Genomic DNA, 60,948 nt, shown 5'->3' with positions numbered 1-60,948 from the left:
CATTGCCCTAAATGAGGGCCTAACACCACTGAAGTGGCATCAATTTCACTAGAGTATAAGTATTGCAAAGGAGGCCTAATCAGTTCCACTACAGCCAACCCAATAGATGGAGACCCAATCAGGATTCCCCACATTTAAAAAAAATTGTGGCAGACGCCAGCAAAGTGGCATCAATTTCACTACTGTACAAATAGTGTAAATAAGACCTACACCTCTTCCAGTACAGCCAACCGGCAGCGCTGAAGACACTTTCAAAGGGAACGCTGGCTGCTGGGCATGATAAAACCTCCAAAGCGTGAGAGGCGAGCTCAGGCCATTCATCCATTTTTGAAGACCAAAATGTAAAAGGGTCCAAACCCTCCCTGATGGTATTGATATTGAACTCTAGATACTCCTGCACCATCCTCTAAAGTCGTTCATCACGTGTCAGACTTGTACTCTGTTGTGCTGGTGCAAAAAATATGTGAAAAGATTCACAGAAATTGCTTCTGCCACTTACTCTGCTGCTGCTAATGTTTTGGCGTTGACGAACTGATGTGCTGGAGGTTGAAAGACTACAGCTGCGATGCACACTGTGTGCCTCACTGTTATCTTGGGGAAAACCTCTATTAAGGTTGCTTAAAAGCTTGTTTCGATACTCCAACATAAGCGGGTCCCTTTCCGGAGCGGGAAGCATCTGGCAAAATTGACTCTTATAACGTGGATCTAACAGGGTGGCAACCAAGTAGTCAGCATTATTTCGAATCTTAACTATACGGGGATTATGTTGCAGATAGAGCATCAAAAAGGCACTCATATGTCGGGCTCTTCCAGGAGGTCCAAAGCCAGGCTGTATTGTGGGCTGCGTAACACTGATGCTTGTACCCTCCATCCCCTCCTGCCAACGACATTCAAACAAGAGGGGATGATTATCCTCTTCATCCTCTGACAGCTGCTCACCCATCACCTCTTCCTCCTCCATTAGTTCCTCGGCTTTTGCATCTTCACTAACAGTTTGCCTGGTATCACCAAACCCCCTTGATCGCTGTAATCCACCGTCACTTGGCATCCACCTGTGTGACGACAGACTGGAAATTTGAGACATTGGTATCCCTTCCGCACCCTCCTCTTGTTCTGGGGCCACCACCTCCTGCTGCAGGTTATTTCAAAGTTTGCTCCAGCATGTATATGACCGGAAGAGTGATGCTGATGCCATCGTCAGCGCTAACCAGTTTAGTAGCCATTTCAAAACCATGCAAAAGGGTGCAGAGGTCCTTAATCTGTTCCCACTCCGCAAATGTGATATGCCCCAAGTCCGTACTGCGTTGCTTCAAGCTGTACGTGATGACATACTGCGTCAGAGCTCGTTGCTGCTGGCACAGTCGCTGCAACATGTGCAGAGTGGAATTCCACCGCATCGGCACATTGCAGATCCAACCTGTTAACTGGCACAGACAAAGACCTCTGTATTGATGCAAGTCAATGACATGAAGGGTGCGAACGGTGGAAGTGAGCACACAGCTTCTGTACTTTGTGAAGCAGCTCATCCAGGCCAGGATAGTGGCGAGAAATCGCTGTACCACCAGGTTGAGGACGTGAGCCATGCAAGGCACGTGTGCGAGCTTGCCTCGGCCTAGGGCCACTAACAGGTTCGCACCGTTATCGCACATGGCCTTCCCTGGCTCTAGGTTCAGCGGAGACAGCCATTGCTGAAACTGAGCCTGGAGATCTGCCCACAACTCTTCACCTGTATGACTGCAATTTCCAAGGCATATTAATTTGAAGACTGCCTGATTATGGTGAGCCCTGACTGCGCATTACGGAGGTGGTGTATATTCGCTCCGCACCCTTGGAACGCGTGTCTCGTTAAGGCAGAGGTTGAGTGCGTAGGTGGAGGCCCTAGAGGGGAGGTGGAGGATGCAGAAGCAGCGGAGGAAGTGGGAAATACAGAGGTTTCTTCTGCAAGCCTTGGGGATTTCAAGATTTGTGGAGCAGCCCCTTCCCCGCCTGCCCCCACAGCCACCAGAGTCACCCAGTGCCCAGTCAGCGAGATGTAATGCACTTGGCTATGCTTACTTGTCTAAGTGTCTGTGGTGAAATGCACCCTGGCGCACATGGATTTCGACAAGGAACGGGTGAAGTTGTCTGTGACATGCTGGTGTAGCGCAGGCACAGCTTTCTTAGAGAAGTAATGGAGACTGGGCAACTGGTACTGGGGAACTGCGACGGCCAATAGTTTTCGGAAACTGTATCTACCAGACCCAAAGGCAACATTTCTGTGGCCAACAGATTGAAGATGGTGGAGTTCAAGCTCTTAGCTTTGTCATGCGTAGGATGAAACAATCTTTTACGCGACCACAACTGCGGGACCGAGGGCTGGCTAAGGTGCTGAGAGAGGGTGCAGTATGGTGAACCGGAAAAACTGGTGGAGTGTGAGTGAGGTGAAGAAGTTACGGTGGATTGAGAAACATGCGGTGTGCTCGGTGAAACAAACACAGCAGACGTGTCCGCTTCCGTTACAGCTGACAAGCTGTCACTCAGCCTGACTGGAGCGGGTAAAGAACCGGAGTTTCTGCGATGGGAGACCTGCGTGACAATACTTGGCACGGTAACAGAGGAGGAGGAAGAAGCAGCGGATGTGTTTGATGGGGCAGCTGATGGTTGTTGAAGTGCGCTGTTCCGCATTTCAGCGCGGTAAGATTCCCAGCATAAAGAATGTTGTTTGAGCATGTGAACGTTCATGCATATAGTAGTCAAATTATTGCAGTTTTTCCCTCTACTGAATTTTTTATTGCAATGTTTGCAGATAACGTGAGTTGGCTCATCCTTTGCAGTGACAAAAAAGGCCCATGCATGGCAACCCTTGCTGCCCCTGCGAGCTGCAGACCGTGACCCCTTCTGGCCACAGCCATAGTTGTGGCTGAGGATGCAGTGCTCCTTGTGCTTGCATCACTCCATGTCTGTGCCGTAGGGTGAAATGTAACCTCCTTGTCTTCCTCCTCCACCTCCTCTGATGAGCTACTCGGCTGTGTGACTCTGGGTTCACACCAAGTAGGATCTTCAACCTGGTCATCATCCAATGTGTTATCCCATTCCTCTCCCTCAGAGTGACCCCTCTCCTCTTGCTGCCCTGACAGCACAGTACTGTCCGCATGAGATTCAGTTATCTGAGTCTCATCGGGATCACCTCCCTCCCCTGTGGTTATCGTCTGGTGATGAGGTTCAGGAGCCTGCTTGGACCCTACTTCGTCCTGCCCCGAATCCAAGCTAAAAAAAATTTGGGCATCGGTGCAGATGCTTTCCTCCCCTTGACTCTGTCACTGTTTGGAGTACACTTCTGATGCCCATGGTGTAGAATGGGTGAATAGTTCTACAGACTCGCCCATCTGTGGTTCGCTATAGTCAGTTGGTCAGTTGTGACGTGGGGGGGGGGGCATGGGTAATTGGGGTGCCACCTCTGTGGACTGTAGTGAGTGTGATGTTGAGATGGAGGAAGAAGAGGAGAGGGCACTGGAAGCAGACCTTGCCATCCACTGGAGCACCTGATCTTTCTGGGCCTTATCAACAAGGCATCCACTAACAGTTGTCAGTTGTCTTTGGATAGGACCGTTTTGTGATGTCCCCTACTGTATTACTTTAGGAACAGAAGATTTTTTTTTTAATGTGGATGAGGCCAGTATAGCATAGAATATATGCTCCAAAATGTTTCAAACTCAGATCTAGCCAGCTGTATCACTTTACTCAGAGCAAAAAATATTTTTGGGTTACACTGCATAAGCTCTGCGTCCAGCTGACTTTGACCCCCACTGACGTAGTAGCTGTCTTATAGCACTGTATGACTTTTGGCACAGGAAAAAATATTTTTTGGACTGGGTTTAGCAAGAGAAAAAAAATCTATTTTTTTTACTCTGAAACCACCAGAAGTTCAACTCCACTAAAATAGTATCTGGCACTAAAAAAAACTTTAGTGCACACAGCTTTCAATATCACAATAGCAGCAGAAAAAAACTGATTTTGTGCTCTGCAATAAGAAGCTCTGCAGACTGTGAAGAGCACAATTTCAACCCCACTAAATGAAAAGGTGCACTGCGCTTGCTTGATCACATTAGCAATTGCAAAAAAACATTCAAGGTATCCTGAGACATGGAGCTCTATACCAGCGGTGCACAGCACTATTGTATGGCATGGGCCATCTGTTTCTGTCAGAATCTTGCACAAGAACACCAAAAATGTGCTGCACCAGCGGTTGCAGAGGTACACAGGCAAGGAATTATCTACACTATCTGACTACCACACAAGCGCCCATCTATCTAGCTAATATCTCTCATTACACAGGAGAACTCTGAGCTGCGTCTGTCTCCAGCAGTGACATGCATATAATGGCGCTGAGGGAACATGGCCGCTTTTTATATTGAGAGGACATGTGATTTCTGCAGCCAATTGCAGAAGCCCTTATGTCTGGACAGTGTAGATGCTTCCTGCGCTATGATTGGCTGGCTGCGCTTTCTCCAGTTAAAGTTACCGCCCACAGGAAAAAAGAAAAATAAAGTGCGCTGTTGGCTGATCTGACCTGTTCTAAGCTCTCCCCAGCCCCCACACTCACCTGGCACGTCACCCCCCCCCATCATACACTTGCACTATGCTAACAAAACTGTTCAAAATGCTGTGGTTGCCCTGTATTCGCGGTCCCACGCAAGTTCTTAAAACTTTTCAGATTTTAAGAAAATTTGATCGCCTTTGTGATCACGAATCTGAATGTGCCATATTTGTGCCGAATTTGAAACTTTTGAACATTTGCCGAACAAATTCACTCAACACTAGTGACGACCACAGTTTTAGGCTGGGGTCTTTTTGTACAGTATTGTTCAGCGACCAAGTGTGAATAAGTTCAACAACACACAGCTGGCTAACTTTAAATTGAGTATGTTCGGTATGCTCCACAAAATGTCTGTATTATTATGGCAGTAATATGGGATCAGGTGTGACGATCACGGTTTTAGGCTGGGCCCTTTTAGTATAGTATTGTTCAACCACCAAGTGTGAATAAGTTCAACAATACACAGCTGGCTGACTTTAAATCGAGTATATTTGGCACGCTCGACAAAATGTCTATTATTACGGCAGGAATATGGGATCAGGTGTGATGATGGAAAATTGTCTCTGCTTTACAATACAGCAATGTGAATAAAATAAAAAAAATGCCTGTATTCTGCTAACAAGCATATGGAGCAGCAAAATGGTGTACTGTATTGCTTTTTAAGCTACTAATCAGGATTAAGATAAAAAAAAAAAAAAAAAAAAAAAAAAAGAGCCCTGGTCCCTGATATCTGGGGCCATGTCTACAGATATCTGTAACAGCAGGAGCAGACAGAACGTGCAATGGACCCTATTGTGCTGTATACAGTGTCCACAAAATCTGCCTGCCTAACTCCTGCTATCACCACTGAATATATGCAGCTGGATTAGTCCTCAGAAGGACTGTTAGTTCAGATGGATATCTATCTTGGTGTGGAATACCTATACCTAACTATTACACTGCCAATTCTGTCCTTCACACAGCAGCACCTCTCCCTACTCTGCCTGTTTCTGGGTTAGACTCTGATGAGCATAGGGGCACCAGGTCTTATATATACCCGATGACGATATGCGGCCAGCCAATCACTCTAATGCCACAACCAAGATGGCTATGGCATTACAGTGAGTGGCAGATAATCCCTGCATGTTCACTGTCTCTCTTAAGAGCACCAAACATGCAGGACGGGGACCCGAGCTCCCGCCCAAGCATCCCGGAAATACTCGCCAAGCATGTCGAGCAGTGAAACCCTCAGGCGAGTGCCACATCCACATCCCCGTTCCTTAACGTCACCCTTTCCCATATTGGATGCTTTATGAAAAAAAAAATCCCTGGCTTTATTTTTCACAAGTACCCTCACAGATGTGTTATGTATAAATTCCCTGTATGTAGTAATGTGTGGGTAATTTTTTTTAGCTTTATTAGACACAGCAACAGCAGACTCAGGAAAATTACTGGTAAACAGTGACGTTTGAGTATCCCAGCAGACTTTGCGCCAGTCACAACTGTTGGATAAATATACGCTTTTTATTTAACCAATAGCACAGTAATTTTTTCGTTATACTGCCTTTATGACACACGCCAACAGCAGACTCAGGAAAATTACTGGTAAATAGTTTAGTTTGCATAGCTCAGCAGGCTTTGCGCCAGTCGCACAACTGCTAGATAAATATACGCTATTTCAGCAATAGGCCAGGAATATTATTTAGCTGAAAAAATTGTTTAGTACATGCTGGTACTGAGGAATATTATTTTGCTCTATAAAAGAGCTGTTTTGTATATTATGGTACTGGATATGAAACCCTGCCTCTCCCTACTCCCATAATCTGTTCCTACATTATAGACAACCTACAAAAAGAGTGGCGTGACAGAGCCCAAAAAAAGAGTCAGGTCAACATCATAATGATTCCAGATTAAAAAAAACGGTTTTATTGTGTATTGAAAATATAAAAAGGAGGTCCCACGGACACTCCTAAATAGATCACAACCAATAAAATAGTAGGTCATAGGTGAAAACTACACAAAGGACAGAGATACAACCATGTGAGTCCACAAATATGGGTACATGAAAAGAAGTGACAATATTATCAATCCAAGTATCAATAAATCCAGTTACCAATTAATTGGACAACGTAACTTACAAGCACTGTATACAATCATGCATATGTGTTGTCTTGGCATCATAACAGTAAAGGTGCCCATAAGACATGTGTAACCTTCTATGATGTCCAGAAATATAATGACATTGCCTGGGAAGAGAAATTGACCCTGACATAAAGATGAGTCATAACATACCCATAGTGCGGTATGGACCGGTGTCTCGCTGGGGCCCCGACGCGCGTTTCGCGTGAGGCTCTTCGGGGGGCGTTGTGCACAACGTTGTGCCAGGATAACACATATGCATGATTGTATACGGTGCTTGTAAGTTACGTTAAACAACCAAAATATCCAGATCAATATATACTAAACGTCTAGACAAAGAAGAGATACCAGCTGCATATAAAAGGTAGGTGGTGACAGATATAAGGTAATTAATTTATCTACCCATACCTTATCCAAAACTCAACTAACACTCTTAGGGCCCCGTCACACTTAGCGACGCTGCAACGATCCCGACAACGATACGACCTGTCAGGGATCGTTGCTGCGTCGCTATGTGGTCGCTGGTGAGATGTCAAACAGGCAGGCTCACCAAAGATCAGGGGAGCAGCGATATTGTGGAAAGAATCTTTCCACGATGTCCTGCTCCTGGTTACCAGCCTGCTGCTGAAGCAGGAGCAGGCTGGTAACCATGATAAACATCGGGTTACTAAGGGCACACGCGCACCTAGTAACCCGTTGTTTATCATGGTTACCACTCTGCTACAGTGAGCGGGAGGTTACTGCTCACTTTAGCAGGCTCGTAACCATGATAAACAACGGGTTACTAGGTGCGCGTGTGCCCCTAGTAATCCGATGTTTATCATGGTTACCAGCCTGATCGCTGCTCCCGGTGGTCACACACAGCGATGTGTGCTGACCAGCGGGAGGGCAACGACCAAAAAATGGTCCAGGACACTTTGCAGCGATCAGCGACCTCAGAGCAGGGGTCTGATCGTTGCAAAGTGTCACACAGAGCGACATCGCTGGTGAGGTCGCTGTTGCGTCACCAAAATCGTGACACAGCGGCGATCTCGCTAGCGATCTCGCTATGTGAGACGGGGGCTTTAGAGAAGGGCCCTACCTATTCTCCCGTTCATCACCTAGACCCGTTCACGACACTGAAAGATACACATCTATTTGCAAGGAAACTCATTTACAAAAAATTACATTACAAAACAGCGTTACATGAACTATTTCCTACCAGAGAAGAAAAGGAAGCATTGGAAAACCTGGAATCTCTGGAGGCAGAAAGTAATTCAGAGATTAGTGACTTTCCCCGTAATCTATGTAACAAATCTAAGAAATTTTCAGCCCTCAGCCTATGTCAAAAAGGGGACAAAAACTGAACTTGGAAATTATAGGCCAGTAAACTTAACCTCTACTGTGGGTAAAATCCTGGAGGGTTTCCTAAGAGATGCTATACTAGAGTATCAGAAGAAGAAGAACCTCATGACCCAATATCAACATGGGTTTACGAGGGACCGTTCCTGTCAGACTAATCTGATCAGCTTTTATGAAGAGGTAAGTTCCGGACTGGACCCAGGAAATGCAGTGGATGTTGTGTATATGGACTTTTCAAAAGCTTTTGATACGGTTCCACACAAAAGGTTGATACATAAAATGAGAACAATGGGGATAGGGGAAAATATAAGTAAGTGGTTTAAGAACTGGCTCAGTGATAGGAAACAAAGGGTGGTTATTAATGGAAAACACTCAGACTGGGTCTCAGTTAACAGTGGGGTACCACAGGGGTCAGTATTGGGCCCACTTCTTTTTAACATATTTATTAATGACCTTGTAGGGGGCATACAGAGTAGTATTTCAATATTTGCAGATGACATTAAACTCTGCAGGGTAATCAATACAGAGGAGGACAATTCTATATTACAGGAGGATCTATGTAAACTAGAAGCTCAGGCTCATAAATAGCAAATGAACTTTAATGGGGATACATATAAGGTAATGCACTTGGGCAGAGGAAATTAAAATGTATAATTATATGCTTAATTGTAAATCACTGGGTAAAACTGTCACTGAAAAAGACCTGGGTGTATTGGTGGAAGACAAGCTCACGTTTAGTGGCCAGTGTCAGGCAGCTGCTGCAAAGGCAAATAAAATAATGGGATGCATTAAAAGAGGCATAGATGCTCATGAGGAGAACATAATTTTACCTCTATACAAGTCAAGAGTGCGACCACACTTAGAATACTGTGTACAGTTCTGGTCTCCGGTGTATAAGAAAGGCATAGCTGAACTAGAGCGGGTGCAGAGAAGAGCGACCAACGTTATTAGAGGACTGGGGGGTCTGCAATACCAAGACAGGTTATTACACTTGGGGTTATTTACTTTGGAAAAACGAAGGCTTAGGGGTGATCTTATTACTATGTACAAGTATATGAGGGGACAGTACAAAGACCTTTCTACTGATCTTTTTACTCTGAGGCCAGAGACGGGGACAAGGGGGCATCTTCTACGTCTGGAGGAATGAAGGTCTAATCATAATCACAGACGCGGATTCTTTACTGTAAGAGCAGTGAGACTATGGATCTCTCTGCCACAGGATGTTGTAATGAGTGATTCACTACTAAAATTTAAGAAGCGCCTGGATGCCTTTCTTGAAAAGTATAATATTACAGGTTATAAATACTAGATTCCTTGATAGGGCGTTGATTCAGGGAACTAGGCTGATTGTCGTATGGAGTCGGGAAGGAATTTTTTCCCCAATGTGGAGCTTAGTGTTTGCCACATGTTTTTTTTTTTTGCCTTCCTCTGGATCAACATGTTAGGCTATGGGTTGAACTAGATGGACTTAGTCTTCCTTCAACCTTAAAAACTATGTTACTATGTTGATATCCTTCACATTTATCCCTAAGCAGCCTGTTCGGGCATTGTGCTGCTGGCAGAGCACTCTGAATCTCACACACTTGCTGTCCTAATTCTTGCATTTTTTGCAACAGCTGAATACGCTCTTCATGCTGCTTCCTATAAGCATGGAACAAGATCCAGCCTCTTCTGCTCACTGCAATCAGCTCCTTGTTCCTTTCAACTCTCATCCTTTGCAAACATGTCACCACATTCGCTGGTTCAGCATCTTTCCTACACTTATCCCATGATTCACTTAATCCAACACATTGCGACCACTCATTGGCCAAAACACAGTAGGGAGCCTGCTCCCAGCCTGGAACATCAACAGATATATTTACAACCTCTTTTTTCTTAAAGAGAGACATGTTTTACGCAATTTCACACACTTTTCAGGACTATCGGAATTTGGTCTCAAAATTCCGGATTATCGGAATTTAGCTAAAATTTAAATTTTAAGCCTTCTGCGTATCCCACTTCTGACACCAAATGTTTTGGCAAGTATTTAAGGGGCTCGGATACGGCTTTAAAGAAGGCGATTAATTTTTATTATAATCAAATGATTACAGAAAATAGGAAATAATCTGATATTGCGGACACTTTTACATAATATAAATCACAAAGGTAAAGTAGTTACAGCGCACACGGTACAGGAAAAACTTCACCAGGAGCAACATACATCATCTGTCCGGGAAACATCATCTGTGAGAAGCAAAACAGCGAAGACAGAGAAAAGTCCTGGGATGAATCCACACTGTGACGTCAGGGCGTCCCCTTTCAGTCCACAGGTCAACAGGCTTCTGTCTTAGCTGAAAACTTCACTAGCTTATATATTGTTCAAAAACAAATGCCAGCCTAACCAAATGTTACACAAATCCTGACAGGTTCTATTTGTTCAGTATAGTATCTTTCTTCTGAGTGGCCGGCTCTTCAGGCGTCAATTCACACCGAACAAATATATCAAATATATCACCGGAGATGAAACATGTCAAATGCTCCTGGTACCTGATGTCTTACCATTCTATAAGCACAGCATATTCTCACCAAATATCGCTAACTAATATAAACATCATTCTCACTAACCATTGATAATAGAGCTATGCGGTCCAGGTGTTGGGAAAATTACAGCAAGTACAAGGAAACATAAACTGGGGGCACAGGTGACATTACTAATATATAGGGGCACAGGTGACATTACTAATATATAGGGGGCACACAGGTGACATTACTAATATATGGGGGCACACAAGTGACATTACTAATATATGGGGCACACAGGTGACATTACTAATATATGGGGGCACACAAGTGACATTACTAATATATGGGGGCACAGGTGACATTACTGATATATGGGGGCACACAGGGGACATTACTATTATATGGGGGCACACAGGTGACATTACTATTATATGGGGGCACACAGGTGACATTACTAATATATGGGGGCACACAGGTGACATAACTATTATATGGGGGCACACAGGTGACATTACTAATATATGGGGGCACACAGGTGACATTACTAATATATGGGGGCACACAAGTGACATTACTAATATATGAGGGCACACAGAGGGCATTACTAATATATGGGGGCACACAGGTGACATTACTAATATATGGGGGCACACAGGTGACATAACTATTATATGGGGGCACACAGGTGACATTACTATTATATGGGGGCACACAGGTGACATTACTAATATATGGGGGCACACAGGTGACATAACTATTATATGGGGGCACACAGGGGACATTACTAATATATGGGGGCACACAGGTGACATTAGTAATATATGAGGGCACACAGGTGACATTACTAATATATGGGGGCACACAGGTGACATTACTAATATATGGGGGCACACAGGGGACATTACTAATATATGGGGGCACACAGGCTACATTACTAATATATGGGGGCACACAGGTGACATTACTAATATATGGGGGCACACAGGTGACATTACTAATATATGGGGGCACACAAGGGGCAGTAATACTATTTCGGGCACACAGGGGACATTACTAATATATGGAGGCACACAGGGGACATTACTAATATATGGGCGCACACAGGAGACATTACTAATATATGAGGGCACACAGGGGACATTACTAATATATGGGGGCACACAGGGGACATTACTAATATATGGGGGCACACAGGAGACATTACTAATATATGGGGGCACACAGGCTACATTACTAATATATGGGGGCACACAGGGGACATTACTAATATATGGGGGCACACAGGGGACATTACTAATATATGGGGGGCACACAGGGGGCAGTAATACTATTTCGGGCACACAGGAGGAGTTGTGGCCGCTGCAGGTGAATAGGGGAATATTATCTTGTGGGGTCACATGGGGAGAAGGGAGAATTATTACAGTGGCCGGTACAGAGGGGACATTACTCTCTGGAGGAGAGGAGGAAATAATAAGGACTATAGTGCGTGTGATAATAATGTGTACAGCGCTGTGGAGTGTGACGGCGATATAGACGGAAGAGGAAGAAATAATCCGCATAGAGAATAACGCGGAGTCTGCACAGACCTCCAGCTGCAGAGCCGCACACCGGGACAGACGGAGCCACCTGGGGAAGGGCAGCGTGTAGATTGGAGGCGGCTGTGTGAGGTGACGTCACCGGATGGGGCGGGGCCTTCTCCATTCCACTGCGGTAGAGACTAAAGTGAAGTGTGCTATAGGACCTTTGCTGACATCAGACCAATGTCGCCATGCGAGGCTGTGTCACCGTGAGAGGGCGGAGCCTAGTCAGTGCAGGCGTGATAGCAGAGTTGTGTGGAGCTAGGAGTTGCTCTTTCCTCACTGTCTCCTCCGCTGTAGCCGCTCAGTGCTGAGGGGAGGAGATTGGAGCTGCTGGAACGCGGGCCTCCGCTGTAGACAGTTCCGCACTGTCACCACTAGATGGCGCTGCTCTCGGCTCCTCATACATTCTGCTGTGTAGCTCGGAGTTGCTCTTTCCTCACTGTCTCCTCCGCTGTAGCCGCTCAGTGCTGAGGGGAGGAGATTGGAGCTGCTGGAGCGCGGGCCTCCGCTGTAGCCAGTTCTGCACTGCCACCACTAGATGGCGCTGCTCCCGGCTCCTCATACACTCTGCAGTGTATCCGTCTCTTCTGCTTTTTGATGCTTTTTTTAGGAAATTGTTCAGGTGTTTAACCCCTTAAGGATGAAGCCAATTAAGTCCTTAACCCCTTAACCCCCGAGGGTGGTTTGCGCGTTAATGACCAGGCCAATTTTTACAATTCTGACCACTGTCACTTTATGAGGTAATTACTCTGGACCGCTTCAACGGATCCCCCTGATTCTGAGACTGTTTTTTCGTGACATATTGTACTTCATGATTGTTGTAAAATTTCTTCGATAACACTTGTGTTTATTTGTGAAAAAAAATGGAAATTTGGTGAAAATTTTGAAAATTTAGCAATTTTCAAACTTTGAATTTTTATGCCCTTAAATCGGAGAGATATGTCACAGAAAATAGTTAATAAATAACATTTCCCACATGTCAACTTTACATCAGCACAATTTTGGAACCAAAATTTTTTTTTGTTAGGGAGCTATAAGGGTTAAAAGTTGACCAGCGATTTCTCATTTTTACAACAAAATTTAGAAAACCATTTTTTTAGGGACCACATCACATTTGAAGTCACTTTGAGGGGTCTTTATGACAGAAAATACCCAAAAGTGACACCATTCTAAAAACTGCACCCATCAAGGTGCTCAAAACCACATTCAAGAACTTTATTAACCCTTCAGGTGCTTCACAGGAACTGAAGCAACGTGAAAGGAAAAAATGAACATTTAACTTTTTTCACAAAAGATTTACTTCAGACCCAATTTTTTTATTTTCACAGGGGTAACGAGAGAAAATGGACCCCAAAATGTGTAGTGCAATTTCTCCTGATCTCGTACATACCACTGGTGGGAAAACCACTGGACGCACGGCAGGGTTCGGAAGGGACGGAGCGCCATTGGACTTTTTGAATGGAAAATTTGCTTGAATAATTAGCGGACGCCATGTCACGTTTGGGGAGCCCCTTATGTGACTAAACAGTGGAATCCCCCCACAAGTAACACCATTTTGGAAACTAGACCCCTCAGGGAACTTATCTAGATGTGTGGTGGGCACCTTGAACCTCCAGGAGCTTCACAGAAGTTTATAATGTAAAGCCGTGAAATTAAGAAAATCTAATTTTTTTCCACAAAAATGTAATTAAACCCCAATTTTTTTTTATTTTCACAAGGGTAACAGGAGAAAATGGACCCAAAAATTTGTTGTGCAATTGCTCTTGGGTACGGACATACCCTATATGTAGGGGAAAACTATTGTTTGGGCGGACGGCAAGGAAGGAAACTACACCTCTCAAGGATTTTATCCAGGGGTATAGTGAGCATTTTTAACCTACAGGTACTACACAGAATTTAATACCATTAGGTCATCATATAGGAAATGGACCCCATAATTTGTTATGCTATTTCTCCCGAACGCGATAATGCCCCATATGTCATCAGAAATTACTGTTAGGCCACACGTCAGGGCTGAGAAGGAAGGAGCGCTATTTGGCTTTTGGAGCATAGATTTTGGTAGAATAGTTTGTGGATGACATTTGCGGAGCCCCAAAGGTGCCAGAACAGCAGAAAAACCACAAAAGTGGCCCCACTGTCGAAAGTACACATCTCAATGAATTCATCTACTGCTGCAGTGACTATTATGTAACATCCACGCCAGGCTTTATTCTGGAGAATTCCAAATATACCAGTTTAGTGCCCATACATAGCGCCCCCATACATTTCTCACACACCTCGTAAATTAAGTACTCTCCCCGCTACAATAATGCCAAACATGTGGCCACTTAATGCAGTTTAGGTACAGTGGGGCATTTGGATTTGGGAGATCAGAATTCACTGGATTTTATTTGAGGGGACGGGAGCTGTCACTTTTCCAGAGACTTTGTTCTACCAGTAACGTGGGACCCCCTATAGTCCTCGTGACAGATGACGGACCTGAGAGGCAGCTGGTTTTGTGTGGGATAAATTAGGGGTTTTATTGGTAACATTTTGGGGTACATAATTATTGATTGCTTCCAGAATAAGACTGGATCGCCAGTCTACGCTGAGAACTTACGACAGGGTTTCCATGTAAATCCCACAAAAATGCGATTCAGACGAAACCCCCAACGGAACCACCCACCACAAAGAGGCAGATGGAGACACTTTGGAGCCTGTTTGACATCTGCTCCAGTGGTCTCCATATTTTTAGGCGCACACAGACCTGTGGTTGTCCACACTTGTGCACTAAAAAAAAAGCCTAAAATGATGGTACACCGCTGGAACAGAAACCAGTCCAAATGGACTCCATCAGCCTCATAAATGAGTGGCTCCATCTGGGTTTTTTGTCTGAATTGCAGTTTTGGTGAATTAACACGGAAACCCCAACGTAGGCGCTCAGTGGAGAGCGCAGGATAAACGTGAGTCGAGACTTATTCCGATTTTTTTGGAGGCACAATGAAGAAATAGACAGCAGTACCAGAATAGTTCTTGTTTTTGCGCTGTTCACCATGCGGTATAAGTGATAAGGCGGATTTATTCTTCGGGCCGGTGCAATTACAATGATACCAGGTTTATATGGTTTTTTTTAGGTTTTGTTGCTATTACACAGTAAAAATCCTTTTTTTTTATGAAAAGTAGTTATTTTTGTTGCCATATACTGAGAGCTGTAACTTTTTTATTTTTTGGTGAACAGAGCTGAATGACGGCTTATTTTTTACGTATCGAGTTGCAGATTTTTTGGTACCATTTTGGGGCACATAATAATTTTTTGATCGCTTTTTATTCAGATTTTTCAGACACAGGATGAACAAAAACCAGCAATTCAGTTATTGTTTTTATTTTTTGCGCTGTTCGCCGTGTGGTAAAAGTGATGAGACTGATTTGTCCGCTGGGTCGGTGCGATTACAGCGATACCAGATTTATATATTTTTTTTATGCTTTGCAATTTTTACAGACTAAAAACTGTATTTTACAAAAAAGAAAATTGATTTTGCATCGTCGCATTCTGAGAGCTGCAACTTTTTTATTTTTTTGCCGAATGAGCCATATTATGGCTTTTTTGCGGGATGATTTGATCGCTTTTTATTCACTTTTTTTGTGAGTCAGTATAATGAAAAAGCATCACTTTTGGCGTGTTTTTTTTTTTGCTAAACGAACTAAATAACACAACAGTTTTATAGAGCAGGTTGTTCCAGATGCGGTGATACCAATTATGTGTATGTTTCCTTTATTTTTGAGCTGCAAAACGGATTTTAGTGATGTGTGCACTTTGTGTTTTTTTTTTTTACTTTTTTACCAAGTCCCACTGTGGAACATGTGTGATTGTCACTTTGATATGTGGTCTCATACTCTGCAGTAACTCTGTACTGCAGTGTATGAGACCTGTCAGTGAGTCATGTCTGACTCACTGACTGTGCCTGTGAGAGCCGGCTTGTTGCTGGATCTCACAGGCCACCGTACCCTGGGATCATCACATGATCTCAGGGTACCATGGTAACCATAGGGACCCGCGATTCTCATCGCGGGGGTCCAATGGTTATTAAGGGGAGTATTTCTTGTCATAAAGGGCCCTCAAAGTCACTTCAAATGTGATGTGGTCATTAAAAAAATGGTTTTCTAAATCTTGTTGGAAAAATAGGAAATCGCTGGTCAACTTTAAACCCTTATAGCTCCCTAGCAAAAAAAAATTGGGTTCCAAAATTGTGCTGATGTAAAGTAGACATGTGGGAAATGTTATTTATTAACTATTTTGTGTGACATATCTCTCTGATTTAAGAGCATGAAAATTAAAAATTTAGAAAATTGCTAAATTTTCAACATTTTTGCCAAATTTCCGATTTTTTTCACAAATATACGCAAGTCATATCGAAGAAATTTTATCACTATCATGAAGTACAATATGTCATGAAAAAACAATCTCAGATTCAGTGGGATCGTTGAAGCGTTCCAGAGTTATTACCCCATAAAGTGACAGTGGTCAGAATTGTAAAAATTGGCCCGGTCATTAACGTGCAAACGACCTTCAGGGGTAAAGGGGTTAAGGGAAAGTTGAGTGGAAAGAAAAATTGTGGTAGGAAAAGGTGCACAAGCAACCGGGATAACCGCAGCCTGAAAGGATTGTTAAAAAAGGCCATTCAAAAATTTGGGGGAGATTCACAAGGAGTGGACTGCAGCTGGAGTAATTGCTTTAAGAGCCACCACACACAGACGTATCCAGGACATGGGCTACAATTATCGCATTCCTTGTGTTAAGCCCCTCATGACCAATAGACAACGCCAGAAGCGTCTTACCTGGGCCAAGGAGAAAAAGACCTGGACTGTTACTCAGTGGTTCAAGGTGTTGTTTTCAGATGAAAGTAAATTCTGCATTTCATTTGGAAATCAAGGTCCCAGAGTCTGGAGGAAGAGTGGAGAGGCCACAATCCAAGCTGCTGGAGGTCTAGTGTGAAGTTTCCAATCAATCAGTGATGGTTTGAGGAGCCATGTCATCTGCTGGTGTAGGTCCACTGTGTTTTATCAAGACTAGTGATGAGCGAGTATGTTCTGTTAATCATTTCGCAGAGCATGCTCAGGCAAACACCAAGTATCTTCAGAGTGCTCTGTGTTATGTTTGAATCACTACTGTGTGCATGTTTTGCGACTGTTTGACAGCTTTAATAAATGTGAGGAATGTATGTTTCTTTGACAACTTTAATACATGTGAGGAATGCCTAACAGTTGCAAATCAGGCACACAAGAGTGATTCAAACATAACACAGAGCACTCTGAAGATACTCTGTGTTCGCCCGAGCATGCTTGTAAATCTCAAATAATGAGCATGCTCGCTCATCAATAATCAAGACCAAAGTCAGCACAGCTATCTATCAGGAAATTTTAGAGCACTTCATGATTCCCTCTGCCGACAAGCATTTTGGAGATGGAATTTTCATTCTCCAGGAGGACTTGGCACCTGTCCACACTGCCTAAAGTACCAATACCTGGTTTAAAAACAACAGTAACACTGTGCTTGATTGGCCTGCAAACTAGCCTGACCTTAAACCTATAGAGAATCTATGGGGGTATTGTCAAGAGGAAGATGAGAGACACCAGACCCAACAATGCAGACGAGCTGAAGGCTGTTATCAAAGCAACCTGGGCTTCCATAACACCTCAGCAGTGCCACAGGCTGATCGCCTCCATGCCACATTGCCACATTGATGCAGTAATTGATGCAAAAGGAGCCCTGACCAAGTATTGAGTGCATTTACTGAACATACATTTCAGTAGGCCAACATTTTGGATTTTAAAATCATTTTTCAAGCTGGTGTTATAAAGTATTTTAATTTAATGAGATAATGACTTTTGTGTTTTGATTGGCTGTAAGCCATATTCATAAACATTAACAGAAATAAACACTTGAAATAGATCACTCTGTGTGTAATGACTCTATATAATATATAAGTTTCACTTTTTGTATTGAAGAACTGAAATAAATTAACTTTTTGATGATATTCTAATTTTGTGAGAAGCACCTGTATATATACAGGAAAGTGCAGGGTCACTGGAGGACACTTCTGCTGTAATTTACACCACTTTTGTGTTGTCAATGTTTATGATTTGGTTTTCTGCTCCATCACTGTCACGACCCTCCCTGCAAATTTATACCCAAACTCTTAGTTTTCAGTTGATTTTTGAGGACCTCACTCTAGCAACTCCATTTTAGTCTCCTCACTAGTGAGCCGTCTACAGTGGAGGCTAAAATGATAAAAAGTCCTCACGTATCTGAAGCTGAACCCATGCAAGTTAACCGCCTATTAAAACGTGAAAGTGCTGCGAGAAAAGAACGGAGACTTCGGGAAAATTTGTGTTTTTATTGTGGCAAGACTGACCACTTTCTCGTCAATTGTCCTTCTCAACTACATAAAGCAGTGGCAGTGGATCTCAACTTTTCCGAAGAAGAATCAGTCTTGTCTGAATCAGCGCCTCCAGTGAATGTGGTCATCCATTCAATTTCTTCTATTGCACCCAACAGTAAAAAAGAAAACAAGGACTCTCATTGCTTTATTTTTATCAAGTTTCAAGTTGATTCTCAAATGATTTCCACATCTGCCATGGATGATTCAGGAGCAAAAGGCAATTTTATGGACATCTCTTTCGCAAATGAACATGGGGTAAAAATTCAAAACAGACTTTCATCTATTATCATGGAAACTGTTGACAGATCTCCACAAAATTCGGAACCAGTGAATCAAGAGACTGAACCCTTAGAGATGTTATGGAACCTAATCACCATGAGGTTTTATCCTTCCTACTAATCTCATCTCCACATTTTCCAATAATCCTCGGGTTTCCATGGCTACAGACTCAAAATCCCACTATCAATTTGGAAACCAAAGAAATGTCTTTTCCATCTACTGTACCCTTCCCACAGGCTTCACCAAATGAAGAGTTTGTAGAGGATTCTTGTGCCGATACAGTGTAATACTTTAATTAGCCAGATGATTAGATGTGGTAATCCAAAAGAAATACATTATTGGGTTTTATTAGAGATTGCTGGCTGTTTTATTAATGTTCTGCTTGCTCTTCAGTTTATGTACACTAATTTAACTTGTAAAGTGTTCAGCATTCCACTAATTTCATTACTATCTAAGCAGCCTCTAACCATTTTTCAAAAGTCGTCTAGGCCTATTGTGTAAGTGTTGAAAGAAGATCCGGCAGAACCTTCACCACAGGGAATCTCACATGTATCATAGAATCATAGAATGGTAGAGTTGGAAGGGACCTCCTGGGTCATCTGGTCCAACCCCCTGCTCAAAGCAGGATTCACTAGATCATCTCAGACAGATGTCTGTCCAGCCTCTGTTTGAAGACGTCCATTGAAGGGGAACTCACCACCTCTCGTGGCAGCCTGTTCCACTCATTAATCACCCTAACTGTCAAAAAGTTTTTTCTAATATCTAATCTGTGTCTCCTCCCATTTAGTTTCATCCCATTGCTTCTAGTCTTTCCTTGTGCAAATGAGAATAAAGATGATCCTTCTACAATGTGACAGCCCTTGACATATTTGTAGACAGCTATTAAGTCTCCTCTCAGTCTTCTTTTTTGCAAGCTAAACATTCCCAAATCCTGCAACCGTTCCTCATAGGACATGGTTTGCAGACCAGTCACCATTCTGGTCGCTCTTCTCTGAACTTGCTCCAGTTTGTCTATGTCTTTTTTAAAATGTGGTGCCCAAAACTGTACACAGTATTCCAGATGAGGTCTGACCAAAGAGGAGTAAAGACCGATAATGACTTCACGTGATCTAGACTGTATGCTTCTGTTAATACATCCCAGAATTGTATTTGCCTTTTTTGCTGCTGCATCACACTGTTGACTCATGTTCAGTCTATGATCTATTAGTATACCTAAGTCTTTTTCACATGTACTGTTGCTTAGCTCTATTCCTCCCATTCTGTATATGCTTTTTTCATTTTTATTGCCCAGATGTAGTACTTTGCATTTTCCCTGTTAAAAACCATTCTGTTGGTTGCTGCCCACTGCTCCAGTTTATTTAGGTCTTTTTGAATCCTCTCTCTCTCTTCTCTAGTATTAGCTATCCCTCTTAGCTTTGTATCATCAGCAAATTTAATCAGTTTACCCTCAATTCCTTCATCTAAATCATTGATAAAGATGTTGAACAATACAGGTCCCAGGACGGAGCCCTGTGGTACCCCACTTGAGACATTCATCCAGCTGGATGTGAAGCCATTTACAACCACCCTTTGAGTCCGATCACTAAGCCAGTTATGAATCCACCTAACAGTTGCCTGGTCCATTGCATACTTGGTCATTTTTTCAATAAGGATGGTGTGAGATACTTTGTCAAATGCTTTGATGAAGTCAAGATATACTATATCTACAGCATTTCCCTGATCCACCCAGTCAGTGATTCTGTCATAGAAGGAAATTAAGTTAGTCTGACATGACTTGTTAGTTACAAACCCATGCTGACTCTGGTTAATCACTTCATTCTTATCCATGTACTTACATACATGTTGTTTAATAATTTGTTCAAAGATCTTTCCTGGTATAGAAGTCAGACTCACCGGCCTATAGTTCCCTGGGTCCACCTTCTTCCCCTTTTTGAAGATAGGAACAACATTTGCTCTTCTCCAGTCTTCTGGGACTTCTCCTGTTCTCCAAGAATTTTCAAAGATTATGGAGAGTGGTTCTAAAATTTCTTCTACGATCTCCTTCAGTACTCTGGGGTGTAATTCATCTGGACCTGGAGACTTGAACTCATTTATGTTAGCTAAATATTCCCTCACAATCTTTCTGTTTACAGATAACTTGGATTCCTCTATTCCTTTAAAAGGACAGTGAAGATCAGTTGATGTTACATTTTCTTTCTGAGAGAAAACAGATGCAAAATAGGAATTAAAAAGTTCGGCCTTCTCAACATCCTCTCTTACTATTTCTCCATTTTCATCCTGTAAAAATCCTATAGCATCTTTGACTTTTCTTTTACTTTTGACATACCCCCAAAATCCTTTTTTATTGCTTTTGACATCTCTTGCAAGCCTTAATTCATTGTCAGCTTTAGCTAACCTGATACGTGCCCTGCAGGATCTGCAGACTGCATTATAATCTTCTTTAGATATGCCTCCCTCTTTCCATTTAATAAACATTTCTTTCTTTCTTTTTAGCATGTGTTTAAGTTCTGTAGACCCAGGTGATGCGGTCGACCTGAGAAAGATACCTCCACTAATGCACACTTCGCTTTGGAAGGGGTGGGTGAAAGGAGTTCTGCCCATTCAAGAGACTTGAGCCCAGAGAAGCAGAAGGGAGCATGTATTTCTGTAGCTGTGGGACTTGGGACAGAGAATCAAGGAACATCAGAAAGATGAAAGGAGAATGAGAGACATCCTTCAGGACAGCAGATGGATTGCATGGCATCCAAAGAGACACCGATTTGAATTTCACATGATTCTGGTCTAAGGGTATGCTCCCTGACTGGAAAGATATGGATTTGCTCCATTTAATCATCAGAGATACCATAGATACTTTTGGGGAGACCAGGAGAGGACAAAGAAGTCACCTGGTCCCATGGATGTTGTTTGGGCATTGCTAGGGTGAACCCGCCGGTCACCTAGAACCCATGGAGACATTTAGAGTTGCCAGGAGGGACCCACCGGTCGCCTGGCCCCATGGAAACTCTCGGAGAGGCCAGGTTGGGACCCTCGGGTCTCCTGGCCTTGTACCTTGATGGACTGCTAGCTTCCTAAGCTTACTGCTACCTCCTCTCTGTGGGGGCCCACCAGAAGCGGGGGGCCACTGGTTGAGGTAGTCGGCCCTGGAAGTCTCCAAAGGCGCAGTTGTTCTATCCTAGGCAGTCGAAGAAGGAAGGGTGAGACTGTGTAATGTTCCATCTTGGGTATATGATGGGATTGTTCTGTGTGTTTGTCAGTTTGTGGGTCAATAAAGTATTGCCACGCTGTTTTACCCTCACCCTGTGCTGTCTGAGTAGCGTTACGCCCATGGAAGACCCCGGGTCTTCACAATCCTGAATAATCTTCTAAACTACCATCTGTGTATAAAGAATTTGATGATGTATGTGACAAGTAGTATTGTGTCTAGGTGTTAGCCTAGTTTCCAGTCTCCAAGCTCCTGAACATTTTCCTAGATTGTTCTCACCCATCTACGGATTGTTCCTACAACTCCTTTTGCTAACTACAAGAACTTCTGCTACTGCTTGCTCTTCTGCTCGTGCTCCTTTGGCCACTGGTTTCCTGCAGTACTGTGCCGGTATCGTAGCACGCCGTCCAATCAACCTTACTGCATTTGGTGGTATCTGAGCAGAAAATATCGGCCATTGGAAACCAAGCATGCCTGTAACTTCACACAGCCGCCACCATGTGTTACAAAAGATGTGCTGTGTTTGGATCATGAGCCGTTTCAAGCCTTCTCCAAACTTTATTCTTCCCATCTTTTTTATACAGGTTGATATTAGTTTCATCTGTCCAAAGAATGCTTTGCACCTTGTGGTGAACCCTCTGTATTTGCTCTTATGAAGTCTGCTCTTTTATGGTGGACCTAAACACTGAAACACCTTTTTCCTGGAAAGTTTTCTTCACGTAGGTTCATATTGTGAAGGGGCTTTTCTTCACCATTGAAAGGATTCTGCAATCATCCACCACGGTTTCCTTCAGTGGGCGTGCACACCTTTTTGAGTCCCCAAGCTCAGAAGTGAACTTTTTTTTTTGCAAAATATACCATTCTGTTAATTTAGCAACTCCTAATATTTCTGATCATTGGTAGATTTGATCTTTTCTCTTCCATTGAGAGCTCATTTCTGTGTTATGGGTTCACAGCAACAGCTTCCAAATACGAAGCCACACCTGGAATCAGCACAAGACCTTTTACCATCTTAATTGATGATGGATTAATGGGGGAAGAGCCCATACAGCCAGTGAAAGAGCTTTTGAAATAATTGTCCAATTACCTTCGGTTCCTTGAAAAAGATGCAGCCCCATATTAAAGAGCTGTAATTCCTAAACCCTACATCCAATTATGATGTGAACACCCTCAAATTAAAGCGGAGAGTTGGAACTTTAAGGCCAGACTGATTATATAATTTTATCCTAAATATGTTTTGGTAAACCGATAAAATGCCCAAACTCGTATCACTGTCCAAATATTTTCTGGACCCAACTATTTAAAGAAATCAAACCAAAGATGGCCAAAAAATAAGCTATTTGTAATAATGAGAAATGACACAGGGAATAAGTATTTAACTCACTCACTTAAGTTTATTTAATACTTCACACAAAAGCCTTTGCTGGAGATGACAGCTTCAAGATGCCTCCTGTATGGAGAAACTAGTCACATGCATTGCCCAGGTGTGATTTTGGCCCATTATTCCACACTAACACTCTTAAAATCCTGAAGGTCCCATGGGGAATCTTCATCATCCTGGTAGTTGGCAGCAGATTGGCTCTAAATGCCCCAAAGTCGCTGAGGTTCTAATCCCCAGCGAGCCAATGGGATTGTAATATATGATGTTAACTGTTGTTGACCCAATAAAGTCTTATCTGAGTGTGGTCCCCTATCCTGCATTGTCTGAGAAGTGTTATACCAACGGAAAGGAGTACGGCAATCAATAGGATGAACCCTGGCCCATGTGGTCTTTCTAACACTGCTGCATGGACAGTGCATGCACACTCAGCTCTGCTACATACGCACATTTACATACACACAGCTCTGCTACATACAGTGGTGTTCAAAAGTACTGCATAGGTATAGGATAAATTGATTTTTCAAGTTTTAAACGTTTTCTGTCGAATATCTTCGATGCTAATATGACATTATATATGGTTTTGTTCAGAATACAATTTTGCATTCTCTCCCTGTAATATTTTTAGCTTTTGAAGCAGTTTTGCCTGAAATTATTGCTGTTATGTTCTGCTACCAGAGCTAAGGAAAGAGAGGAGATCTGTCCCTACGATAGAACTCAGCTTAATCCCTACGATGTAACAGGGGACCTGATCCTGCGATCAGACCTGCTAAAGTCCTAAGCTAGTCTGTACGGAGACCTATAGATGTGGGGAAGGAATCCCTACAAGTACTAAGGACTGGGAGGAATATGGGACACCTCCTAACAGAAATAGTAGCAGACAGACGAACAAACAAAATATATAGAACATAGAGGTCAGTAGACCAAGCAAACTAACAGAGCAAGACACAGAGCACAGGCTAGCTAGAAAGTAGATATACAATGAAGTCCAGCAAAGCCAGAAGGGCGGAGCAGGCTTAAATAGGCCAACAAGGTCATGTGACCAGCAAAGGAAAAAAAACCTAAGAGCAAGGTTCTAACAATTGCAACAATATGGGAATTGAAAGCACAACTAAATATTGTACAGCTTCAGATCCAAAATTAGCCAATCACAGATGAGGTTCTTGTGACCAATCATAACCTGGATATGGCAGCCAATCACATTCCATTACATTGCATCACATCTGCTGCTTTGTTTGCTTGTTTTATCTGTTGGTCTATCTAGTGAATCATACTGTAGAGCTTTATGATGGGAGCCTTCAGATTTTTGTCAGCGGAGGATCGTGTGCGAGTTGTGGTGCTACATGAAGAGGGTTATACTGGCCCCCAGATCGCAAGGAAGGTCGGCTGTAATCAGAGTACAGTCGTAAGAATTTTGCAGAAACATAAGCAGCTTGGAATTACCCAGGACAGGCCCAGATCTAGTCAGCCCAGAAAGTCAACTAAAAGGGAGGATAGAGTACTGATAAGAACATCCCTTGCCAATCGAAAGCTCACCTCTCCTCAGCTTCTGCGAGAATGGCAAGAAAAGTGCAATATTGAGGTATCAACATCAACTGTTAGGAAGAGATGTTTGGAAGCAGGATTGAGAGGGTACAAGGCCCGAAAGAAGCCATTGATGACAGCCATACAAAGACAAAGGCGAAAACTGTGGGCATTGAAATATTCAAAATGGAGGAAGGAGGAGTGGGAAAAAGTGCTATTTAGTGATGAAAGCACTTTTTTCATTTTAGGAAATGATGGCAAGTCTTATCTGAGAAGGTTTCCACATGATGAGTACAAGCCAGTGTTTGAGCTTCTCTGTGAAACATCCGATGAAAGTAATGGTCTGGGGCTGTATGGCAGCCAATGGTGTTGGAAGGCTTCATATTGTGGAGGGTATGGTAATGCAAAAAAATACATAGACATCCTTAATAAGAAAATGCTGCCTTCTGCTCAACACCTGTTTTCAGGGGATTATATCTTCCAGGATGATAATGCTCCTTGTCACAGAGCTAAGAATGGAAAAATAGAACAAGGTGGCTACTATTGACTGGCCAGCCCAGTCCTCGGACCTCAATCTAATTGAAAATTTGTGGCACAAGGTATCAATAGAGATATCTAAAAAATAGCCAAGGACCAAGAGAGAGTTGATTGAGTCTCTGATACAGGCCTGGAAGCACATCATCACTCGTGAACATCTGCAGAAGCTTGTTCACTCAATGCCACAGAGATGCAAGTTGGTGCTCAAGAGCAAAGTCTGGCCAATAAAGTATTAGAAGCTAAGGCTAAGTGCCCACGTTGCGGAACTGAAGCATATTTTTTACACTTCTCCTTGGCGGGAAAATCGCATGCGGTTTTCCCGCCAGGTAGAAGCGTTTGTGAGGTGTCTTTGCATGCATTTCCGCATGCGGGTTATCAAGCACTTCTCCAAGTGATTTAAGCATCACTTGGAAAAGTGCTTGACAACTTGTTCACACTATATAAATCCATGCAACCGGCATGGATTTATATAGTGTGACCAAGTAATAGTTAAAAAAAAAATCAGAATGGTAAAAAATAAAAAAATAAAGTTTATACTCACCTTCCGATGCATTCTCTGCCCCGTCCGGAGTCTTGAGCGGCTCACGCTGTTGTGTGCAGGACCTGCGGTGAAGTCATTGAGTCATGTGATAGGTCACATGACTCAATGACGTGGCAGGTCCTTCACACAACAGCGCAACGGAGGGAAAACATCAGAAGATAAGTATAAACTTTATTTTATTCTTTTTTTTACAGGTTCTTTGGTACCCAGGTCTGGATGAGAGTCTCCTCTCCTCCAGACTTGGGTACCATCCGCACATTGATTCCGCATGCGGAAACGCAAAATTAATGAACATGCTGTGGATTTTTGACCGCAGTATATACGCTGCGGAAAAATCCGCAGCATGGGCATTGACATTGCGGAATGCCATTGGGGACCATGGGGTGCGGATATACATGCGTTTTACAAGCGTTTACGCTGCGGAAATTCCGCAGCATATACGCTTGTAATACGCAACGTGGGCAGGCAGCCTAAAGATGCAGTCAAAAGGCCCTTTTCAGGACTCTGAATTAAATAAAAAACAATAAATCTTAAAAAGTAAAATTTAAGTCTGTGTGAACTTGCATTGGAAGTTAATGAACTTAGAAACCTGTTCACCATTCTACACACTGTACTGGTGTAGGTATGGTTATGATGGTTATGCTGTAAAAAAAAATTATCAAAAATGCGCATACCATAACAATTTATACACTTGGGACATTCAAAAATGAGTATGGCATACAATGAGGGATTACAAAAACATATATGTTCCACCAGTTTCACTGTAGAGATGCAGAAGTATGAAATATATAGTTTTCTTCATGCCTATGCAGAACTTTTGAACACCACTTGTATGCATATTTATATACACAGAGCTCTGATTCACATTTACATACACACAATACGTATGTACAATTTGTCAATAACATATATAGTTTCTACCCGTCTGGGTTATTTTTGATGGTCAACAAAATACGATTTTCCAGTAATTCATTTCTCACACTCTAGGTATGATAATGTCTTCTCTGTGTGTGGGATTTTTGATCTTTAAAAGGGGCTGTCCACTACTTAGACAACTCCTTCTCATTCCTCATGTTTGGTCCTGTTAAAATAAAAAGTCATACAAACCTCCCATGCCTGCGGCGTTCTAGCGGTGTCAGCACTTGCGTTTCCAGGGATTATATTACGTTGTTACGTCATGTAAGCCCTGTGCCCAATCAGCCCTGGAGTCACTGTCCCCACCTTTGGACACATCGAACAATAACAGAAAGTCAGAAAGCAGCTGTAGCCGTGGCTTCCTGTTGATGTTCAATCTGTCTGAAGGCAGGGACAGTGAAGCTGGCGCTGATTGGGCGCAGGGCTCGGGTGATGTAACAACCTCACAATAGCCCCGGGTACATGAGTGCAGACACGGCTGGAACAGCGATGACACAGAGCGTGAGTATGAGTGTTTTTATTTTAATGAGGCCAAACATGAGGAATGACAAGTGGTTGCCCTAGTAGTGGACAACCCCTTTATGAAGATACAATTTTCAGTTAAATCTTTTCAAACATTCTGAACATGAAAAATGCTTATCCCCTGTGTGAATTCTCTGGGGCTTAATCAAACCTGATTTCTGGTTAAAACATTTCCCACATTCTCAACAGGAAAAAGGCCTCTCTTCTGTGTGGGTTCTCAGGTGCTTAATCAAATGTGATTTCTGGTTAAAACATTTCCCACATTCTGAACATGAAAAAGGCCTCTCTTCTGTGTGGGTTCTCAGGTGCTTAATCAAATCTGATTTCTGGTTAAAACATTTCCCACATTCTGAACATGAAAAAGGCTTCTCCCCTGTGTGGGTTCTCTGGTGGTTATCAAGATTCTGTTTCAGGTTAAAACATTTTCCACATTCTGAACATGAAAAAGGCTTCTCCCCTGTGTGGGTTCTCTGGTGGTTATCAAGATTCTGTTTCAGGTTAAAACATTTCCCACATTCTGAACATGAAAAAGGCTTCTCCCCTGTGTGGGTTCTCTGGTGGTTATCAAGATTCTGTTTCCGGTTAAAACATTTCCCACATTCTGAACATGAAAAAGGTTTCTCCCCTGTGTGGGTTCTCTGGTGGCTACGAAGATGCGATTTCCAGCTAAAACATTTCCCACATTCTGAGCATGAAAAAGGCTTCTCCCCTGTGTGGGTTCTTTTGTGCATAACAACATCTGATTTCCATTTAAAACATTTCCCACATTCTGAACATGAAAAAGGCTTCTCTCCTGTGTGAGTTCTCTGGTGGTTATCAAGATTCTGTTTCCGGTTAAAACATTTCCCACATTCTGAGCATGAAAAAGGCTTCTCCCCTGTGTGAGTTCTCTGGTGGTTATCAAGATGCTGTTTCCATCTGAAACATTTCCCACATTCTGAACATGAAAAAGGCTTCTCCCCTGTGTGGGTTCTCTGATGGCTATCAAGATACGCTTTTCGGTTAAAACATTTCCCACATTCTGAACATGAAAAAGACTTCTTCCCTGTGTGCGTTATTTGGTGCAAAACAAGACTACGTTTATGTCTAAAATATTTTCCACATTCTGAGCAGGAAAAAGGCTTCTCCCCTGTGTGAGTTCTCTGATGACTAAGAAGAGATGATTTCTTCATAAAACATTTCCCACATTCTGAACATGAAAATGAATTCTCCCCTGCGTGAGTTCTCTGGTGTCGAACAAGTTTCGATTTCTGGTTAAAACATTTCCCACACTTGGAACAATAAAATATATTCTCTGCTGTGTGAATGTCTTGATTCTTAAGAAAAAACTTTTGGAGAGGAAAACTATTTCCATATTCTGAACATGAAAATGGATTATTTGCCTTAGGAGCAGTTTGCTTTTTAATGCTTATTTTGTGACTTTGATTTTCCTTAGTAGTCGGTAATGAATCAGAAGACAGGACCTGTTTCAAAGGATCAGATGACAGATCTTTGCTGTGAAGGGATGATGGTGTATCTGGAGTAATGGCATTCACTTCAATTGTATCTTGTGGCATCTCAAGATCATCGGATTTAAAAATTGATGATGTCAGCTGTCCCTCTGATCTCCTGGTACAGTCATCTGCCAAGAATAAAAACAGTTATAATTTTTGAATAAAATATCCTTGAATGTAATATTTGTGAACATTTCTACTTAAACTGTCGGTAACAATTGAAAGTTACGTAGAAAAATTATTATTATTTACCAAGACAATGACAGTTCACAGTCTAATAGAAAACCTCATAGGATGAACCAGTGGAGCGTGGTGTTCAACTGTTTGTTCATTCTGCCTCCAAAATATGGAATAAAAAAAGCCACCAAAAAATGTTATGTAGGCGAAAATAATACCAATAAAAACTTCTACTCATCCTGCAAAAAAAAAAAAGTCCCCACTCAAGTCCATTATCTGTCAGTGGAAAAACAGAGGTTTCCACATTATTAGTGGCTCAAAAGGCTCTTAAAAAGAAACATGGCTTCCATAAACCAATCCAGCAATATCCGCACTCCCAAAAACAAATGCCCCCCTTGCTTCTGACCCTTGCAGTGTGCCAAACCACATTTAGCATCCATGAATTTGGCATTACTATAGTGAGAAGAACACAGTTAATTTATGGTGTGTGTCTCCTGGAGCACAATATGGGCACTATGTGTTGGGTAATAAAATGGCCAATGTGCAATTTTCACTCTCCAAAATCCACTGCGTGCTAATTTCCGGAAAGTGTCTGTGGAGTCAAAATAGTCACTAGTCCTATAGATTCATTCATTGAGGGTTATAATTTCCAAAATGGAGTCACTTTATGGGGATTTCTAATGTTCTGGTTTTCTGCCATTTTGTCATATTAGGGCTTCTGCAAATGGTGAATCCCATCTCCTCTGGGATCTTCTCCTGTCACCAGGAGCCGCCTTATTCATTCTGCGGGTGGCATTGGTGATGGAGATGTTGGAACCAGAAGCTCTGGGCGCACAGGCCCTGTCCAGCCATTAAGATTAGGGTGCTTGGGACCTGTAGTACCATCCAGTCTGGCAGTATGAGTGTGTGCAATCCAGCTGAAGTCACACTACTAAAGCTCAGAGTATATTGCCAGAAGCTGCCTGATACAGCCTTGTTCTCCTCTGGTTCAGTCCTCTGTACTCAGCACCCGGCTTGTGTGTTTGGTTCCTGATATGGCTTTGGCCCATTTACTGACTATTAGTGATGAGCGAGCATGCTTGTCACTACTCGTTACTTACCCGAGCATCACAGTGCTCGAAATGCTCAGTACTCAGCGAGTATTTTTTTTTCTTAAAATTTCGGGAGCGAGCTCGAGTGCCGGCCTCACATGTTTGGCACTTTTTAGGCAGCCAATTAACATGTAGGGATCGCCTGCCAGTCACTGTAATGCCGTAGCCATGTTGGTAGTGACATTACAGTGAATTGCTGGCCGCATAGCATCATCAGGTCTATATAAGACCAGGGACCCTGCCCTCATCACAGTCTACCCCGGAAATAGGCAGAGTAGGGAGAGCTGCGGCTGAGCGAGGGAGAGAATTCTAGCTTCTTTTAGGCAGGGATTCCACACTAGTTGTATTTATTTCATCTGAACCAACAGCCCTTGTAAGGGCTCATTCTGATGTATATTAATACTGCTGTTAGCAGGTTAGGCAGAGTTTGTGGAGAGATAGTGCACTACAGGTTAGGCTTCATTGCATGTTCTTTCTGCTGCTGTAACTCATATCAATAGCCCTAGTTCTCAGGGATAATAATATTCCTTTTTGCTCTTAATCCTGCTAATTTTTGTGAAAAGCAATATACTACACTATTTTTACTGCTCCATTTGTTTGTTAACAGTATACAGCCACACTTAGTTGATTTGACTAGCATTGCTATGTAGTGCAAGCATTGAAAAAGTCCATCTGTGGTGGTCAGATTTTACTGCGTAATGATCCTGAAATTTTTTGTAATCTGCGAAATATTATACTCCATTTAAAATGTGACAGTTGTGTGTTGAAAACATACATCCTGACTTGGCCGCTAACCAATAGCATATTGCTATTGCAGTAAAACTTGCTCATCTGAAGTGGTCAGATTTTTACTGCATTAATAATCGTGAAATTTTGTTGAAGCTGCCAAATACACTGTGTTCCAAATTATTATGCAAATAATATTTTTTCAGATTTTCCCAAATTACCTATATGAATTGCAGTCATTGTAATTTTCCAGTCAAATAACTATTAGAGTACAATTGAAAGGTTTTTGTACAAACTGCCTATGATAACAGTATATTTTTTAAAAAATAAAACACTCAAACTGCACTCAAAATGCATGTTCCAAATTATTATGCACAGCAGAGTTTTCAACGTTTTCATTTTAATAAAGAACAAAAAAATGGTCATTTTTGAAATTATAAGCATTAGCAGGTTATTACAAACTGAAATCAAACAGTTTTCACCTCAAAACTTTATTCTAGGTGATGTTACATTTGCACATAGGACCCCTTGTTCGAAAGGAGCTTCTGAACTCTCTCGTCCATTGAATTTGTCAGGTTTTGGATGGTTTCTGCTTTAATTGTTTTGCACGAGGACAGAATACCCTCCCAGAGCTGTTGCTTAGATGTGAACTGCCTCCCGCCATCATAGACACTCCTTTTGATGAAGCTCCAGAGGTTCTCAATGGGGTTGAGGTCAGGGGAGCATGGGTGCCACACCATAAGTTTGTCCCCTTTTACGCCTATAGCAGCCAGAGATGCAGATGTGTTATGTGCAGCATGAGACGGGGCAAGGGGAAACTGTGCCTGCTGAAGTAGCACAACAAACACCCACATCATGTCGACCTAGCGTCCTGTCCCACTTTGTGGAACAACACTCTTGAAGCCAGACCAGTGTGAAAAGGTTGTTGGGTTGATAGCAGACAATGCTTCCAGTCAGTTTTCAGCACCACCCTGTCTTCCACACGGTCCAGTCTCAGTAGTCTTGAGTCTGGACCACATAATCCTCACCCTGAGCCTCCTTCCTCTCACCATGCCGAGCGCCCGGAGACAAGTGATCTCACACTTAGACACTCCGAAGGGCTGTTTATATTTCCATTTATAGTTTCTGTCCTCTTGCCCTGTTCGCTTCAAGCAGGATATGAGGAGATCACACTTAGCGATACCCAAATATTTGTAAGTCAGTAGGAAGACAAGGGTGTGGACGGGGAAGACGAGATGGTGGACGATGAGGTTACTTACCCAATCTGGGAAGGTGACAAGCAGAGCAAAGACAGCAGCGCAGAGAAGGTGGGATCCATAGTACCGCAACAGGCAGGAAGAGGTAGTGACGTGACCATAGAGACAAGGCGGGCAACTGTTCCCCAGAACACCAGCACGAGGGAAGTTGCCAGTCCAAGGGTTAGGTCTTCCTGAGTCTGGCGCTTTTTTAAAAACTGTCCAGTTAACCCAAAAAAGGCTATTTGCAACATATACTGTGCCAGCATCAGCAGGGGCAGCACAACTACTAGCCTGACCACCACCAGCATGCTCAGGCACACGATAGCAAAGCACTCAACTAGCTGGGCCAAACGCCAGGACCAGAAACAGTGTCTGTGGGCGACACCACTGCCTCTTCACCTGTTGTATGTGCATGCCAATCCCCTGTCCATGATGCAGGCGAAGATGCCTCCCACTCTCCACCTGTCGTAGCAACCACATTCACGTCCTTGTCCCAGCGCAGCGTTCAGTTGTCCCTTGGAACACAAGCGGAAATACGCAGCCACCTGCACACCCACAGGCCACAATACTAAACGGCCACATTTCCAGACTGCTCGCACTGGAAATATTGCATTTTAGGCTTGTGGAGAAGGAAGCTTTCTGCAACCTCATGGCCGCAGCTGTACCTAGGTACTCAGTCCCCAGCAGCCACTATTTCTCCCGATGTACCATCCCTGCCTTACACAAGCACTTGTCCCTTAACATTACCCGTGCCCTCACAATGCAGTTACTAGGAAGGTCCACCTAACCACAGACATGTGGACAAGTGCTTGTGGCCAGGGATGCAACATTTCCCTGACGGCACAATGGGTGAATATTGTGCAAGCCGGGACGGAACATGTGCTACCGATGCCGAGGATTGCGGGCCCTGGTTCAATCAGGGTTGCCCCCACCTTGTACAGCAGTTCCTGCACCTCCTTCGCCTCTTCATCCTCCATATCTCTGAAACATCAATAATATGAAGCTAGAAACTTCAGCACTGCCTTGGCCAAGCAGCAACAGGCTCTGCAGAAGCTAATCTGCTTAGGTGACAAACTGCACACCCCTGCAGAGTTGTTGAAAGCTGTAACAGAGCAGACAGATCTGTGGCTCTCACCGCTGAACCTACAACCAAGCATGGTCGTGTGTAACAATGGCTGGAACCTGCAAGTGGCTCTGAAGCTTGGCAACCGAGCACATGTACCATGCCTGACCCACGTGCTCAACTTAGTGGTTCAGCGGTTTCTCAAAACCTACCATGATCTGCCTGAGCTGCTTGTGAAAGTACACTGCGTGTGCCCATTTCCGCAAGTCAGCTACAGCTTCCGCCGCCCTGGCTGTGCTTCAGCAGCCTTTGTAACTTCCAGCTCACTGATTGTTGTACAATGTTACCATGCGTTGGAACTCAACGTTGCATATGTTAACAAGGCCTTGTGAGCAGCAGTGGCCAGTTGTTGAGTACCAGCTCCAACACGCCCGTCAATATTCTGGTCAGTCTCCGCACATAAGAGCTGATGAGTGGACATGGATGTCTGACATCTGTGCAGTTCTCCAAACCTTTGAGGACTCCACCAAGATAGTGAGCGGTGGTGACGCCATAATCAACGTCACCCTCCCGCTTCTCTGCCTACTGAAACGCTCGCTGCTCACAATTAAAGAGGAGGTTTTGCAGGCGCAGCAAGTTGAGATGGGCAAGAAACTATACAGGGTGATGCTACACAGCCCAGCCTTGTATCATCTTTTCAACGTGGATTGGGTGCGAATGAGGAACACAGGCAGGTTTCCTGCGCTACAGACGGTACAACCTGCACCACCTTCATCCCGTCTGTTCACCGTGGCTGAAGAGGAGGAGGACAAAAGAGGAGTATGAGGAGGAGATGATGGACAATCATCCATCTTGGTGGGGACAGGGAAGTCTTGGCTCTTCGCAGTCTGGCACATATGGCTGAGTTTATGTTCTGCTGCCTTTCCCGTGACCCTCGCGTTGTACACATTTTAGGCAACAGTAATTACTGGTTGGTCACCCTTCTAGATCCATGCTACATGGAGAACTTTCTATCTCTCCTTCAAGTGGCAGCGAGGTCTAATAAAATGTTGCAGTACCAGAAGGCCCTAGTTGAAGAATATAAAAAATTCCCATCTGACAACTTAGATGGTAGAGGTCACAGTTCATTGGACAACCAATGAGTACAGGGAGACAGACACACAAAGCCATATGCAGTAGAAGCAGGGGAACACTCTCAAAGGTCTGGGACAGTTTTCTCAGACCCTCCCAGTGCCCAGGCCCTGATACACGGGGTAGTCTGACAATGAGGGAAAAGTTTTAGAAGATACTGAAGGAGTATCTTGCTGACTGTACCACCGTCCTTGGTGATTCCTCTGTGCCTTACAACTATCAGGTATCCAAGTTAGACTCGTGGCATGAACTGTCTCACTACAGCTTGGAGGTCCTGGCCTGCCCTGCCTCTAGCGTTTTGTCAGAGCGGGTTTTTAGTGCGCCGGGGGTATTATAACTGATAGGTGCGCCCACTTGTCAACTAAAAATGCTGACAGGCTGACTAATATCAAAATAAACAAGGCCTGGATTGGCCCAGACTTCTCAACACCACCGGATGACAGCAACAGAACATAAACTCAAATCCATTTTTTTCTGGTCTATTCCCATGCAAATCTTCACACCCAGATAGGTGTGAAGATTTCTTCTTTTTATGTTGTCCTATTCCTTCTTCTCATCCTACACCACAATATCAACAGGGTGATCATCATGCAACACCCCCATTAATTATTTTAAAGGTATTTAGGACGCCCGCATGAATAATTTTTAGAGACCTACTTCTAACATTCTTTACAATATACATGTATACTCCTGCTGGAAATGAGTGTTCATTTTCGTTGCATACACTGTCTATAACTTGATTGCATTCTTCAAAAAACTCACTGACAGATGTGTTTTTTAATGTAACCTACACTCAGAAAGTCAACAAAGCAGGCAGAGTTGCGTGCGTTCCTTCACAGTTTGGTGCTGCCATATCCCAAAAAAATACTCTGGGGGCGGGTTAAAATCTATTTTATATTCTGCAATATTACCTCTCTTATCTGTAATTTGTGTACGAGTGAGCTATAGCACTAGGAATAGCGTATTACAGGTTATCTAGTCAGGGATTATAGCCTTATACTCCGTGCTGCTGCAAGCAAAAAAGAAAAAAAAATCTATGCTATTCCTTATTAATACCACTGTTAGCTACATTTAGTATATTAGTATAGGGATAGGTGCTAGGTGGTAGCATCTGCTGGAAAGGACTGTTCATTCTGGTCAAATACATCTTTCCACAGTTCATAACTTAATTAATTTCTTCCATTCACTCATTGACCAATTCAAAATTTTTACGGTGATCTGTACTCAGAAATTCATCAAAGTTCACAGAAATTTATCATGGTTGACAGAAATTCATAACTTGGGGTCCTTGTCCTGCTGAAAGACCCATGACCTAGGATGCCAATCCAACTTTCTGACACTGGGCACTACATTGCTACCCAAAATCCTTTGGGAATATTCAGATTTCATGATGCCTTACACACAGTCAAGGCATTCAGTGCCAGAGGAAGCAAAACAACCCCTAAATATCTTTGACCCTCCACTATAATTGACTGTAAGTTCTGTGTTCTTTTATTTTTAGGCCTCATTCCATTTACAGTAAACAGCTGAATGATATGTTTTACCAAAAAGCTCTATCTTGGTCTCATCTGTCCACAAGATGCCTACTGGCCCTGTAAAAATAGTGGAGGCCACTTGCTGGCACTCTATAAATTGTGAGGGCCGCCTGCTGGACCTCCAAGTTGCAAACTTTACATAATATATACAAAAAAGAAAATTTGACCACCTCAGATGGATACGTTATATTGCAGAAGCAATATATGGCCATGCAAGTTTCAAACTTTACCGTATTAAAGAAGTTGTCCACTAATTTTACATTTATACCCCATCCGTAGGATAGGGCATCAATGTCTGATTGACCTGGGTCCCGCACCCGGCAACCCCGCCAATCAGCTGCTATTGGTGCCAGTGGCTTCCGTCGGCCGGAAGCGCTTACTTGCGGAGCTTGGCCGTCTAGCTTTAGTGGCCGCCGCAGGGTACTCTAACAATAGTAAGGGCCGCCTGATGGCGCTTTATAAATAGTGAGGCCTGAAAAAAAAATGGGACTTACAGAGTCTCTCTTTCATGAATGAAACAGATGTATCTGATCATGTCTTACACACCACATGGCCAGATAAGGTAGTAAAATGTTAAAATTACATTTACCGGTGAATGTATTTTTCACCGTTGAAAGCAATGTGAACGTGCAAAAACACTAAGTGTGAACATAGCCCAAGGTGTGGAGGAGTATTTTTTCTGTTATTTATTTTGCATTATATAGAAGTCATTATCCTGGAAAGAATGTTTCTTAAAAATTGTTTCCAGGAAAATCCATTTTATCTTCGTTTTTGTATTTTTTATTGTCAGCCCGTAAAAGTGGCATACTACTCTGGTAACATTGTTCACAGCAGCGACCTGGGATTCAGAGATGATTCCAGGGGTCTTCCCCATGCTGTTTCCACTGTTTTCATAGATCTGAACAATTTTTAGACTCCCTCCAGCCCTACGGAGGATATGGGGGGGGTTGGGGAAGGAACCGCCGGAAAATTGCTCGAGTAACAAATAACCAAGCATCACTACTGACTACTCTTTTGTCTTCTGATTTTGTATTTTCTCTGCCCTCCTGGTTCTAACCCGGCTACCTGACTATTCTTCATATCTCACTCCACAGAACAACAGGTCACACCAAGGCCCAAGCCTAGGTGTCTCTGTGTAAGTCCAGATTCATGTAGATGGGTTAAAGAAGTTAAAGGTTGATGGGGAAAACTGTGACTATAGACAATAACACATCACATTTTCTACTGAAAAGATTAGGCTGAACAGTCTTAGGCTGTGTGCCCACGATGCGTTTTTTAAAGCATTTCCGCAGTGGCAAAAACGCTGCAGAAACGCTTAAAAAACGCTTGGTAGAAGGCCTGCCATGTTCCCCAATGATAATCCGCATGTGCTGTGCACATGCTGCGGAAATTTCCGCTGCAGGTTATCATTGCGGAAAAAACCGCAGCACTACCAATTATTTTGCGGAAGCGCTGCGTTTTCGCCGCCATTGACTTGCATTGGAACGCATGGAATCCGCATCACTGCATCTGTACATGCGGAATCCAAGCGTTTCAATGTGCGGATGGTACCCGGGTCTGGAGAAGAGGAGACTCTCCTCCGGACCCAGGTACCATAGTACCTGTAAAAAAAGAATAAAATAAAAAATAAATATTATACTTACCTTCTGACGGCTCCCGGTCTCCTTGTCTTCGCTTGTCGCCAGATCGCGGTGGACTGAAGGACCTGCGCTGACGTCATTTAGTCATGCGACGGCAGGTCCTTCAGTGTTGTGTACCGCAAGCTGCCGGCAAGCCAGGACAGAACGAAGCAAGACTCCAGGGGCCATCAGAAGGTAAGTATAGATTTATTTTTTTATTTTTTGACATTCTTTGGGGTGGTTTGCATGGATTTATATAGTGTGACCAAGTTGTCAAGCACTTTCCAAGTGATGCTAAAATAGCTTGGAAAGCACTTGTCAACCACTTGTCAACCGGCATGCGGAACTGCATGTGAAGAAAGCTTCACATCTGCATGTCCCTGGCAGGAAAAAAGCATGTACAATCCGCATGTACAATCCGCATGTACAATCCGCATGCGTTTTTTCTGCCAGGGAGATGCAGAAATGCTCAGGAAAAAATCCGGAACATTTCTGCATCGTGGGCACATAGCCTTAATCAGTAAAAAAAAATGAGAAGATTAACTAGTGGAGAAACCTCTCTGGAGTAAACAGATTACCAACAGCCACAAACTCTAAATTATCGTAAAATCCAATATTTTCTGTCAGATGAGCTTCAAGAAGAAATATTAGACAGTTAAAGAGAACTTTTTATAATAGTGCAGAGATGAGGCGTCTTATATTTGAATATCTGGCATTTGGAAGAGGTAATGAGACCTCTTTTTAAAGAGACCAGGGAGTTACTGAGTAACATAAGTGAGGCCGGCCGATCCCACCACAATCATACAAAATGAAAATCTGTAAACAAATAGACATAGAATAAAAAATGTTACATCCCCAACAACAATACAGTTATATGAAAAAGTTTGGGCACCCCTATTAATCTTAAGCTTAATGTTTTATAAAAATTGGTGTTTTTGCAACAGCCATTTCAGTTTGATATATGTAATAACTGTTGGACACAGTAATGTTTCTGCCTTGAAATGAGGTTTATTGTACTAACAGAAAATGTGCAATCTGCATTCAAACAAAATTTGACAGGTGCATAAGTATGGGCACCTTTATCATTTTCTTGTTTTAAATACTCCTACCTACTTTTTACTGACTTACTAAAGCACTTTTTTTGGTTTTGTAACCTCATTGAGCTTTGAACTTCATAGCCAGGTGTATGCAATCATGAGAAAAGCTACTTAAAGTGGCCACTTGCAAGTTGTTCTCCTGTTTGAATCTCCTCTGAAGAGTGGCATCATGGGCTCCTCAAAACAACTGTCAAATGATCTGAAAACAAAGATTATTCAACATAGTTGTTCAGGGGAAGGATACAAAAAGCTGTCTCGGAGATTTAACCTGTCAGTTTCCACTGTGAGGAACATAGTAAGGAAATGGAAGAACACAGGGACAGTTCTTGTTAAGGCCAGAAGTGGCAGGCCAAGAAAAACATCAGAAAGGCAGAGAAGAAGAATGGTGAGATCAGTCAAGGACAATCCTCAGACCACCTCCAGAGAGCTGCAGCATCAACTTGCTGCAGATGGTGTCACTGTGCATCGGTCAACTATACAACGCACTTTGCACAAGGAGAAGCTGTATGGGAGAGTGATGCGAAGAAGCCGTTTCTGCAAGCACACCACAAACAGAGTCGGCTAAGGTATGCAAAAGCACATTTGGAGAAGCCAATTTCTTTTTGGAAGAAGGTCCTGTGGACTGATGAAACCAAGATTGAGTTGTTTGGTCATACAAAAAGGCGTTATGCATGGCGGCAAAAAAACACAGCATTCCAAAAAAAACACTTGCTACCCACAGTAAAATTTGGTGGAGGTTCCATCATGCTTTGGGGCTGTGTGGCCAATGCCGGCACCGGGAATCTTGTTAAAGTTGAGGGACGCATGGATTCCACTCAGTATCAGCAGATTCTTGACAATAATGTTCAAGAATCAGTGATAAAGTTGAAGTTACGCAGGGGATGGATCTTTCAGCAAGACAATGATCCAAAACACCACTCCAAATCTACTCAGGCATTCATGCAGAGGAACAATTACAATGTTCTGGAATGGCCATCCCAGTACCCAGACCTGAATATCATTGAACATCTGTGGGATCATTTGAAGAGGGCTGTCCATGCTCGGCGACCATCAAACTTAACTGAACTGGAATTGTTTTGTAAAGAGGAATGGTCAAAAATACCTTCATCCAGGATCCAGGAACTCATTAAAAGCTACAGGAAGCGACTAGAGGCTGTTATTTTTGCAAAAGGAGGATCTACTAAACATTAATGTCACTTTTCTGGTGAGGTGCCCATACTTATGCACCTGTCAAATTTTGTTTGAATGCAGATTGCACATTTTCTGTTAGTACAATAAACCTCATTTCAAGGCAGAAACATTACTGTGTCCAACAGTTATTACATATATCAAACTGAAATAGCTGTTGCAAAAACACCAATTTTTATAAAACATTAAGCTTAAGATTAATAGGGGTGCCCAAACTTTTTCATATAACTATATATGTATGAGGGGAGAACTTCAACACTAAACTGGAGTCACACTCATTTATGATGGACCATTGGAGCAACTATGACTCCTGAGCAGAAGAGTAGAGAAAGTATTAATGCCCCCATTTCAGGAGAGATTGTGCAGTAATCTGAATTCCTTAGGACTGATAACATAATGGAATTGATGATGTGGAGTGAATCCATGAAACCAGGGCTCGAGCCAACACATCTCCTGCAGGCGTGAATAAATGTATATTACAGCCATCAGCCACTCACAGCTTAGAGATATATCATGGCAAAGGTGTAATGTTTTCTGTTCAGTTTATCACAATCCTGTTTGAAGTTAGTTGGTTTTAAAAGAAATTGAAAAGTCAGGATAAAGGGAAACTCTGTTGTTATTGGACAGAAATTCACACTTGGCCCTCACTGCACATTTAATGTTGTCGATCATAAAAGTGAAGTTTGGCCAGAAAGACTGGACCTGGTCTTGTAGGGACCATATGAGCACATTCAGCAGCACAGAAGGGAGAGAAGGTAGATTCATCCAATAAGATATCAGGGATCTAGGAAGCCAACAGCATCATTACCCTCCGCTTTCTTTTACAGGTCCATCATAATATTTTTCTTCAAGTGATTTTCTAACTTCTCAGCACATTCTACATAATGTGAAAAAGTCACTGGTAAAGTACTGGAGGAGAGATGTGTAGCACTGAGATTGTTAGCTCCAGTAATTAAACATAGGAAAAAGGTTCCAGCACACGAGGGGGTAAATCAGCCATCTTTAGTGCTAGAATGATTGAACACCTGTAGAGAGGGAGGAGGTCATAGGATAAAATTCACAGCCTTTAGAGTATTTGTGTGGTGGGCCTGGAGGTAACAGCCGCACTTTAAATAGAAACTGTTCCTGTGTCTGCCTCTTTAAGAAGCTGAGTGAGTCGATCACAATACGCTGACATTTGGCTTTGTAGTTTACAGATCTGGGCAGGTAATGGTCAAAGTCTCCTAATGACAGTGGGTAGGTGGATCCTCCAGGTTGTAAGTTCTATAGAAAAGGGCTTTTAATGCCCAAAGTCATTTGGACAGTTTTGGGTGGAGGAGAATGTTGTGGTCTAGAGGGAAATGGTGATCACACGATTGTGATACGGCCGGTCTACACCACCGATAAAGCAGCCACAGCTGGTGACTGAGAAGAATCTGTGACTTCTCGGCATTTAGTGGTCACTACTCACCTGGGTGGTCATATGTAGGAATCTCCTCTTTACACCACTCATCACCCCTCATATATGTCTCTGTAGTATTAATATGGGTCAGATCTTCACCCTGAAACAAATATTGTAAAAGTCAGACAGATGGAGAGGTCACATCTATGATCAGCTCTAATCCTGCCATCTCCACCGTTCTCATTACACAAGTATAAAACATATAATACTGGTGGATAAAACAAGACTGAACACAAGACCTTCACAGCCGTCTACACATCATAGGGGAGATCTCATGACACCTTCTCTCCATCTACCTGATGATCCTGAGGAACATTGGGGTCTTCTTGTTTACAGTCCTGTGGAAGAAGAGGACGGGGACATCTCTCTGGTGTTGTCCTCTTGCTGGACAGATCTGGAAGGAAACACATACAGGGACTGAATTCATTCTTTACATACAGATAATTATAGGCCGTGTGTATTTAGTCCTGTCTATTACCTGGTGATGTGAGGGGCTGGGGAACCTCCATCATGACGTCCTTGTACAGATATTTGCGTCCTTCTAAATACTCCCACTCTTCCATGGAGAAATAGACAGCGACATCCTGACACCTTATTGGAACCTGACACATACAATGATACCGTCACCCCCCCGATCCCTTCATAGTGTTACTGTATAATGTCCCAGCATTCCCAGCAGTGTCACCTCTCCAGTCAGCAGCTCAATCATCTTGTAGGTGAGTTCTAGGATCTTCTGGTCATTGATGTCCTCATGTATCAGGGGATGAGGTGGAGGCCTTGTGATTGGGCTCAGGGGTCTTTCCCATCCCTCAGACACAGGGTCCTGACAGTGCTCACTAGAGGTCTTCTTCACTACTGAGTAATCCTGGTTATGGAGAGACACATTAATAAATCTCACTCCAGACATTTCCAGAGTCCTCACCTCTCCAGTTCTGTCCATCTGTTATTCCCATAGATAAGAATGATGTAATGTGACGTCATCAGAATCTCTCACCTCTCCAGTAAGACGGAAGAGGATCTCCAGGGTGAGGTGTAATATCCTCTCCGCCATCTTGTGTCTGTCCGTATCCATCTTTGATGGGTAAATCAGGAAAATTTTCTTATATAGGAGATCTTCACTGAGAGGATCTGATATTGTAGGGACCTGAATGAGAAGATGATGAGCCGATGTAACATCATAAAAATCCTGTGTATTAATACAATTACTGGAGATAATAAGGGAAACATATCAGGAGATAGAAGGTGTAGATGTTGTATTCTCTAGTCTTATATGGACATCTCCTCCATACTCCCAATCACTGGCTGTGTTACTCACTGCGTCAGCAGCTGATTGGCTGTAATAATCACAAGTTCGTTGGGGCTGACCAGGAAATACAGAGATTGGCGGGGACCCTAACAGCTATGGTATTTTTATTATTTTACAACATTCAGTTATTTTCATTGACTTCTACTAATAAAACCTATATATTTTAGGCCACAGACAACAAGCAGTTTCTTCCTTGGAGTCTGCAGCTGAACACCTTTCTCATAGACTCATCTTCCATAAAGCTAATTCTCATCTCATTTACCTACACTGGAATTATATTATGCTGTGTGTGGGGGGGATGGCGGTACTGTGGGAACATTACACTGTGTGGGGGCATCATATATACTGCATAAGAGCAAACAAAAAACCGAAGAAAGATGATCTAGAGGCCGTATTGTAAAACTACAATAATCCTTATTAGTATCAATAATGAATCACAGGGCATGGAAGTGAACAGGGCACAGTGCAAATGGCTAAGCACAAAGACGCGCAGCAAGGAAGATACATAGTAAGAGCAATAAGTTAAAGCGGATAATTTATATATATGTGTACACCCCCTACATATCCAGGAATCAATACATATAAGAATGAACAAGTATAAATCTGTCTTAGTATGATATGTCACTCTTTAGGGTAGTGTGGAACCACTTCAGTATGTGCAAGGCTATATGTACCCACATACTGGCCAATCATTATAGGGTAAATTGATTGTAAGGCAAATTGATATTGCAATTTACCCTATAATGATCACCACAGGTAGTCTCACATGCAAACCCAGGGGATGGGTTCCACCTGAGAAAATATCTCCACTAAAGGCCCCGTCACACTAGGCGACGCTGCAACGATCCCGACAACGATACGACCTGTCAGGGATCGTTGCTGCGTCGCTATGTGGTCGCTGGTGAGCTGTCAAACAGGCAGGCTCACCAATGATCAGGGGAGCAGCGACATCGTGGAAAGAATCTTTCCACGATGTCCTGCTCCTGGTTACCAGCCTGCTGAAGCAGGAACAGGCTGGTAACTATGGTAAACATCGGGTTACTAGGGGCACACGCGCACCTAGTAACCCATTGTTTATCATGGTTACCACTCTGCTACAGTGAGCGGGAGGTTACCGCTCACTTTAGCAGGCTCGTAACCATGATAAACAGCGGGTTACTAGGTGCGCGTGTGCCCCTAGTAACCCGATGTTTATCATGGTTACCAGCCTGATCGCTGCTCCCGCTGGTCACAAACAGCGATGTGTGCTGACCAGCGGGAGGGCAACGACCGAAAAAAGGTCCAGGACATTCTGCAGCGATCAGTGACCTCACAGCAGGGGCCTGATCGCTGCAAAGTGTCACACATAGTGACATCGCTGGTGAGGTCGCTGTTGCGTCACCAAAACCGTGACACAGCAGCGATCTCGCTAGCGATCTCGCTATGTGAGACGGGGGCTTAAGGCACAATTAGCTGTGGGAGGGAGGGGTGTGCTCTTCAGCCGATTCAGGGGGCTGAACCCTGTGCAGGAGAAAGGGAAGATTCATTGCTAGTCGGACTGAGAACTGGGTGGTATCACGGGCTGTGGCCGTGATATCCATCATCCGAAGGAGGATATGCTGTGACTGCCAATATACAGGCGGGAGATACAAAAGGCTGTGGGCCAACCAAAAGTTGGGGGACAGTGGGTATCACCTGGTACGGGACAGTGGAACTACTGATCCCAGGATGGAAACTCGAGAACTAAGAGAATTGCCAGTTGGACATTTACCTGGAATTGCAGTTCACCGTGGTCGGAAGGAATAAAACTACTTGCATCGATAACCAGCCTAGGTGATTATTAAAATCCACAACCGCACATCTTTACAGAAACTAATAAAGAATATTGTGGTTTTACAATACGGCCTCTAGATCGTCTTTCTTCGGTTTTTTGTTTGTTATGTTTATAGAGATTGGCCATGATATTTAGTCCTAATAAATGGTAGGAGTCTATTATTGTATTATTGTGATTGATATATGATAAATATTGCTCTCCCTACTAATAATCCTATGAATTTCATCTATTATACTGCATAAGGGGCATAATGGGGGCATTACACTGTGTGGGGGCATCATACATCCTGCATAAGGGGCATAATGGGGGCATTACACCGCGTGGGGACATCATACATACTGCATAAGGGGCATAATGGGGGCATTACACCGAGTGGGGACATCATACATACTGCATAAGAGGCATAATGGGGGCATTACACTGTGGGGGCATCATACATACTGCATAAGGGGCATAATGGGGGCATTACACTGTGTGGGGGCATCATACATACTGCATAAGGGGCATAATGGGGCATTACACTGTGTGGGGGCATCATACATACTGCATAAGGGGCATAATGGGGGCATTACACTGTGTGGGGGCATCATACATACTGCATAAGGGGCATAATGGGGGCATTACACTGTGTGGGGGCATCAAACATACTGTATAGGGGGCATTACACTGTGTGGGAGCATCATACATACTGCATAAGGGGCATAATGGGGACATTACACTGTGTGGGGGCATCATACATACTGCATAAGGGGGATAATGGGGACATTACACTGTGTGGGGGCATCATACATACTGCATAAGGGGCATAATGGGGTCATTACACTGCGTGGGGACATCATACATACTGCATAAGGGGCATAATGGGGCATTACACTGTGTGGGGGCATCATACATACTGCATAAGGGGCATAATGGGGGCATTACACTGTGTGGGGGCATCATACATACTGCATAAGGGGCATAATGGGGGCATTACACTGTGTGGTGGCATCATACATACAGCATAAGGGGCATAATGGGGGCATTACACTGCATGGGGATATCATACATACTGCATAAGGGGCATAATGGGGACATTACACTGTGTGGGGACATCATACATACTGCATAAGGGGCATAATGGGGACATTACACTGTGTGGGGGCATCATACATACTGCATAAGGGGCATAATGGGGGCATCACACTGTGTGGGGGCATCATACATACTGCATAAGGGGCATAATGGGGGCATTACACTGTGTGGTGGCATCATACATACAGCATAAGGGGCATAATGGGGGCATTACACTGCGTGGGGATATCATACATACTGCATAAGGGGCATAATGGGGACATTACACTGTGTGAGGGCATCATACATAATGCATAAGGGGCATAATGGGGTCATTACACTGCGTGGGGACATCATACATCCTGCATAAGGGGCATAATTGGGCATTACACTGTGTGGGGGCATCATACATACTGCATAAGGGGCATAATGGGGGCATCACACTGTGTGGGGGCATCATACATACTGCATAAGGGGCATAATGGGGGCATTTCACTGTGTGGGGGCATCATACCTACTGTATAAGGGGCATAATGGGGGCATCATACATCCTGTATAAGGGGCATTACACTGTGTGGGGGACTCATACATACTGTATAAGGGGCATAATGGGGGCATTACACTGTGTGGGGCATCATACATCCTGTATAAGGGGCATAATGGGGGCATTACACTGTGTGTGGGACTCATACATACTGTATAAGGGGCATAATGGGGGCATTACACTGTGTGTGGGACTCATACATACTGTATAAGGGGCATAATGGGGGCATTACACTGTGGGGGCATCATACATCCTGTATAAGGGGCATAATGGGGGCATTACACTGTGTGGGGGACTCATACATACTGTATAAGGGGCATAATGGGGGCATTACACTGTGTAGGGCATCATACATCCTGTATAAGGGGCATAATGGGGGCATCATACATCCTGCATAAGGGGCATAATGGGGGCATTACACTGTGTGGGGGCATCATACATCCTGCATAACGGGCATAATGGGGGCATTACACTGTGTGGGGGCATCATACATCCTGCATAAGGGGCATAATGGGGGCATCACACTGTGTGGGGGCATCATACATACTGCATAAGGGGCATAATGGGGGCATTACACTGTGTGGTGGCATCATACATCCTGCATAAGGGGCATAATGGGGGCATTACACTGTGTGGGGGCATCATACATACTGCATAAGGGGCATAATGGGGACATCACACTGTGTGGGGGGCATCATAAATCCTGCATAAGGGGCATAATGGGGGCATTACACTGTGTGGGGGCATCATACATCCTGCATAAGGGGCATAATGGGGGCATTACACTGTGTGGGGGCATCATACATCCTGCATAAGGGGCATAATGGGGGCATCACACTGTGTGGGGGCATCATACATACTGCATAAGGGGCATAATGGGGGCATTACACTGTGTGGGGGCATCATACATACTGCATAAGGGGCATCACACATCCTGCATAAGGGGCATAATGGGGGCATTACACTGTGTGGGGGCATCATACATACTGCATAAGGGGCATAATGGGGGCATTACACTGTGTGGGGGCATCATACATCCTGCATAAAGAGCATAATGGGGGCATTACACTGTGTGGGGGCATCATACATCCTGCATAAGGGGCATAATGGGGGCATTACACTGTGTGCGAGCATCATACATCCTGCATAAGGGGCATAATGGGGGCATTACACTGTGGGGGGCATCATACATCCTGCATAAGGGGCATAATGGGGGCATTACACTGTGTGGGGCATCATACATCCTGCATAAGGGGCATAATGGGGGCATTACACTGTGTGCGGGCATCATACATCCTGCATAAGGGGCATAATGGGGGCATTACACTGTGTGGGGGGCATCATACATCCTGCATAAGGGGCATAATGGGGGCATTACACTGTGGGGGCAGTAAAGGGGTCCTGTACTATGAGAACAATACGTTTCCTCCCTTCCTGTCTCCATAGTTGGGTCGTATGTATCTATTACAGGAAACAGAACAAAAACCTTATGATTCGTATAAAGGGGCAACACAAGACCCCAAAAGAGTCTCCGTGCTGAAGGGGTTAATGCCCCCTGCGCCCAGTAATGGGGTCTCCACATACCTCCACCTGCAGAGCCGCCACCACATATATGGCTGCTCTGTGCGCACAGGAGCTGTGATGAGGTCACAGGAGGGGAGGAGTCAGGGGTCACATGATCAGGGGCCTCAGTGGATGCAGGACTCTGCTGTGCTGGTTGTCATGGTGCTGGATGAGCTGAAGTTTATGTGTGGGGTCAGGAGGGGTTTACAGTGTGGATGTAGCAGAGCCGCGTGTGTACGAGGTGTACGGAGCGGAGCCGCGTGTGTACAAGGTGTACGGAGCAGAGCCGCGTGTGTACGAGGAGTACGGAGCAGAGCCGCGTGTGTACGAGGTGTACGGAGCAGAGCCGTGTGTGTACGAGGTGTACGGAGCAGAGCCGCGCGTGTACGAGGCGTACGGAGCAGAGCCGCGTGTACGAGGTGTACGGAGCAGAGCCGTGTGTGTACGAGGTGTACGGAGCAGAGCCGCGTGTGTACGAGGTGTACGGAGCAGAGCCGCGCGTGTACGAGGCGTACGGAGCAGAGCCGCGTGTACGAGGTGTACGGAGCAGAGCCGTGTGTGTACGAGGTGTACGGAGCAGAGCCGCGTGTGTACGAGGTGTACGGAGCGGAGCCGCGTGTACGAGGTGTACGGAGCGGAGCCGCGTGTGTACGAGGTGTACGGAGCAGAGCCGCGTGTGTACGAGGTGTACGGAGCGGAGCCGCGTGTGTACGAGGTGTACGGAGCAGAGCCGCGCGTGTACGAGGCGTACGGAGCGGAGCCGCGCGTGTACGAGGCGTACGGAGCGGAGCCGCGCGTGTACGAGGCGTACGGAGCGGAGCCGCGCGTGTACGAGGTGTACGGAGCGGAGCCGCGTGTGTACGAGGTGTACGGAGCGGAGCCGCGTGTGTACGAGGTGTACGGAGCGGAGCCGCGTGTGTACGAGGTGTACGGAGCGGAGCCGCGTGTGTACGAGGTGTACGGAGCGGAGCCGCGTGTGTACGAGGTGTACGGAGCGGAGCCGCGTGTGTACGAGGTGTACAGAGCAGAGCCGCGTGTACGAGGTGTACGGAGCAGAGCCGCGTGTGTACGAGGTGTACGGAGCGGAGCCGCGTGTACGAGGTGTACGGAGCGGAGCCGCGTGTGTACGAGGTGTACGGAGCGGAGCCGCGTGTGTACGAGGTGTACGGAGCGGAGCCGCGTGTGTACGAGGTGTACGGAGCGGAGCCGCGTGTGTACGAGGTGTACGGAGCGGAGCCGCGTGTGTACGAGGTGTACGGAGCGGAGCCGCGTGTGTACGAGGTGTACGGAGCGGAGCCGCGTGTGTACGAGGTGTACGGAGCGGAGCCGCGTGTGTACGAGGTGTACGGAGCGGAGCCGCGTGTGTACGAGGTGTACGGAGCGGAGCCGCGTGTGTACGAGGTGTACAGAGCAGAGCCGCGTGTACGAGGTGTACGGAGCAGAGCCGCGTGTGTACGAGGTGTACGGAGCAGAGCCGCGTGTACGAGGTGTACGGAGCAGAGCCGCGTGTGTACGAGGTGTACGGAGCAGAGCCGCGTGTGTACGAGGTGTACGGAGCGGAGCCGTGCGCGTACGAGGTGTACGGAGCGGAGCCGCGCATGTACGAGGTGTACGGAGCAGAGCCGCGTATGTACGAGGTGTACGGAGCAGAGACGCGTGTGTACGAGGTGTACGGAGCAGAGCCGTGTGTGTACAAGGTGTACGGAGCAGAGCCGCGTGTGTACAAGGTGTACGGAGCGCAGCCTCGTGTGTACGAGGTGTACGGAGCGGCCCCGTGTGTACGAGGTGTACGGAGCGGCCCCGCATGTGTACTAGGTGTACGGAGCAGAGCCATGTGTGTACGAGGTGTACGGAGCAGAGCCGCGTGTGTAAGAGGTGTACGGAGCGGAGCCATGTGTGTACGAGGTGTACGGAGCGGAGCCGCGTGTGTACGAGGTGTACGGAGCGGAGCCGCGTGTGTAAGAGGTGTACGGAGCGGAGCCGCGTGTGTAAGAGGTGTACGGAGCGGAGCCGCGTGTGTACGAGGTGTACGGAGCGGAGCCGCGTGTGTACGAGGTGTACGGAGCGGAGCCGCGTGTGTACGAGGTGTACGGAGCGGAGCCGCGTGTGTACGAGGTGTACGGAGCAGAGCCGCGTGTGTACGAGGTGTACGGAGCAGAGCCGCGTGTGTACGAGGTGTACGGAGCGGAGCCGCGTGTGTACGAGGCGTGCGGAGCTGCGCGTGTACGAGGCGTACGGAGCCGGGCGTGTACGAGGCGTACGGAGCCGCACGTGTACGAGGCGTACGGAGCCGCGCGTGTACGAGGCGTGCGTAGCGGAGTCGAGCGTGTACGAGGCGTACGGAGCGGAGCCGGGCGTGTACGAGGCGTGCGGAGCGGAGCCGGGCGTGTACGAGGTGTACGGAGCGGATGCTGCCCCTCTCCAGGAGCGATCACAGCAGCACGGCATGAGACGTTCTTGTACTACACGGACTGTCCTGACAGAACACAGCTCGTCAGGACATAGCCCCGACCTCCAGCGACAGCCGGACAGTCCCATTGGATCGGGGACGGTTGGGAGGTTTCTGTATATAAGTTGTGTGTGATAATTGTAGAATTATTAATGTCTTAGCATAAAAGGATGTACCTGAGTGTTTGTGCCGGGGTCCACATGCATGGAGGGGGTTGAGGCGGTGCTGGCTGTATTATGCAGACGGCATCTGCCTGTAACAGTAGTAACCAGAAACTACTAGAAACTCTGCACCAAAATGAAGCAAATCCTTATTCTGGGAGCTTCGCCTTGTACGTAACACCCCCGGATCCGGTACAAGCCAGGCAGATGTTCTCATTCATGTCATTTTCTGCTTAAGGTTCTGCGGTTTTCTGGCCAACTATAAAAAAGAAAAAGCGTAAAACAATATTTGTTTCTGCTGCATTGACATAAGTACAATCTTTCATAACATATAAATCTATTACACGTCGGGTCAATGCTGTAAAGGACAGTAAAGTGCCAGGGTTGTGGTTGTGGTTTTTGGGTCACTCTTCTTCCCTCCCAAAAATGCAACTTGTAACTACTGATCTCTCCCCAAGAAAAAGCCGACAACTCCATCAATGGGATCATTTTATAAAATTAGGTCTTCGCAAGATGAAAATGGTCTCACAAACCACATTTTTTTTTAAATGTTCATAAAAAACCCCAAAGAAACAAAAATAATAACCTTACTTTGATTTTTTCCCCATTTTTTCAATACTTTATGTGCTAAATTGAATGTTGTCATTCCAAACAACAACTAGTCCCACAAAACACAAGCCCTCCGTCTATGTGAATGAAAAAACAAAGTTATATTTTTTGGGAAAAGGGGGAGGAAAAAAATAAAAAATTGGTCTTGTCAGAATAATGTAATTGCTATATATATTTTTAAAATTGAATAATTTTACCCCAAAATTTTGATCTGTTATAATATTATCATTCTTCTTGCGAGATTAATCATTAGTCTGTAAATAAATCCAAACATCTGGAAGATGTAGAACAATATATCTGTGATTCTCTTCTGCCGGGATAAGCGCCTCCTTTATGTGATGGAGAAAACGCTTGAAAGATTCAGAAAGTCCGATGAGTTTTTGGAGCTTATTGTAAAGGGCCTTATTGACGACCTGGGAAAGAAACCACCAGAAACAAAGGATCCGACCAGGTAAGTTCTAATGATCCCATCTGATAAAATGATCAGCTTTATTTCCATGGGATTGTTCTGTAGAAGAGATGGGACCTGCAGCATTTTGATCCTGAACTTCACTATGTATAGATGTAGCAAAGCTTCATGTGACAATTCACACACCGCATTGATAAACTGTCTCAGAAGGTTAGCTCTCATAATAGAATTAACATCACTTATAGTGGAACTAAACTTACAATTTATTTTCAGAATTGTGAAAATTATGGCACTTTGCAAAGCACTTCATTAGTTTCTTTGGCGTCATATCCACAAAATGATCATATTAAAGTGGCCTCCAGACCCTGCTTTTCCCCAGTGCAGGAGCGTTGCTGGGGTCCTAAGAGATCAGGGACCCCAGCCCCAAAGTACATGTTTCCCCATATAACCTCCCTGCCACTTAAAAGAGGATTTATACATATATAATTACAGTATACCACTGCTGCTAATCTAAAATACACTATACAAAGACCAATATTCCCAAAATTACTACTATACAAGGCCAAAAGTATCCTGCTACACAATGTCCTCTACCATCACCACCACACAGTGAGTACATACAGTACAGACCAAAAGTTTGGACACACCTTCTCATTTAAAGATTTTTCTGTATTTTCATGACTATGAAAATTGTACATTCACACTGAAGGCATCAAAACTATGAATTAACACATGTGGAATTATATACTTAACAAAAAAGTGTGAAACACCTGAAAATATGTCTTATATTCTAGGTTCTTCAAAGTAGCCACCTTTTGCTTTGATGACTGCTTTGCACACTCTTGGCATTCTCTTGATGAGCTTCAAGAGGTAGTCACCGGAAATGGTCTTCCAACAATCTTGAAGGAGTTCCCAGAGATGCTTAGCACTTGTTGGCCCTTTTGCCTTCACTCTGCGGTCCAGCTCACCCCAAACCATCTCGATTGGGTTCAGGTCTGGTGACTGTGGAGGCCAGGTCATCTGGCGTAGCACCCCAGCACTCTCCTACTTGGTCAAATAGCCCTTACACAGCCTGGAGGTGTGTTTGGGGTCATTGTCCTGTTGAAAAATAAATGATGGTCCAACTAAACGCAAACCGGATGGAATAGCATGCCGCTGCAAGATGCTGTGGTAGCCATGCTGGTTCAGTATGCCTTCAATTTTGAATAAATCCCCAACAGTGTCACCAGCAAAGCACCCCCACACCATAACACCTCCTCCTCCATGCTTCACGGTGGGAACCAGGCATGTAGAGTCCATCCATTCACCTTTTCTGCGTCGCACAAAGACACGGTGGTGGGAACCAAAGATCTCAAATTTGGACTCATCAGAGCAAAGCACAGATTTCCTCTGGTCTAATGTCCATTCCTTGTGTTCTTTAGCCCAAACAAGTCTCTTCTGCTTGTTGCCTGTCCTTAGCAGTGGTTTCCTAGCAGCTATTTTACCATGAAGGCCTGCTGCACAAAGTCTCCTCTTAACAGTTGTTGAAGAGATGTGTCTGCTGCTAGAACTCTGTGTGGCATTGACCTGGTCTCTAATCTGAGCTGCTGTTAACCTGCGATTTCTGAGACTGGTGACTCGGATAAACTTATCCTCAGAAGCAGAGGTGACTCTTGGTCTTCCTTTCCTGGGGCGGTCCTCATGTGAGCCAGTTTCTTTGTAGCGCTTGATGGTTTTTGCAACTGCACTTGGGGACACTTTCAAAGTTTGCCCAATTTTTCGGACTGACTGACCTTCATTTCTTAAAGTAATGATGGCCACTCATTTTTCTTTACTTAGCTGCTTTTTTCTTGCCATAATACAAATTCTAACAGTCTATTCAGTAGGACTATCAGCTGTGTATCCACCAGACTTCTGCACAACACAACTGATGGTCCCAACCCCATTTATAAGGCAAGAAATCCCACTTATTAAACCTGACAGGGCACACCTGTGAAGCGAAAACCATTTCCGGTGACTACCTCTTGAAGCTCATCAAGAGAATGCCAAGAAAATGCCAAGAGTGTGCAAAGCAGTCATCAAAGCAAAAGGTGGCTACTTTGAAGAACCTAGAATATAAGACATATTTTCAGTTGTTTCACACTTTTTTGTTAAGTATATAATTCCACATGTGTTAATTCATAGTTCAGTGTGAATGTACAATTTTCATAGTCATGAAAATACAGAAAAATCTTTAAATGAGAAGGTGTGTCCAAACTTTTGGTCTGTACTGTATATGAAAGAAAACCCCGCAGGGTAAAAGACCATCAAAGGAGTCCAGGGAGTATAAAATCTATCATATTTATTCAGCAATAGAAGAATAGGATGATGGGGGAAGGGACACAACACATATGTGATTGTTAGACATGTAAGCAAAAAAAAAACAAGGCACGCAAGGAAGGGGCCATTCCAGGTATAATGGCTGTCTATAGTATCATCAAAGGTATACTAAAATATCCCAAAATAGACACCACATATATTCCACTGGGGGCAACAGTCATCATATGCTGGTGCATCTCACTAAATTAGAATATCATCAAAAAGTTAATTTATTTCAGTTCTTCAATACAAAAAGCGAAACTCATATATTATATAGAGTCATTACAAACAGAGAGATCTATTTCAAGTGTTTATTTCTGTTAATGTTGATGATTATGGCTTACAGCCAATGAAAACACAAAAGTCATTATCTCAGTAAATTAGAATAATTAACAAAAAACACCTGCAACGGCTTCCTAAGTGTTTAAAAATGTCCCATAGTCTGTTTCAGTAGGCTCCACAATCATGGGGAAGACTGCTAACTTGACAAATGCCAAGAAGGCAGTCATTGACACCATCCACAAGGTCCCAGAGTTCCAATTTTCCTTTGGAAATCAAGGTCCCAGAGTCTGGAGGAAGAGTGGAGAGGCCACAGTCCAAGCTGCTTGAGGTCTAGTGTGAAGTTTCCACTATCAGTGATGGTTTGGGGGCCATGTCATCTGCTGGTGGAGGTCCACTGTGTTTTATCAAGACCAAAGTCAGCGCAGCCGTCTACCAGGACATTTTACAGCACTTCATGCTTCCCTCTGCCGGCAAGCTTTTTGGAGATGGGAATTTCATTCTCCAGCAGGACTTGGCCCCTGTCCACACTGCCAAAAGTACCAATACCTGGTTTAAAGACAACAGTATCACTCTGCTTAATTGGCAGCAAACTCGCCTGAACTTAACCCCATAGAGAAACTATGGGGTATTGTCAAGAGGAAGATGAGAGACACCAGACCCAACAATGCAGAGGAGCTGAAGGCTGCTATCAAAGCCACCTGGGCTTCCATAACACCTCAGCAGTGCCACAGGCTGATCGCCTCCATGCCACGCCGCATTGATGCAGTAATTGATGCAAAAGAAGCCCTGACCAAGTATTGAGTGCATTTACTGAACATACATTTCAGTAGGACAACATTTCGGATTTTAAAAACATTTTTCAAGCTGATGTTATGAAGTATTTTAATTTACTGAGATAATGACTTTTGTGATTTCATTGGCTGTAAGCCATAATCAGTGGCGTACCGCCAATGGTGGCAGGCCACACCACTGCTATGGGGCCCGTGAGCCTCGTGGGAGCGAGGAGGATAGGTGAGTATTGGGGGGGTGGGAGGTTGCGGCGGCGGAGGAGCGGGCACACGCAGTAGCGGCTGCTGTAGCTACCACGTGTGCCTGCTGCTAAAGGGACATGAATATTCCCTCTTCTCCACTTCCATGGGCGTGGAGAAGAGGGAATATTCATTCTCTTTAGTAGCGGGCACGGAGGAGCACTGAGCCCTGGCTCCTGCTTACAGTGCCCGCTACTAAAGAGAATGCATATTCACGCTTGTCAACGCTCATAGTCCCGGCGTGGAGAGGAGTGAATATGCTGGCAGCAGCAGTTGCTCACCTAGGCAACTGAGAGCGCACGCTGCTCAGATACCAACATGAGCTGCTGGCAGACAGAGCACAGCAGCTCTGGAGCAGAGGTGAGGAAGAAAGGTGAGTATAAGTGCTTATTTTTTGTGTGTGCAGTGATGGGGCCACACATACCAGGATTGGGGGGTGAGGAGGCCATACATACCAGGATTGGGGGATGAGGGGGCCACACATACCAGGATTGGGGGATGAGGGGGCTATGCATACCAGGATTGGGGGGATGAGGAGGCCACACATACCATTCCTGACCCCATTTCTGGCGATCGGATATTTCCCTGGATCTCGTGTATCCTGCTGCATATTGCTGTATATAACATAGGCTTACGTCATGTGAACAATGGCCAAATAGCTGTTGGCTGAGAACTCGTCCTGTATGATAAAATCTGCGATGGAGGTTCCTAATACGGCTTCCAACGAAGATGTGAAATCATCCAAATGTGTATAAGAACTAGCAAGTGATAAAGGAGACAATGGCTGGTAGGTAATAAGTCATTACCTGTCTGCCAATATCTTCTTCTGGAAGACTTCAAGATGTCATGTATTACATATTACATATTATTCTGAAAGAGCACCATGTAATACCACATGTGTCCTGGAGAGGCCGCTACGTCCAGCAAAACAGCTGATTGCTGAGGGTGTTCACTGCCAGACCCCCGACTATCAACTGATCTCCTGCAAGTCCTCATTTGGGGACAGGAGTTGTTCACACTTGGCATATTTTGTGATACATGAGGGGAGGACAGTAGCCGGATATAGACTTTTTCTATAAAGTCAGATTAAAGGGGTTTTCAGGAATGTTTTTATGTAATATATAGGAGGTTCCCAGTGGTAGAGGAAACACACAGAGCTTTACTTTCTCCTGCTGCTCCAGCTCTGGATCTTCAGCGCTTCCTGTGCTCTATTGTGACAGGCTGCAGGGGTGATGGCTCAACTTCAGCACACATCATTGCTGCAGTCAATCACTGAGCTTAGAAGCTCTGTCAGCATGGCCCACTGAGCCAAGTGATTGGCTGCAGAGCTGCAGTCATGATGTCACCCTTGAAGCCAGTGAGTAAAGATCAGCGGCAGCGGTGAAGTGCTGGAGCTGGAGCAGGAGGTAGTAAAGCTTCATCTGTTCTACTTAAGTGACGATTTATAGGATTTATATTTAAGTGCTGAAAAAAAATTCTGAAATTTGTAAAAAAAAATAATAAAAATAATTTGCTTGTGTCTCCACTTTCCGAGATCTGAAAGCCGCGGCGTTTTCATGTTTCGGGAATGGGGCTGCGTGAGGGCTAGTTTTTTGCACAAACTGATGGTTATATTTATATCATTTTGGGGTATATACAATGTTTTGATTGTCTGTTATTATATTTTTTTTTCTTGTTGCAACAAATGAAAATCTGTAATTCTGGCATTTTATGTAATGTTCTAGTTACGCCGTTTACTAAATGGATTAATTTATTTTATATTTTGATGGATCTGACTTTTACAAACGCAGCGATACCAAATATGTGTATTTTTTAAATGTTTTATATTTCTTAATTTTTAATGGGGGGAAAACTGGGATGATTTGAACTTTTATACTTTTTTCATTATTTTTCTTACTTTTCACTGTATTTGTTCGTCTCTTTAGGGGGCTTGAACCTGCAATCATCTGATTGCTTGTGCTATATACAGCATTGCTATATATATCAGAGATCACGGTCTCCTATAAACACTAGCAACAGGCTGGCTGTCACAGGAATCCAGTGATGACAGACACAGGGATCTTCAGTGATCAAGTCACGGGTGCGGCAATGAAGAGATGGAATGGTGCACCCCCTGCTGGCGCACATTAAATGCCGCTGTCACACACTGATAGCAAGATTTAATAGGCTAACTGTCGTGGGCAGAGCTCCACTCAACCTGCGACTGTTAGAGGCATATGATTGCTGAATAACACAGCCATCATCTGCCGAGAAAGATGCAGACTCGGCGTGTGAGCCTGCAAGAAATGTGGGGAGCAGAATTATGACAGATATAGTCCTTCATAAGTTAAGATAAGTTAAGATGCATTTCTTAGTTAATACATTAACTGTATTTTCTAGACTATATGACGCACTTTTTAACAACAAAAAATCTTGCTCAGTATTGTGTGCGTCCTATAGACCAGAAGCAGCGTCCTATCAAGTATGCTTATCATGTGTCTGGCAACTGCCGGAGCAGATTTCAGCTGATCGTAGGGGTGCCAGGTGTCAGACCCTCCGATCTCATACTGAGGAGCTATCTTACAGATAGGTCATCAATTCTTAAGCCCCAAATAACCCTTTAAGGGGACTGGGAATGACATCACCACCAAGGCACCAACAGAATAATAAATATGTCCTTGTATAAACTGTTGGTTCATTATAAGCTCATTGTCTACACAATGCAGAAATGAATGATTTATACAGGGGCATCTTTATAAACTCATTACACAGTGGTATTTCACAATGATGGTGGTTTAGGGGCCTGAAATGAAGTGATGGGTTACCTTTAATACATACATGAACATTCACACACATACACACTCACCTCAACACACATATACATACACACACACAGACACAAATACACACTCACCTCAACACACACATACATACACACACAGACACAAATACACACTCACCTTTATACACATACAATAAACACACGTGCACACACCCCTTCAGTGCTGCAGTGCTCGGTAGACAAACACACAGACCAGGGACACACAAACCATCACACAGCCACCCCGTTATTGATGGGGTCACAGACACACACATCTTCAGTGCTGGGGTTACAGACACACATCCCTTTGGTGCTGAGGTCACACAAACAGACACAGACACACACCTTCAGTGCTGGAGCCACACACACAGCCCTTCAGTGCTGCATTTCAGGGGACATGTACACGTGTGCCAAACACACGTGCACACACCCCTTCAGTGTTGCAGTGATGAGGAAACAAGCACACACCCCATTAGTGCAGGGACACGCAAACCATCACACAGCCTCCCCGTTATTGATGGGGCCATAGAGACACACATCTTTATTGCTGGGGTCACAGACACACATCCCTTTGGTGCTGAGGTCACACAAACAGACACAGACACACACCTTCAGTGCTGGAGCCACACACACAGCCCTTCATTGCTGCATTTCATGGAACAAGTACACGTGTGCCAAACACACGTGCACACACCCCTTCAGTGTTGCAGTGATGAGGAAACAAGCACACACCCCATTAGTGCAGGGACACGCAAACCATCACACAGCCTCCCCGTTATTGATGGGGCCATAGAGACACACATCTTTATTGCTGGGGTCACAGACACACATCCCTTTGGTGCTGAGGTCACACAAACAGACACAGACACACACCTTCAGTGCTGGGGCCACACACATAGCCCTTCAGTGCTGCATTTCAGGGGAAATGTACAATTGTGCCAAACACACGTGCACACACCCCTTCAGTGCTGCAGTGTTGAGGACACAAACACACACCCCATTAGTGCAGGGACACTCAAACCATCACACAACCATCCCTTTTATTGATGGGGCCATAGAGACACACCCCTTCATTGCTGGGGTCACAGACACACATCCCTTTGGTGCTGACGTCACACAAACAGACACAGACACACACCTTCAGTGCTGGGGCCACACACACAGCCCTTCAGTGCTGCATTTCATGGGACATGTACACGTGTGCCAAACACACGTTCACACACACCTTCTGTGCTGCAGTGTTGAGGACACAAACACACACCCCATTAGTGCAGGGACACGCAAACCATCACACATCCACCCCTTTATTGATGGGGTCACAGAGACACCCAATCATTTCTGGGATCACAGACACACATCCCTTTGGTGCTGAGGTCACACAAACAGACACAGACACACACTTTCAGTGCTGGGGCCACACACACAGCCCTTCAGTGTTGCATTTCTGGAGACATGTACATGTGTGCCAAACACACGTGCACACACCTCTTCAGTGCTGCAGTGTTGAGGACACAAACACACACCCCATTAGTGCAGGGACACACAAACCATCAAACAGCCACCCATTTATTGATGGGGCCATAGAGACACAGCCCTTCATTGCTGGGGTCACAGACACACATCCCTTTGGTGCTGAGGTCACACAAACAGACACAGACACACACCTTCAGTGCTGGAGCCACACACACAGCCTTTCAGTGCTGCATTTCAGGGGATATGTACACGTGTGCCAAACACACGTGCACACACCCCTTCAGTGTTGGAGTGATGAGGAAACAAGCACACACCCCATTAGTGCAGGGACACGCAAACCATCACACAGCCTCCCCGTTATTGATGGGGCCATAGAGACACACATCTTTATTGCCGGGGTCACAGACACACATCCCTTTGGTGCTGAGGTCACACAAACAGACACAGACATACACCTTCAGTGCTGGGGCCACACACACAGCCCTTCAGTGCTGCATTTCTGGAGACATGTACACGTGTGCCAAACACACGTGCACACACTCCTTCAGTGCTGCAGTGTTGAGGAGACAAGCACACACCCCATTAGTGCAGGCACACGCAAACCATCACACAGCCACCCCGTTATTGATGGGGTCACAGACACACACATCTTCAGTGCTGGGGTCACAGGCACACATCCCTTTGGTGCTGAGGTCACACAAACAGACACAGACACACACCTTCAGTGCTGAGGCCACACACACAGCCCTTCAGTGCTGCATTTCAAGGGACATGTACACGTGTGCCAAACACGTGCACACACCCCTTCAGTGCTGCAGTGTTGAGGACACAAACACACACCCCATTAGTGCAGGGACACGCAAACCATCACACATCCACCCCTTTATTGATGGGGTCACAGAGACACCCCTTCATTTCTGGGGTCACAGACACACATCCCTTTGGTGCTGAGGTCACACAAACAGACACAGACACACACTTTCAGTGCTGGGGCTACACACACAGCCCTTCAGTGCTGCATTTCTGGAGACATGTACATGTGTGCCAAGCACACGTGCACACACCCCTTCAGTGCTGCAGTGTTGAGGACACAAACACACACCCCATTAGTGCAGGGACACACAAACATCACACAGCCACCCCTTTATTGATGGGGCCATAGAGACACAGCCCTTCATTGCTGGGGTCACAGACACACATCCCTTTGGTGCTGAGGTCACACAAACAGACACAGACACACACCTTCAGTGCTGGAGCCACACACACAGCCCTTCAGTGCTGCATTTCAGGGGACATGTACATGTGTGCCAAACACACGTGCACACACCCCTTCAGTGTTGCAGTGATGAGGAAACAAGCACACACCCCATTAGTGCAGGGACACGCAGACCATCAGACAGCCTCCCCGTTATTGATGGGGCCATAGAGACACACATCTTTATTGCTGGGGTCACAGACACACATCCCTTTGGTGCTGAGGTCACACAAACAGACACAGACACACACCTTCAGTGCTGGGGCCACACACACAGCCCTTCAGCGCTGCATTTCATGAGACATGTATACTTGTGCCAAACACACGTGCACACACCCCTTCAGTGCTGCAGTGTTGAGGACACAAACACCCACCCCATTAGTGCAGGGACACACAAACCATCACACAACCACCCCTTTTATTGATGGGGCCATAGAGACACAGCCCTTCATTGCTGGGGTCACAGACACACATCCCTTTGGTGCTGAGGTCACACAAACTGACACAGACACACACCTTCAGTGCTGGAGCCACACACACTGCCCTTCAGTGCTGCATTTCAGGGGATATGTACACTTGTGCCAAATACACGTGCACACACCCCTTCAGTGTTGCAGTGATGAGGAAACAAGC

General features: G+C 44.7%; 1 pseudogene; it reads right to left on the bottom strand.

Moving 5' to 3' along the window:
* Window positions 1–23,385: 23,385 nt before the first annotated feature.
* On the bottom strand, window positions 23,386–47,615 carry LOC141176134 (uncharacterized; annotated as a pseudogene).
* Window positions 47,616–60,948: the final 13,333 nt, after the last annotated feature.

This window comes from Phyllobates terribilis, unplaced genomic scaffold (assembly GCF_046119375.1).
Source record: "Phyllobates terribilis strain yellow unplaced genomic scaffold, ASM4611937v1 Scaffold_17__1_contigs__length_24005725, whole genome shotgun sequence".
Taxonomy (NCBI): Eukaryota; Metazoa; Chordata; class Amphibia; order Anura; family Dendrobatidae; genus Phyllobates; species Phyllobates terribilis.
This window is presented reverse-complemented; position numbering and strand designations above follow the sequence as displayed.